Source organism: Lampris incognitus, chromosome 12 (genome assembly GCF_029633865.1).
Source record: "Lampris incognitus isolate fLamInc1 chromosome 12, fLamInc1.hap2, whole genome shotgun sequence".
NCBI classification, from domain to species: Eukaryota; Metazoa; Chordata; class Actinopteri; order Lampriformes; family Lampridae; genus Lampris; species Lampris incognitus.
In genome coordinates this window covers 30,751,640-30,823,728 of record NC_079222.1, presented here as the reverse complement: position 1 = coordinate 30,823,728, position 72,089 = coordinate 30,751,640, and the positions used below count along the sequence as shown (strand labels likewise).

At 43.4% G+C, this 72,089-nt stretch overlaps 3 protein-coding genes across 3 annotated transcripts; 1 reads left to right on the top strand and 2 right to left on the bottom strand.

Annotated features, from left to right (window-relative positions):
- Positions 1-14,383: 14,383 nt before the first annotated feature.
- ak3 (adenylate kinase 3) lies at positions 14,384-32,566 on the bottom strand. The gene is made up of 5 exons (XM_056291231.1): positions 32,198-32,566; positions 29,239-29,358; positions 25,530-25,702; positions 19,659-19,777; positions 14,384-18,187 (listed from the first exon to the last, which is right to left on the bottom strand). The coding sequence occupies exons 1-5, from the start codon at positions 32,343-32,345 to the stop codon at positions 18,073-18,075; spliced, it is 675 nt and encodes a 224-aa protein (XP_056147206.1). The 5' UTR covers positions 32,346-32,566; the 3' UTR covers positions 14,384-18,072.
- Positions 32,567-33,116: 550 nt separating this feature from the next.
- rcl1 (RNA terminal phosphate cyclase-like 1) lies at positions 33,117-58,923 on the top strand. Its single transcript, XM_056291229.1, has 9 exons — positions 33,117-33,319; positions 33,650-33,721; positions 34,324-34,499; positions 42,670-42,744; positions 42,962-43,086; positions 45,014-45,139; positions 45,364-45,520; positions 56,924-57,027; positions 58,767-58,923. The coding sequence occupies exons 1-9, from the start codon at positions 33,190-33,192 to the stop codon at positions 58,918-58,920; spliced, it is 1,119 nt and encodes a 372-aa protein (XP_056147204.1). The 5' UTR covers positions 33,117-33,189; the 3' UTR covers positions 58,921-58,923.
- Positions 58,924-59,420: 497 nt separating this feature from the next.
- Positions 59,421-70,636, bottom strand: anxa3b (annexin A3b). The gene is made up of 14 exons (XM_056291230.1): positions 70,515-70,636; positions 70,006-70,040; positions 69,816-69,863; positions 68,600-68,687; positions 65,419-65,513; positions 65,127-65,240; positions 64,304-64,394; positions 64,061-64,140; positions 63,034-63,090; positions 62,215-62,308; positions 62,006-62,101; positions 61,757-61,815; positions 59,718-59,840; positions 59,421-59,559 (listed from the first exon to the last, which is right to left on the bottom strand). Exons 2-14 carry the CDS (start codon positions 70,015-70,017, stop codon positions 59,500-59,502), a joined length of 1,017 nt encoding a protein of 338 aa, XP_056147205.1. The 5' UTR covers positions 70,018-70,040; positions 70,515-70,636; the 3' UTR covers positions 59,421-59,499.
- Positions 70,637-72,089: the final 1,453 nt, after the last annotated feature.

Below are 72,089 nucleotides of genomic sequence, written 5' to 3'. Positions count from 1 at the left end.
TGTGCACAACTGAACAGCAAAATGAACTCAAACAATAGTACTGTAATGTGCGCGGATAAATAGACTCGCTTGCCCTTGGCTAACGGGTCAGACCCTTTAGTCGACTGGTTAACGTCGCCGCCTGTGGTGCGGGAGATCTGGGTTCACGTCCATGGTGCGGCGGTTCCCGGGCTGCTCCCCGAATTCGCTACATTGGTGTCAGAAGTGGGATGGTGAGCCCGTGAGGCCATTGAAAGCACGTGCGCCCAGAAGCGTGAGGGAGCTGATATGCTGATGCGCTAGTGGGGTATTTTCCGTAAAGCTATAAATAAATGCATATTCAAATGTAAAAATCTTCAAATCAAAACAAAACTTTCCTCACACCAGATTAAATTAAACCCAGCAGGAATAATCGCCGCTGGCAACGATCAATTAATTGTGGAAGTTGATATAGAAATTGCAATTAATATACAATTAATTGTGCAGCCCAATGCCCGCATGTTATATGTATGTTACATATATGATGCATGTATGTTACATACACGATGCATTATGTTACATATATGTTGCATGCATGCTGCATATGTTATATTTGTGTTACATGTACGATGACCGCATGTTACACGTTACATATATGTTGCATGCATATTGCGCGCATGATGCTGTATGTTACATACATGCTACACATATATGCTCGTTACGTACGCCCGTTTATGATGCATGTATGATACATGTATGTTACATATATGTTATATGTATGTTACATATGTGTTTAACTTGTTACCATGGTCGCCCGTGGTGCAGGAGATCCGGGTTCGCGTCCTGGCTGTGGTAGTTCCTGGGCTGCCCCCCAAATTCGCTACAGTAATTTTCTCAAATAACCCAGGAAGATTCAAACAAAAGAAAAGTTTGAAAAAGTTTGAAGAAAATAAAAAATTAAAAGTAACAATCGCCCTATGTAATACTTCCTACGTGAAACACTGTGTGTATCTAGAATTCTAGATCATGGATGATTTCCACTAACATTTCTCACGTGAGATAATTAGACCAACGATTAAACTTACTCTGCAACTACACTGTTAACACTAACTGCCCAGATACCAGCCTTTTTTATGATCGTGACCAGTGGTGTGTTCTCTTGTCCAATGAACAGTGTGGGGCACAGGTTCAGGAAAACAGTCTCTTTTCTCTTGGTATCTTGTCAGTTGATAATGCTCAATGCTTTGTCCGTCGTCCAATGATTTTGAAGGAGTCTTGGATGCGATTGTGTCGATGTTTAAGAAATGTAAAGGGATTCGGTCACCTTCTCTCTGTAGAAACCGCATCTTGCAGGAAAACTTAACCAGTTATAACAGCTGATAAGCGAATGAACAGGACTAGGTTATCTTCCAATAAAACCGTAGCTAGTGGTAATGTGAAGACACGTGGTCCATTGTTCCTTGTCCGTCTGCAGAAAGGGTATCTCTGAGTGCTGTGCGTACATGGTTCACAGCGAGCGAGCATGGATTTCAAGTCTTTTTCTTTTTTTTTTTGTTTTGATTTGGCTTTTACACTCTGATGCAGTATGCAACTGGTGAGAGTTTACCCACGATTCCATAGGGGCCAGACCAGTTTGTCAAGAACTTTTTCAAGATTACCACGGGCATGGTGAAATTGAAGTACAGGACTCTGTCACCTATCTGTAACTCGCTATCAGATTTTTTGTCTTAATATATTTTGTGTTCTGTCCTTTGACTTTGGTTTCTGGATTCCTCTTGGCCCAGGCAAAAGTGGACTGAAGATGGTGTCGTAAGTCTTTCACATATTGGTGTGTGGTGTAGTCTGTTGGCTACACTCACGTCTTCTGGCATGTACAGAAGATGCAGTGGGAGAGTCATCTCTCAGCCTGTCATCATCTCAAAGGCTGTGACTCCTGTAGTGGAGTGGTCCTTCAACACTAGGGGAAGTTTTACGTCCAAATCTTTACCATTGCTGCTGACATATTTCCTAAGCATGCTTACAGTGGTCTGATTGGCGCATTCAACTTGAACAGAGGACTGGGGGCGGTATGCGATGTGGAACTTCGCTTTGACCCCCAACATCTCCCACAAAGTTCTCATCACACCGGCTCTGAAATGGGTACCTCTGTCCGAGTCAATGGACAAGGCAAGGCACCAATGGCTGAAGACATGGTTCACCAGCAGGAGAGACGTGGTTTCGGCAGTGTCATTAGGTGCTGGTAGGCACTCAATCCACTTGGTGAATGCACAGGTGAGCGGTGAGCAGGTGTCTGTTACCTCATGAAAACTTAGGTACAGGGCTGACCTAGTCCACCTGGACGTTAGACCAAGGGAAAGCGATCCCTCTAACCTGCAGTAGGGCTCAGGTAAGCGGCTGAGATGGACGGAACTGGCAGCAGACCAGACATATTTGGTTATGTCTCTGATCATGAAAGGCCAGTAAGCTACCTGGAGAGTCTTACATGTGGTCTTTGTGCTCCTATGGCCTTCACATGGTGTGTTTTGAGCATGCAACATCATGGCCCTCCTATGGTCAGTTGGGACAACCCAACAGGGGGGTCCCTGGCCGCGGGGAATGCACACGAGTAGTTCTTTCTCAATCCTCGGGCAATGCTGTAGGTTCTGAAGGTGGCTTAATTCCTTTGACTGTTGTAGCTCGGGTCCCAGATTGGGAAACCTCTGGGGGTCGGCTGCAAACTGTCGTATCTTTTGGATTACTGGGTCCCTTTCCTGGATAGTGACTAGGTCAGCAGTCTGCCTAGATGGATTGTTTGCAACTTAGAGTCAGGATTTTCATGACTCTCCCTGGCTTGTCGGCAAGTGATTGCATTTAATGCGCAACTCTGCCTGTCTGGGAGCCATTCTTCCTGAAACTCCCAAAGAGGGCCAGCAACCTCTCCTGTCTTTGCCACGTGGTCAGCCTCATCATTGCCTACATGGTGGGGACCCAGTGTCTGGGAGTCTCCCTTAAACTTTTTTGCATACACGGTCACACCGTGATCTGTTACAATCTTGTCACAGATCAGGAAATGCTCAGAAAGCTTTACATCTTTGCCCCTGGCATTTTTCATGCATGTCATTCTGTATCCACATGGGGAAGTTGGAAATGAAACTATGGCGAGCATAGTTGGAGTCAGAACATATGACTAGCTGCCCAATGTCTGTTTTACTGGCCTGTTGCAACACAATCGGCACTGCGGCTATCTCTGCATACTGACTTATGTTTACCCTGAGTCGGTATTGTTTTGGTGCGTCATCAACATAGATCAAATTTCCACAAGCTGTGACATCACTGAAGGAAGATGTTGAACTCAGATGGAGAGTTTGAGTATCCAAATGGGCATCGGTTCCATGTGAACTGCTGGTTGCCAAAGGAAAAGGCCAGCTTGTACTGGTCTGCAGGATCTACCTTAAGGGTCCAAAATCCAATGCACATGTCAGCAATGGCAAATAATTTGGTATCCCTGAACTTCTAGAGTTCCTGATCCAAGTGGATCATCGGCTAGAGAGACAGAGGAACTTGTTTATTTAGCTTATCTGTAGTCAATGGTGAGGCGCCATTTGCCATTTTGCTTCAACATTGGCCACAAGAGTGAATTGCATGTAGAGTTGCATTCTCAAATGATCTACTTCTCCAGCAGTGTGTCCAATGTTTCCTATATGGAATTGTAGGCAGCCAAGGAGATTTTTTACTGGCACACAAATGTTGGTGGCACATATGGATCTGTTGGGACCTGCACGGTGTGGAGGTCTGTGACACCACAATTGTTGGAATCTTGTGACCAGATATGTTGGAAGTCATAAAAGAGCTCATTGAGCTGCTGTCTTTAAACATCCATTGTTAAGGCATCCACCTTAGCAAGCTGCTGTTGGACCTCCAGTTCACAGGAGCCGTGACACCCTGTGGTGAAACTTTGCTGCCTGGATGTGCAGTGAGGGCATAGACAGCAATTTCCCTTCCTGTGTTTGGAAGGGAAATTGTTGCAGAATAAACAAGTCCGGCACCACAGACATGTTTATTCTGCAGCGTCTCGTGTGGGTCGATTGAGATCATTTTACTGGGGAAGGTGGTGAATGCCTGTCCAAAGCCTTCTGCCCCAAACAGAGAAGATGGAAAATCACCAACCACTGGTATAGTCAGTTCAAAGTCGTGAAAGGAGCTGTTGATCAACAGCCCCAAGGGCTGGCGTGAAGCCACAGAAAATGAGGCACTGGTCAGGTTTTGCCCCAGCAGATAAGCAGAACAGTGGTTCACTTCAAGACAGGGGGTACTGCACCAAGTTCTAGAAAGAGTGGTAAAGGTTGAAAGAATGCTTGGGCACTCTTGTCCTTTCAGCATCACAAGCTTAAGGGGGAACCTGGCTGTCCTGGCAGAAATCACTGCATCAAATTCACTTGCCACTTGAATTGTCTCTCCGTGCCTTCCTTGACCTTTTGAAAATGTCGCTCTCTGAGCTGCTTGATGATGAGTCTCTTAGAGGGGGGTGCCTCATTATACTCAATAGAGGAGGAGGGTAGAGAAGAGTGGTAAAGGTAGGTGGGGTTAGCTACAGTGCAACCTTTACTCCTCTTTTCCTTCTTAACAGCCTTAGACTTGAGAAGCCCTCCAGGCACTGGTGGGTGGGATTGGCTCCAACCAGGCTGCGAGAGGGGGCTACAGCACGAGGCTTTTTTTTCTAGTTAGGGGGGCTACTTGGTGTTGGGCCAAGTAATCTTCAGTGTCTGTCAGACCCTGTTCCTCCCTCAGCTTCTAGCTCTGCTTCTGCGGGGAGGTGTATTAAGCACTACTTGGGCCCTGGTGCGTGCTTCATGACTTTTCCTGGGCCTGGTGGTCAGCAGCATCTCTGCTAGACCATTCAGCTAGCTGGAGTCTACGGCCACACTCCTCTAGTGACTCATTCGTGAGCTTGAACTCACCACACAGGGTACGGTTCTTTACGTCTAGTCTGTCACGACTAGCACTTAGCTCCCTATTTTCCCTCTGGAGAGTTTCTACTGACTCACAGTGTGTATCTAGCTCACGGATGATTTCCACTAACAACACTTTTCTCACGTGAGATAGACCAACTATTAAACTAACTCTGCAACTGCACTGTTAAGACTAACTATGCCCAGATACCAGCCTTATTTGAGATTGCTTGTCCACGGCAACCAGCAGTGCATTCTGTTGTCCAATGAACAGCGCGGGGCACAGGTTCGGGAAAACAGTCTCTTTTCTCCTGCCAACTCGTCGGCTGAAAATTATCAATGCTTCGTCCATCATCCGAGGATTTTGAAGGAGTCTTAGATGTGATTGCGTTGACGTTTAAGAAATGTAAAGGGATTCGGTCGCCTTATCTTCTTGTAGAAACCGCGTGTCTCGCTGGAAAACTTAACTGGTTATAACAGCACTGATTAGCGAATGAACATTGACTCGATTATCGTCCAATAAAGTGGTTGCCAACGGTAACATTAAGAAACACGGTCCGTTGTCCCTTGTCCTTCTGCAGAAAGGGTATCTCTGAGTGCTGTGCATGCACGGTTCACAGTGAGAGAGCACAAATTTCAACTTTTTTGTTTTTTGTTTTACTGAAGACTTTATTTATTAATTCTATTTGTGCTGTTATAACTCAACACATAAACTGAATCCCAACCACTACCACCCCAAAAATATGGGATTTAGAGCAGTGCTTCTCCCCCTGTAACAAATATGAGGGGATATAGTTAAAAAAAATGTTAGAAGAAAAAGGCACAACCAGCATTCACTGCTTCCCCTGGGGACTTTCTGAAATGCTCCAGCCAGTCATAACAAGTAAGGGGACACCACATTGGACAACATTACGTCAACACTCAGTGTCACACTGCTATCAAGCACTCAACTTTAAGTAGCGCTTTCCACAGTGCAGTTCAAAGGCAGGCAACACTAGGACAAAGACAAAGGAATGCTACCATCTCTTGGTGGCTCTAAGCTTCTGGCAGTTTTAAAAGAACTGCAGAGTAATTAAACCTTCCCCATACCAAGAAAAAGAAACAATAGCTCTTTTCCCATGGTCTGTACAATTTGGGCCTATACATTATTTACTTACTTACTGCAAGAAAACTAATAGAAAAAATCCGCTTTCCTTTTTCTCGGGTAAAATCTCCTCAAAAACTGTGACTTAAATGTTGAGGACAAAGCATAGTCAGACTGCATCTCTGCACTTTCTTTTAAGTTAAAGTTCACATGCTTTTTTTCCAGTGACGGGGAGGTGGAGATGGAACAGAAAATAAAAATGTCTTGCTATCTAGCAAGGTGTGTCAGTTTAACACTGCCGGAATGGAACAAAAAAAAAGTCTTGCTATTTAGCATGGTGTGTCAGTTTCTCACTTCTGGAACTCCAGTTTGTCTACACTTATGACTTAGCAGGCAGGGAAGTGGCTGCTCTAGCACATCTGAGCCAAACCACTTTGCAAGGACAAGAGGGGGACCTCCCCCATGTTGCAGGGAGCTATTCATCCTGTAAGGGCTATGGCTGTGTGACTGAGGACCTGGGGCTGTTGGGTGTATTGGTCTCTGTTGCTGGAATTGTTGCAGCATTACTGGTAGCTGCATCTGAGTGCTGGCTGTGGGAGGTAGAAGAGGATGTCCTGTTGCATTTTGGGGATCTAGCGATTGTTCAAGCAGAACAGGTGGCAAGCCTTGGGGTTGAGCAAGGTCAGCGTGTGGTGGAAATATGCCTGATTGCTACAGAGCTGGTCCAAGCAGCTGGGGTTGGATTCCCTGTGCCAGCATTTGTTGCACCACGCTGGGTTGAAGTTGGGGAGTGCACCATGGGCACATGGAATAGCAGTAGTCCCAGGTAGATGGGACATGGGAAGGGCGAGGCTGACCCTGGAGACCCTAGGGTGGGCATATTGTGTCCAGCCGAGCAGGGCCTGAGGCACTCGTGATCCGTGCCAGAGGTAGGGTCTGTGAAGACAGAGCAGGCCTTTACTGCACCAGGCTGAGAGCCACTCCCATCCACCGTTTCCAGGTAAGAATTTGGAATGCTGCTGTCCTCTTGGGTGCATGATGCTCTCTGGGTGACCACCCAATTTGTCTCTGCTTTTCTCTTTAGTCTCATATATTTTATGGTCTGAGTGGTGCGGTCAACTTGACCAAAGGCCTTGGAGTGGTACGTGACGTATAACTCCACCTCGTGAGGGCAATTCGTATATGATGTTTGCTTACTTTTAGTCTTTAGCCACGTATGATCTATACCATGTTTAACTTAAGTCTATATTTCTTAGATGCTTAAAGTTAATATGTAACAGGACAAAGGTAGTGTTATAAAGTGTCTTCTCCAAGTTAACATAAAAGACCTATTGTTAACTGATAGCAGATGAATGTATGAGAAACACACTGAGTGTAGCAGTGTCTGTACACAGTAATTGGAGAAATGGTCTTGGTGGGATGTGAGGTGGAAGGCATGAGATAAGGAGGAGAAGAACAGACAACTGCCCTACAAGAGAGACTGTACTGTACTGGTCAGCGCACTTAAGATCTATGCTTTGTGCATCTGTTCATAAGCATATTAAAATGTGACAATATTGTAAGAGATTTTTGTCTCGCTCCTCGTTTAATGTCAGAGTGGAATTCAATAAACGCCATGACAATTTGGGGGCTCACCCAGGAAGCCTAACTCATATTCTTCTTTGGCCCACTCTGCATTGATTAAATATGGCCGGCCAGTCTGGTGAAGGGGTTGAAAAATCACCTAAGACCCAGGAAGTCTACCTCCCCTGAGGAGAGCTCATAACCAACTCTTGGGGTGAGAAGAGACTGTGAGATTGTGGGGAAATAAATTGCATGATAAAGCTTTTTATTTAAATGAGGATACAGTATTGAAGACCATGGGAAGACGTCTGAGAGTAATGACATTCACTTAGGGGTGATGACCCATTGGCAAAGGAAATAATGAGTAAGATCAATTGAATGGTCAGGACAGGAAATTTCTGGGTAAGAGACTGACTGCAGGATAGCAGAATGGGGAAGAAACAATGCAAACGTTTAACTGACAAGTCTTGTCTGACAGGATGTGTGAAAATTATGTGTGAAAAACATGGTGATGACTCATGTAAACAGCTTTCATTATGGGAAAAGAGATTTGGATTTCCTGAAACATAGTTTTAGTGTAAAGCAACTGCAAAAAAAACAAAAACAAACAAACAACAAAACTGCAGAATAAGATGGAAAAATATGAACAAGAAAAAGGGAAAGGTATAGTAGTTTGGAAAGTGTCGATGATTTGGAAAGAGGCAAAGAAAAGAAATAGTCAAAAGAATAGTGAGAACAAGGGGGAGGGGGACAATTACTCACTGTCCTCAGCTTCACAGAAAGACCTGGATCTCCTCCCCATCTCAGCCGCTCATCAGAGACCCACAGACAAGCAGCAACCTGCCGCAGACTGACAGGAGCCTGCCCGTCTATATCAAGAGACCCGAGAGGGCTGGCTGCAGCAGCAGAGCCTGTCATGCAGAGCCCAGCGACTGCCCCACCTCCATACCAGTTGGATACAGCCAAGGATGAAACTGACTCTTGTAACTGGGCAGACAATGCCAATTATTGGCGCCATGCAGAGGGAACTATGTGGCAGAATGAGAGAAAAATTCCCGGCCACCATGAGATGGGGGACTAAAGAACTGCAAATATCAGCCTGGAGAGACTGTGTCTGTCTTTTTAGTCAGATTGACTAAAGTTTTCAGAGAAAAATGAGGTCTAGCACCATCAAAATTATTACCCATATGAACAACAGCTTAAGAACTGTTTCCTGGATGGCATGGAAGAAGAAATTAGCTGCCAGGTGTGCAAACACTGTTGGCTGGGACAGAAGACGGCTGGCTGCAGTTCAAGAGCATGCCATCCATGTTGAAAAGAATATGAAACTCAGAGACAAAAGCCCAACAAGCCAAAGCTAGGTTGACTGACAAGCTTCAATTGGTGCAGCTGGCAGTTTCAGACTCAGCAGAGCATCAACAGAGGCAGAGGGCACGGTGGTCAAGCAGAGGTCGAGCTCCGAGTAGAGGACCCCGCAATGCAGGCCCTCGAGACAAGGAGTGTTAGAACTGTGGGGCCCCTGATCATTGGGCAAAAGACTGTACTGAACGAAGAAGAAGACAGGAACCCATTGGACGCATAAGCAGAGTGAACATCGAAGATGAAGCGTGACTGGCGATGGGGATGGAGGAGATTCCAGAGTCTGGTAAACGCACCCCTGACATTACACACACATATACACACACACATGACAGCCAAGATGCATTCAACACGACAAAAATTAGTAGATTTGATGTTTTACCCGAAATGATTTTAGAAGTGGTAAAAAAAAAGAAGAAGAAAGGAACATTGTTTTATTTGACTCCGGAGCTAAAGTTTCAGTAATAAAACAAGATGAATTTCAAATTCTCCCAAAATTGAGCTGTAGATATATCAACACTGTAGGAGCATCCGTTGTTGCAGTAAGATAATTATATACCACACCATTGCCAGTTGTCACAGAAGATGGTGACAGGGGGAAAAAACCCCCACTCTTTTGCTCTTTTGCAAATGTTGCCCTGTAAATCTGTTAGCCAGAGATGTGATGTGCGCATTGGGCTTGGTATCGCATTGTACAGAGGAAGGAATTAAAGTCACTAGAATATCAAACATCCCAGGTCAGTATGTACAATTAGGGCATGGCAAGCCACTCTACATATATTGATGAGATCTGCTGCCGTCAAGGCCAAGATAGGTAACCTCCGATTTGCTTAAAAATGGCACACACTCACATGTCACCATAGCACTTGTTCATGCAAGATTCTGGTTTGCATGTCACAGCCAGTGTAAGTGAAGTCGTTGGTAAGGAGTTTGAGAAAGTTTGGTTCAGGCAATGGAAAGACAGTGATCTTTTGATTGCATGTATTGGGATGATATGTGTGCATTGACGGTTGTGCCAAACTCCACAGGGAGTATAACTCAACACTGCATGTCAAAACAAGTGACATCCAGTGGGAGGATTTAGAGCTGTGGGTCGCTCAGTGTTCACAAGAACACATGTGGGAGACTAGGGGAGAAGGAGTGCAATACTCACTCCAAATGTAAGCATGTACTAGATGCCCATTTCAGAGCACCTTTATGGGAACGGACTATGCATTTAGCACAGAGCAGTAAATTCAACCTGGGGGGGGGGGTAATTTTTCCTCAGTTAACCACTGATTCACCAGAGTTGCAAGGAGTGCCACGAATTTTATGGACTATGGATAATTACAATGTGGGGCTAGTTAAAGGGGCTGAACCCCTTCATGTGACACCCAAGAACACATACCATCCATGTCAGGCATACTATCTGCTCAAACCCGAGGCAGTAATGGGTATAATACCAGTGTTTAACAGTTTGCTGGCTGCAGGAGTCATTATCCCATGTGCTCATTCACAGTGAGTGTGCCTATCTTTCCAGTTAAAAAGATAAGGCTGGAGAATCAGCCAGCAGAGTGGCGACTCATGCAAGATGTACAAGCAGTAAAAGCAGCATCGGTATTGTCTGGGTTACAGAAGTTACAGAAGGAACTTGGGATCAGATTAAGTAAAATTTCTTTGTATCTGATAGTAACATGCATTTTTGTTATTTGTATTTTGTTCTGAAAAGTGCTCCAAATGATTAATTTATTAATTATTAACCCATCATTAACCCATGATGAAATGAAGAAAGTTATCCTGTTGCCAAAACCAACAAACAGTAGCAGGTCAAAGATGGGTTTGACTACATTAATACCAAAATGTAAATGTAAGAGCACCGCCAATCAATGTACAACTTCATACGAAGACGTATACTCAAGTACTTTTACTGTGCACTAATGTGTACTGATTTAAAAAAAAAATTTTTTTTCCAAAAGAAACACTTCGGTGTTGCAAAAGAAGAACAATAGTTGGTAGATGGTTTATTTGCTCACTAATACAGCCTTGAAATATTGAGATTCCAAAGGAAATAAAAACACTGCATGCTGTTACTAGTTCCCTAATGTAGAGCGAGTATGCTTGTAAGAGGGAATTCATTATTTAGAATTTACCCTAAGGCAAAGTTACCCATTTGGCAAGATGGCACTTTGCATTTTATGAGATGTAAGATCAGCGTATTGTGAGTGGATAGGATACCATTTTGATTTGAGGCACCCTCACATGTGAATAATTCATATTTAGATAGTGTCCTGGGTATGATGTTAAACTGCAACCGTCTGGTCGTCAGTGACTAAACCGGCACCCCCAACTTCAACCCTTGGGTTGTTGTGAGGAAGGTGTGTGGACACCCAGCAGGACTAAAAACAAAACCTGTCAGAGGGCGGATGAGTTCCTCTGTGAACCAAAGGCCATCCATACCTGGAGAGGAGATAGGGACCACCAGGTACTCCCCCTACTGAAGCACAGTGATGACTCAACCTCTTGTTGAGGCATCAGCTGTGCTCCTACGACCTCCATAGGTTACGGAACTGATGATGATGATGATGATGAGATACTGTCTGGAGCAGCCGAAAGTACTACTAATAGTAGTGGTAGTGGTAGTAGTAGTAGTATACTGTCTGGATATAGGGCACATGGTGTAATGGGGTAAGGTGGCAGACTTCTGATTGATTTTAATTTTTTTATGTTTTCTATGGGTGGTAAGCCTGTGAGTTTTAAACTGCCTTGCTTTTATTTCACAGTGGTCTAAACACAGAAAAGTGTACGGCAGCCCTCATGTTTCAGGCTGCAAGTTGAATAACCACCTTTAGCACAGATGATAAGATATTTACATCAGAGCAGACGGTGACTTGCTCTTTTTAGATGGCTCTTTTGGCGTTCCTCTGCACAGAGCAGAAAGAAAAGTCAAACTCAAATCAAAAGCGGCCAATTTCCTTTTTACAAGTGTCAGAATGGCTGGATGCGATGTGCCGGTTAAAGGTCCTGATTCTGAAATCAGCGCTTGAGTAAGAGGTACAGAGCACCGGTTTGGAGGGGGAAAAGGCCGAGCTCTTCACAACGAGACTGTTATTTTTCTATGCAGACAAGAGCTGTGTGTTTGAATGTGTCATGCACTTTATATAATCTGTCTTTCAAGAAGTAGGGTTGATATTTTTGAAGCACTTGTTTTCAGTGTTGGTGATATCATATTGCTTCCTTTTGTGATTGTCGTTTTTGGGTTTTCTCACAGCCAATCAACAAGTAAATCACCTTCCACAAATCCTGCTCGTTTGTTTTTAAGTTGTTTGCATTTTTGTTTTACTGAGATTCTATCCTACGTTGTTTTGCTTGTCCTGTTATGGTGTTTCCTGACTGTTCATGAACAGTTTTCAAGGAGCTCAGTTTTATCGGGGGGTTTTAACGCTACTGTACCTTTGATCGTGTCCCCTTTGTTGAGCGCTACAGCTTGAATACTGAAGTCATTGTGAAAATCTGCTGCACAGGATGTCAGTAAGATTTATATTGCAGAGTGTGAAATATCTTCTCATGTTGCATTAAAATACACATGGTTTTGAATTATAGTTGCTGTGTGGTGCATTCTTAATGCTCGAGCCCATCCACATTATTCATCTGATTACTGTTTTCAAAATTTGACATTGCCCGCTTGTAGCCTGGGCATATCAGCAAGGCTAACTGTGGGACAGGATGATATATCTGTACATAGAAAAAACATTTGGCGTGGCGGTCTATTCCATCGCCTACCAACATGGGGATTGCCAGTTTGAATCCCCACGTTACCTCCAGCTTGATCGGGCGTCCCTACAGACACAACTGGCCGTATCTGTGTTTGGGAAGCCGGATGTGGGTATGTGTCCTGGTCGCTGCACTAGCGCCTCCTCTAGTCGGTCAGGGTGCCTGTTCGGAGGGGGGGGGGGACTAGGGGAATAGCGTGATCCTCCCACGTGCTACGTCCCCCTGGCTAAACTCTTCACTGTCAGGTGAAAAGAAGGGGCTGGTGACTCCACATGTATCAGAGGAGGCATGTGGTAGTCTGGCAGCCCTCCCCGGATCGGCAGAGGGGGAGGAGCAGCGACCGGGATGGCTCGGAAGAGTGGGGTAATTGGCCAGATATATTACGGGGGGGGAAGAGGGGGGGGGAAGAAGAAAAAACATTTTCATCAATGAATATACTAAGGCTAAATCAAGGTGGCATTGAACAACTGTTAACTTTGTACAAGTTCAACAATTTTGCTGTGATTACTCAACTATGCACAAGGCTCAGCGTTTTCGGTTTTTACCGATTTTCACCGAAAAATACCCAGATCTTTTTAAAAGGAGCAGATCGGTTTAAAAATTATTTTCACCCAGATTTTATGTTTCCACGGATCCAAAAGTTGTTCCTGTTTGTGTGAGGTTATGTAACAGTGCCCTCTTGTGGAGAAATTCGGCATTCTGGATGGCTTTGAAAAATCCAAACCGAAAACGCTGAGTCTTGTATGCAACACAGTAGTTGGGGTTTCTACAGTTGTACTTGACCCTTTTGGCTGTACATAGTTGTTTTTCTCACCCCTCCACCTGAATTAAAATATAATACTTCAGTATTTTCCAGTTTTCAACTGGCAGTATGAGTAGTACATATTTTTGTGTGAAGGATGAAAAAACAGTCCTTGGGCTTTAGCATTAAGCTTATACCTGAAAAGTCACACTGGGCAGATAGTTCAGTCAGTTCATCTAGACATAAACTGATTCAACTTTCTGGGATTTCCTCACCTGGGTTATTGAGTCTGCATCGAGACACTGGGCTACATTAATGTTCCACACTATAATAAAATCAAACATTAAACAAAAATGTTTACGTTGTGTCAAATCTTCCCAGTTCTTGGTGATTTACAATAAATATATTTGGCCAATGTTTGATATTTAGCTAACGTTATCTAACATGTTTGGCCTGTAACAACTACTGACAAATGGCATCAATGTATCCTTAATTGTATGTTTTAGAGGCAAGTATGTTTCTGAGGAAATCAGTGAAATTAAAAGAAATGAATGGTAAACTTTTTAGATGTGTCTTAATTTTGAAATGAATACCATCAGATAACCTGTAAAATGGTGTTGTTTTTTTTTTTGGGGGGGGTTCCCCGCTTTTTCTCTCCAATTATACTTGGCCAATTACCCCACTCTTCCTAGCCGTCCCGACGGACCAGAGGAGGCGCTAGTGCAGCGACCAGGACACATACCCACATCCGGCTTCCCACCCGCAGACACGGCCAATTGTGTCTGTAGGCACACCCGACCAAGCCGGAGGAAACACGGGGATTCGAACCGGCGATCCCCATGTTGGTAGGCAATGGAATCGACCGCCACGCCACCCTGATGCCGGTGAAATGGTGTTTTTAAAAGCATTATCTCGGTATCAGACAGGTTGCTCGAGACAGTTGTGACTCTTTGTGAAGAGAGGATGCCCACAAAAGACAGTATTCAACACATTTGAAAATGCAATGTACAATTTAATGGAACGATCAAACATTACACAAAGTTGTGTGATGAGCTAAAATGACTACAGAACAATATTAGACAGGACTTGTTTAACAGGGTGTAAATCCAACTGGACATGATGGGTATAAATATACATTTCCTCAAGGTCCGATATATCTCATACAGACTGATAAAGGCCCTTAGTTGCATCAGGTTGAATTTCTCATTCATTCAGCTGTCTCTTCTAAAACATGTCACCACAAAATATATTTAGACATTTTCTCAAGACAGGTAGCGCTTGACAAAATGGAAAGGCATGAAAAATATTCTAAATTGCTTGTTACTTTTTTCTCTCTCCCTTTTTCATCCTAATTTCACATGTCCAAATCCCTGTCCTCCTAAAGGTCCCACAATTGCACCAAGACTCCTCCCACACACATGGAGCTGCTGACTTGTCCTGTTCACCTGCCAGCTGTAGGTTTATCTAGGACATTTCTGGAGACTCACGCCATTTCCCCAAGATATACCTGCAGCTGCCCCACTACCTGGAAGAGGCACTGTTTACAATGCCGGGGCACATTAGCCCTGCTGGCTCCCCGCCCAGGGGCAGTGCCAGTTGTGCTCCTTTTTGCTGCCCGGCCAGGACAGAGGCAACACTGAGGTGTTTTGTTTTTGATTTTTGTTTCCCCCTTTTACCCCCCCCCCCATTGTATCCAGCCAATTACTCCACTCTTCCGAGCTGTCCTGGTCGCTGCTCCACCCCCTCTGCCGATCCGGGGAGAGGCTGCAGACTACCACATGCCTCCTCCGCTACATGTGGAGTCGCCAGCCGCTTCTTTTCACCTGACAGTGAGGAGTTTCGCCAGGGGGACGTAGCGCGTGGGAGGATCACGCTATTGCCCCCAGTTCCTCCTCCCCCCTGAACAGGTGCCCTGACCGACCAGAGGAGGCGCTAGTGCAGCGACCAGGACACATACCCACATCCGGCATCCCACCCAGACATGGCCGACTATGTCTGTAGGGATGCCCGACCAAGCTGGAGGTAACACGGAGATTCGAACCGGCGATCCCCGTGCTAGCAGGCAACGGAATAGACCGCCACGCCCCACGGACGCCCCCAATAACCTCAGTGTTGGGACGCTCGCGTATTAGCTGCGTAGCTTTCTTTACAATTTTGTTAGATTGAGTGTCGGTCAGATTTGTCACTTGAAAAATTCAAACCCAAAACTCACAAATGCCCAGTTTCATGTGACAGTAAAGGACTCTTAAATCATTCAGTTACAAATTCACTTACAATCAGCGTGGTCGGTTTAGAGATTCTTACAAAGGCAAAGTTTGTACAGTACATTTTGTGTCACTGGACTGCTGTCTTAATGTTAAACAACAGGCACTTGAATGCAAAACAGAGTTACGACAAATCTCTTCACTAAGGCACGGTTTCCTTTAGAATAAATGTGCACACTGCAAGATATTAACAGGAAATAGCCCTAGTAGGGCCACTGCACATAGACTGCACCCAACCTAAATAATGTCAATAACACACAAGATTTTTATTTTTCTTGCAAGTTTACTTAGAGAACGCAAGTGTGACACTGTGGACGGAAACTTCAACGCTTGGATCAAACCAAGTCTATCCTGGTGTGCTTATTGAAAGACAAATGAAGTCTAATGAGAGTTTTTCTTTTTATGATAGTACAGTAAAATGTCCCCTGACAAAATTTTTAACAATTTAGCTCCAGTTAATTCAGGTTAGCTTCATTTGAGGTGTTACAGATGAAGGAAAAACGCACAATCTTGCTTTATAACATCTGAGAAGCTGGCCTTGACGGTCTGTGGTGTGAGATCTGGTTTTGTTAAGTGTTATTCAGCGACACAGACTGGCTTTGAAAAGGCACGTCGGAATGAACAATGCCGGACTAATAAAACATACTGAGTAATATCACCAAACACCCTGCAAGCAGAAAGAAATGAAAATCACAACAAGCGGGCCTTTGATCATCGCTGTGCATGAAGTAAATCCACCACACTAGTGCCACGGGGCAAAGGTACCTCCTCTATAATTCATAGTCAAGATAATAACAGGCGTCTTCATAATTGACAGTGCTTATGCCCTAAATCTATGCTGACTAAGGGGGAGGTTGAGCTGAACAAAGAGACCATTGTAGCCACACATCAGCTAGTGTCTTGATGCACGCTCGACAGTCCAGGCGAGAAAAACCCAGAAAGTGGAAGCAGGTCATCAAAACGTTCAGTGGGAGAAACGTTTCATCACTCATCTAAGTGACTTCATCAGTCTCAGCTGACTGCGGGTATCCCCACTCTTATACACAGCACATGTGCGACCGAAACCAACGGTCGGTTTCATATACAAATTGCTGTGAGCATTAACTAGAGTTACGGTGGCCATGTGTACTGTTCACAGAGGGTTGGGGAATAGGTGCAATCATTGTGGATAAGGTGAGGGACAGCATTATGGAGGCGGATGGAACAATAGTCTCTTACGATGTTGTGTCTCTCTTCGTGTGTGTTCCTGTTGATGAAGCAGTGGAGGGTAGTCCCGATGATTACAGGTTGACCCGACCCTTAGCAAAAGTACCACCCTTAACACTGACCAAGTGTTTCTGCTCCTGAAGCTTTGTCTTCAGTCCATGTACTTCACATACAGGGGGCAGTACTATATATAGGCATGTCTGTGATTGTTGTCATTCATCCAGGTCATGGTTATCCAAAGGAGTTGAATCAAGTGCAACTGGACTTGGTATATATCCGTGAAGACGTTTCGCCTCTCATCCAAGAGGCTTCCTCAGTTCGTGCCTTTCTAGACCAAGTATACCAAGTCCAATTGCACTTGATTCAACTCCTTTGGATATATATAGGCAGAAGCATGGGTGTGCTATGGGTTCCCCAGTCTCACCTGCACTGGCCAACTTGTATATGGAGGAAGTGGAAAAGAGGGCTCTGATGTCCTGCCCAGGGACACCACCTTAGCCACTGGTTCAGATTTGTGGATGACACCTGGGTTACAATTAAATCTCAGGACGTACCACATTCCACCGACAACACATCGTCCACATCAAGTGGGGAGTCAAAGAGGCCATCTATGTGAAGAGGGAATGACCATCCCTGAACCGGGTGGGGGGAGTCTAAGAGTATATCAATGGCCATTTTAGAATGCTATTCCCCAATCCTTAGTGAATAGCACATGGCCATTGTAACTCTAGGTAATGGTAATGGTAATTTGCATATGAAACCGATCGTTGGTTTTGGTTGCTATGCAACTGTGCTGTTTATAAAGTTGGGGTATACCTTCTGGGATGTAAGCATGTTTACGAAGGTTGGACTGGCCTTGAGCTCGAGGAGAGAAGGTATTTTGCAACCAAGAATAAAAATGCTTCCTTTTCAGTACAGTGGGGCAACAGCAAACCAAACGAGAGATGAGAAGACGGGGGGGGGGGGTCCATCAGTCCATCATGTCTTCAGAGGATCATGGTCTAGCTCGAGTTGAACGTGTTCCATCATTTACCTTCAGGTTCCAGTGCTCATACATCTTGCAGAACATTTCTCCAACTTTGCACACAGTGTAGCACCTACATCTGTATTTGAATATTTCTACCTAAATATGTTTCCCTCACTTCCTTATTTTCAAATCTCTGGACCAAATACACTTGATTAATTGCACTAGGTAGGATAACTGCCCCAAAGGCTCTTTCACACAGCAACCTTCACATCCAGGGACGGGAGTTTTTTGCTGAGGTAAACCTGGATGTAAGGCCAGATTTTGTTGGTTTCTGTTCCGGAGAAAGTTTCTAGCACTCCTTTGCTCCTGTAAACACACAACAACACCAGAAAAAAAAATGTTATTATCAATAATCATGGAAGTTGCTTTTTCAAATCCAACACACTATTCTGAAATGTTTGAACATCATATTATGCATCACCAAAAGTATATACATCTGGTATTTACTGTTTGTGTAAGACGTCAAACCAACAGATAAAACAATGTTAGTTACAACAATAAAAACACAATGCATAAGTATGATGGACAAAGTATGATGACTCAAACACAATCTACTGCACCCATAACAAAACTATTCTGTTTTGTTTTATTCTATTGTTTCTCAAATTGGTGAAATAATTCCGGGATAAGAAGGATTTGTATTCTTCATGTTCTTGTTTTCTATTATGAAGATCCTTCCAAAAACTGAAGTGGGACGCGTGTTAAGTACATACCCAACTGTGTAGAGAACACTTAAGAGAAAGCTTTCCTACCTACTTTGTACAGAAATGGGACATAATTTATTTCTTTGTTTCCAAATATATAAATATTATGTATAGGGTAGCACTTTTCACTATGTTTTGGGTTTCTTTTCTTTTTTGGGGGGGAGTTTTCCCCCTTTTTTTTCTCCAATTGTACTTGGCCAATTACCCCACTCTTCCGAGCCGTCCCAGTCGCTGCTCCACCCCCTCTGCCGATCTGGGGAGGGCTGCAGATTACCACAAGCCCCCTCCCATACATGTGGAGTCACCAGCCGCTTCTTTTCACCTGACAGTGAGGAGTTTCACCAGGGGGACGTAGCGCATGGGAGGATCGCGCTATTCCCCCCAGTTCCCCCTCCCTCACGAACAAGCGCCTCGACCGACCAGAGGAGGCGCTAGTGCAGCGACCAGGACACATACCCACATCCAGCTTCCCACCCGCAGACACGACCAATTGTGTCTGTAGGGACACCCGACCAAGCTAGCGGTAACACAGGGATTCAAATCGGCGATCCTCATGTTGGTAGGCAACGGAATAGACCGCTACGTTACCTGGACACGTAAAATTATGATTTCAACAGGGCCAGCAGAGAAGGCCCTGATGACCCTGACAGCCCACCACTTTCTTTCACTTAGTTTGAACCAAGCAAGGATTCGCTTTGAAAGATCACTATCACTGAATGATAGTGATCACTTGTGCCGTTTCTTCAGTCAGTGGCTCACAAAGAGAGATAAAAAATGTTGCTAAAATAAGACTGTAAAGTTGCCACTGAGAAAGTTAAAAGCAAACCTCTCCCACTGTTCTGATAAGCAAGCTCTATAGCACTCTAAAATGCTATATATTATATGTAAATATTGGATGTGTTTGACTAGAACAGGCCTGTTGTAGGGTGATCTAGTGGCACTGGCTCTAAGTGGGTTTCAGTGGGCTTATCTAACCGTATATCCTCCCCGTACGATGTAAAGTTTGTATTAGCTAGGTGAGTACGTAAGCAGGGAGCGTTTTGCAAATGTCAGTTTCTGTTGTGCTGCTCTACCTGTAGTACTCCAACACAGGCTCTGTCTGGGTCTGATATGACTTGAGTCTCCTCGTGACAGTTTCTGGTGTGTCATCGTCCCTTTGAATCAGAGGCTCCCCTGTAACATCATCCAAACCCTGCGGAAAGAGGAACAAAGGTAAATGCCGACTCCGTAAAGTAAAGGAAAAGTAGACAAGGTAAATACAGCAAGAAAAATGTATGATGTAAATTATTGACTCATGTGAATGTTTGAAACTAAAGAGCTCACACAACTAAAATATCGCTCTTTGATAGTCAGTTTTAAGTAAGTTTTTTTTTTAATTTTCCTGCTATATTACTCCAATTCATACTCACTACATTCCAAGACACTTTCTCGCCTCTTATCTGCAAAAACTGACTTTGGCTTACACACTTTGCCCCTTTCTGATAACAACGAGAACATTCTTTATCAAGATCCTCTTCACTTTCAGCCGGTGTAAGACAACTAATCTCTTGACAGCCAAAGTCCTAAGCTGTTGGAAACATACAAGCAAGGACACAGGCAGAGTTTCTCATGGCGTCTCCATTAAACAGCGACACAAAAACGCTCATAACCTTCTCATAAATGGTCAAACATGCCTGAAACTTCTTCATAAACCACTAATAAATGAATGTGTTTATGTCACCTTTTATATCCCTTTAATATGAGACAGTCATAACAAAGCTGACTATGCATTACAACCACTTCCTGTCTATTCATTCCTTGCCTAATTGAAAATGTCACATGCATACATATAACAAGTGAAGAAGAACCTGCCTCTCTCCTGCTTAGGCAGTTTTACTTCTTAGCAGGCACCTGTAAAGAGAAGCGCCCTGGGGTGCTTGAGCCCCCTCCCTTATTCCCTCATTGACCAAATTGCCCCCTTTATCCATTCATCCATTACCCAAACCAATTATTCTGCTCTCAGGTCGCGGGGATGCTGGAGCCTATCCCAGCAGTCATTGGGCGGCAGGCAGAGAGACACCCTGGACAGGCCGCCAGGCCATCGCAGGGCCGACACACACACACATTCACACCTAGGGACAATTCAGTACAGCCGATTCACCTGACCTGCATGTCTTTGGACTGTGGGAGGAAACTGGAGCACCTGGAGGAAACCCACATAGACATGGGGAGAACATGCAAACTCCATATGGACGATGACCCGGGGTGACCCCCAAGGTTGGACTACCCCGGGGCTCAAACCCGGGACCTTCTTGCTGTGAGGTGACCGCGCTAACCACTCTGCCAACATGCTGCCCTTGCCCCCTTTATTATACTATAAAATGAATTACTTGTAAAAATGTTAGATCGCTCAATACATCACACTGCACATGGTGTGAGTGAAAAACAAAAAGAGGAAAGAATACTGATGCAACACCCCATGTCCCTCCTGTAAGAGTGTGTCATAGAGAACAAATTATCAGTTTGTTCAATACACAGGCAGCCAATAAATGATGTGTTTTTCTGTGTGTGTATGTGTGCGTGTGTGTGTGTGTGTGTGTGTGTGTGTGTGTACTGTTAAGAAACCTTTACACCACAACAACGTGTCTTTACGCATGCTCAATAATCCAGGTAAGAAAATCAAAGAAGGCTGATCATTGTAAACCATGATCAGCCTTCTTTGCTATGTTTCATCACTCGGTTGTGTTTCATCACTCAGTTGAATGATGAAACGTATCAAAGAAGTTGAGTGATATAACGTGACAACAACGTGTCAATAAACATTGTATCCAGATGACCTGATTCAATCTTCTTTGATGTGATTGCGAACATTCCCTACGTCCTCTGTGAATAGTACACATGGCCATTGTAACTCTAGTTAATGGTCACACCCATATTTGCATATGAAATCGGTCGTTGGTTTCAGTCGTTATGCCACCGTATTGTTTATAAGGGTGGGGACACCTGCAGTCAGCTGAGACTGAAGAGGTCACTTAGATGAGTGATGAAACGCATCTGTCAGTAAACGCTGTATCCGGATGAACTGATTCAACCTTCGCTGAACCACAACAAAGTCCTAGAAGGAATGTAAGCACCATTCCGCCATACAAAGGAAGTGCTCTTTTTTCCCTTCTTTATCTTAGACGTGCTGCCCAGAATGAGTGGCCAGGCTGACTGAAAAGGCTGGATTGAGTGAAAGAGGAAAGAAGCCACTGGGTTGAGAACAGATGGCAGAGTGTTTTTTAATTTTCATGTCACATAAAATGAACCGCTCTCTTTCTTTTAACACCTTTTAGATGTAAACGACGGCGCTCTCGGTGGGCCTCTCTAGGTGACTTATTGTCCAAGCAATGATCCCACGAACAACCTTCGAGGAAAATAGCTTCACAGAAATTGCGTACAAAAGTCGAAAAGCAAAAAAGTCCAGTGATTGATCAGTGATTCCCATGGACAGAGTTCAAATGTGGCAGATGTGGGGGTAAGCATGAATGATTACCAAAATAGCATATGTTATATCCAAAGGAGTTGAGTCAAGTGCAACTGGACTTGGTATATATATACCAAGTCCAGTTGCACTTGATTCAACTCCTATATACCACTGGACTTGGTATACTATATATACCAAGTCCAGTTGCACTTGATTCAACTCCTTTGGCTAACCATGACCTGGATGAATGAGAACATTCACAGACATATGTTATATCAAAAACTTAGAGCTGCAGCCTGTTTCTACCTTTAGCTTCATGATTTCTATTATTCTTGAGCGTCTGTCTCTCATTCTCAGATAGGGCCGTCAAGGATAAATGCAGGTCAATGATTAACCTGTTAACGCCCTTCTCCAGATTGTGCAAGAGGCCCAGTGGGGCGGCAGTGGGAGTTGCTGCCACGGAGAGAATGTGGAAACACCGCTTCCCCCTCACACATTAGCTAAGCTTCACCTCCTGCTCAAACACTCGCATGCTGATGAAGCTGTCCCAGAGACCACGTGCTGTCTGCAACCCTCTGCATAACCAAAATCAACAACTCAACGTTTACAAGCAACCAAGACCATAATGACTTCTCTCTGAGACATTTTTCCCTCCCCTTTCCTCCCCAATTGTACTTGGCCAATCACCCCACTCACCCCACTCTCTAAGCTGTCCTGGTTGCTGCTCCACCCACTCTGCCGATCTGAGGGGGAGGGGGGGGGTAAACTTTTGCAATGTGTCTTAATTTTGAAATCACCAGATAACCTGTAAAATTGCGTTGTTATTTTTTTTCTCCCCAATTGTACCTGGCTAATTACCCCACTCTTCCGAGCCATCTCGGTCGCTGCTCCACCCCCTCTGCTGATCCGGGGAGGGCTGCAGACTACCACATGCCTCCTCTGACAGTGAGGAGTTTCACCAGGGGGACGTGGTGCGTGGGAGGATCACGCTATCCCCCCCAGTTCCCCCTCCCCCTGGAACAGGCACCCCGACAGACCAGAGCAGGCACTAGTGCAGTGACCAGGACACATACCCACATCCGGCTTCCCACCCGCAGACACGGCCAATTGTGTCTGTAGGGACTCCCGACCAAGCCGGAGGTCACATGGGGATTTGAACCGGCAATCCTTGTGTTGGTAGGCAACATAATAGACCGCTAAACTCCCTGGATGCCCCCTAATGACTCTGTTTTTTAAGGGGTTACGTCATTAAATACGAACCTCCTTTTTCAAATGAACACCATGCAGTTCTAACATAATACCGTGGTCTTGAATGGGATTCGTTGGATCTTAGATTATAAAATGTGCCCAGCCAATAAATTAGTAAGTACTGCAGTACTAAAATGGAGTGTTCATTTTTTCATGCAAAAGCAACAAAGTACAAAAAGAGGTCTGGCAGGCAACGTGCTGTACCTAAAAGTAACCATCCATCCATCCATTATTCAAGCCGCTTATCCGAATTCAGGTCGCGGGATGCTGGAGTCTATCCCAGCAGTCGTTGGGTGGCAGGCAACACCCTGGACAGGCCGCCAGTCCATCACAGGACTGACACACAGTGACACACACACACACACACACACACAGAGTGACACCTAGGGACAATTTAGTATGGTCGATTCAGCTGACCTACATGTCTTTGGACTGTGGGAGGAAACCGGAGCACCCGGAGGAAACCCACACAGACACGGGGAGAACATGCAAACTCCACACAGCGGACGACCCCCAAGGTTGGACTACCCCAGGGTTTCGGACCCAGGACTTTCTTGCTGTGAGGTGACCGTGCTAACCACTGCGCCACCGTGCCGCCCCTATATAAGAGTATTAAACACATTAATCAGATAGGCCAGTGTTTGGGTGTGGGGATCAGATCGAGACACACCAGGGATGCTGCAGCAGATCATAAGCCTGTCGATCTGATTCTCCCTTTTTGGTACAATGAAATTAGAATGATATCAACTCTAAAATCAAACCCTTAAAAGCCTTGTGTGGCCATAAGGAAGGAGGTGTGTCAATAGTCTTCCTCAAACAGAACAATGTTCAACATTTCATAGGGTCCACTACACCAAAAGGAAGTGAAGAGTAAGAAAGATTTATTTCCGATGTGGTTTTTCTTTTTTTCCCATTTGCAGCTGATTTCTGATTGCCAAAGTGCTGAGCTGTAGGAAACATACGAGCGAGTCTGGGTTTCCTGCCCTTATTTCTTCTGGGGTCCTGTAGTCTTAAATCCTTTCTCTCTTCCAAAACACACAGATGATAACTCTGAGACATGGGGATGAGGATATCCTTTTTTGAAAATAAAACATTAACTGCAAATGTTTGCCAAAGACAACAGACCAGTGCCAACAGCTCTGTTTACTGGCGTGGAGCAGCATAGATGAGGGCAAAGGTCACCACTTGGATTTTTACAGCAAACAAATAATTTTCTGTCTTATCTCCAACCCGCTCTGTCTGTCTGTCTGTCTCTGTCTCCTCTCTCTCTCTCTCTCTCTCTCTCTCTCTCTCTCTCTCTCTCTCTCTCTCTCTCTCTCTCTCTCTCTCTCTCTCTCTCTCTCTCTCTCTCTCTCTCTCTCTCTCTCTCTCTCTCTCTCTCTCTCTCTCTCTCTCTCTCTCTCTCTCTCTCATGTTCCCTTTTAGTTTGGCTAGATTATCACTGTGGCACTTCCTTCTTCTTTATCTTGCTCCCTGTCAGCATATCATATCTTTTATTCTCCTCTCTATGTTGATGTTCTTGTTTGCATGCTATTTCTCTGTGCCAGTAACTCAACCCTCTTCTTTGTGACTCTGTTTCACATCTGTAACGCTTTCCTTTCCTTCCCCCTGGAACAACGGTATTAAACAACTGGGAAACAAAAATCAAAAGAGCAACTTCATTTTCGCAAGAGAGAAACAAAGTGTGTAGTAAAATGCCATAATAAACAAAATGTCATCATGAAAATATGCTGAGTTCAAAGAAAGTTGAATCAGTTCATCAAGACACAACTTTTATTGACAGAAACGTTTCATCACTCATCTAAGTGACCTCTTCAGTCTCAACTGACTGCAGGTATCCCCACCCTTATAAACAATACAGTAGTATAACGACCCAAACCAACGATCGGTTTCATCGGCAAATATGGGCGTGACCATTACAATGCTGTGACCGCAAACATTCCCAAATCCTCTGTGAATAGTACACATGACCACTGAAACTCTAGTTAATGCTCACACCCATATTTGCATATGAGACTGATCGTTGGTTTCGGTCGTTATGCAGCTGTATTGTTTATAAGGGTGGGGATACCTGCAGTCAGCTGAGACTGAATTGGTCACTTAGATGAGCGATGAAACCTCTCTCAGTGTAAACGTTGTGTCCAGATGAACTGATTCAACCTTCTTTGATTTTCTTAGCTGGGTTATTGAGCATGCATAAAGACTCTGTAAAGATCACTACAATTTCTAGTATGAATAAAGTTATATTTACGGGAACTTTGGGTGGGTTGAAATCTACGTTGTAGACCCTGCCACTGGGAAGATGGGTCCAGCGGGAAGTTAGTCTCTCTTTGATAGTCTGAAAAGGCACGTCCAGGTTGATTACTGTATCCACATGGTAGACGTGGCCCAGAGCCTCTGCCTGGCTGACTGTTCGAGGGAAACCTGATGAATGGAGAGAAAAAAAAACAAATGTGTGACCAGAGGTGGATGGAAAAGAAGATGGTGAGTTGGTTCATTAAGAGAACAAACTGATAAATCAGACTGTGAAAGTTTGTGTCAAACCTTTCCGGAGTGATTTGATGAATGAAAAAGCCCCGGGCTGACTACTCTCCCCTTCAAGTCAATATCATACATACTAAGCAGTCCAGAGCCATTCATACCAACACCGATTATCCAAAACATTAAAACCACTGACAGGTCAGTGAATAACAATGATTATCTCATTACTATGCTGCCTGTGAAGGGGTGGAATATATTAGACAGCAAGTGAACAGTCAATTCTTGAAATTGCCGTGTTGGAAGCAGTAAATATGGGCATGCATAAGGATCTGAGCTACTTTGACAAGGGCCATATTGTGATGGCTAGACAACTGGGTCAGAGCATCCCCGAAACGGCGGGTCTTGTGGGGTGTTCCCGGTATGCAGTGGTCAGTACCTACCAAAATTGCACCAAGGAAGGACAACCGGTGAACTGTTGACAGAGTCATGGGTGCCCAAGGCTCATTGATGTGCGTGGGAAACGGAGGCTAACCCGTCTGGTTCAATCTCACAGAAGAGCTACTGTAGCTGAAATTGCTGAAAAAGTTGATGCTGGCTGTGATAGGCAGGGGTCACGATACACAGTACATCACAGCTTGCTGGTTATGGGGATGCATAACCGCAGACTGGTCAGAGGGCCCGTGATGACGTGGTAGCAGTATTCCCTGAGGGCAGTGGCCTCTTTCAGCAGGATAATGCAGCCTGCCACACTGCAAAAGCTGTTCCGGATTGTTTGGAGGAGCATGATAAAGAATTCAAGGTGTTGCTTTGACCTCCCCAGATCTCAATCCGATCAGGAATCGGTGGGATGTGCTGGAAAAACAAGTACAGTCCATGGAGGCCCCACCTCACAAGTTACAGGACTTAAAGGATCTGCTGCTAATGTCTTGGTGCCAGATACCAGAGAACACCTTCAGAGGTCTTGTGGAGTCCATGCCTTGATTGTTTTGGAGGCATGAGGGAGACCTACACAATATTAGGCAGGTGGTTTTAATGTCTTGGCTGATCGGTGTATGTATGCTTATATGCCATCAAGATGGTGCCGGGTATGGCAGCCTCTGTACTGCGGTCTCTAGTCCTTTCTGTGTTTCTGTTTATTCTCTGTGTCCTTGTGACAAAGTGGGTGAGAACACACCATTTGCCCCACCATCATCATCTTAATCATTACCAGGTGTTGGCTTTCCCTGCCATAGTGGTGCAGCCTAAACCCAGGTGCTGCTGACCCACTCCAGCAGTATTTAAGCAGTAGCGCTGGAGATGTTTGGTAGGACGTCAGGGTGCACATGATGTTGATTTAAGCTCAATTATTGGGAGATGAGTTTTGTTCAGCTGAGTTAACTGTTAATTTGTTCATTCTTTTGTTTTATATGTAGCTGCACCCTGTAAATAAATAATTTTTATGACATGGAAACTGTTTTGAGTCTACTTCCTACATTTCAGCCACTCAGGCCAGGCTTCCCCACAGTCCGGCTATTCAAACCCTATTAATTTCACAAGAGATCTGCTTAGCATTAGGCAGTTCACTCCAGATAGTTTTTCACCAGTTTTCAGAAAAACCCGGAAAGTTTTTTGGAGATGTTAGTTGGCGGAAAAGCGGCTCTCCGTGAGACATGGAGGCGACGCAGATGGGGGAAGCGGGCCAGTGTGCTGGTGAGGCTCCGACAGTGGGGATTTCAATCTGCACTCACAGCGATTCCGGATGTACCACATTTCACCGACCACAGTAACTCTGTGGACAACCACATCAAGTTCCCCAGGGAGGAGGTGAAAAATGACAGGTTAGCCATCTTAGACTGTGAAATTGCAGTTGGTGATGGGGGACAGTTGATTGTTGATGTTTACTGTAAACCAGCACATACTGATCAGTACTTAAGGTTTGACTCTCATCATCCACTGGAGCACAAACTATGAGGACGCTGTACCACCGAGATGACAACACCCCCACCAGCACAGCAGCCAGGGAAGAGGAGAAATCCCACATTAACAGGCCCTGGTTAAGTGTGGTTATCCTAACTGGGCGTTTGTCAAAGCCAGGAAGACGCCCAAACAGCGCACCAGCCAATCGGAGAGAGGACAAGGACAACAGCTGCCTAAGCATACGTAAACCAGTGGTGACTCTGTATGTGGTGGGTGTTATGTATGGATGAGGCTATTCTACCAGTGACCACTAAGTGGCACCTGTATTCTATATTGCTGTTGTCTGGGTTGTAACCAACAGAAGAAGAGTTCCTAGCAAAGCATGGAAATGAACAGCCGCGTGTGCGTTGTGGTCCCTGCATCGTGTGTGAAATTGTTTAAACCATAGTGTTATTAGCCAGCTACATAATAGTGGGAGTGTTGGAAAAGTTGAGATGCGCATTTTCCAAACACCGCGTCTCAGTTGCTTTCAAACCCCAAAACGCGTTGCGCCAGAAGTCGGTCCACCCCAAGGATCAGGTGCCCCGGCACAAACAGAGCAATATAGTGTGTGCTGTTAAGTGCCAGGAGCATTGCCGTGACTTGTAGGTTGGGGAAACCAAACAGACGCTGGCCAAGAGGATGGCGCAACACAGGAGAGCTAACACATCAGGCCAGGACTCCACAGTCCACACCACCTACAGGCCAGGGCCACTCTTTCAAGAATGAGGATGTGCACACCCTTGATAGGGAGGAACACTGGTTTGAACAGAGAGTCAAAGAAGTCATCTATGTTAAGAGGGATCGACCATCCCTGAACCGGGGTGGGGGTGGGGTGGGGGGTAAGAGTACATCTGTCACCATCTCACAATGCTGTGATTGCAAATCCTCTGTGAATAGTACACATGGCAACTGAAATTCTAGTTAATGGTCACACCCATATTTGCATATGAAACCGGTCGTTGGTTTGGGTCGTTATGCCACTGTATTGTTTATAAGGGTGGGGATACCTGCAGTCAGTTTAGACTGAAGAGGTCACTTAGATGAGTGATGAAACGCATCTGTCAATAAGCGCTGTATCCAGATGAACTGATTCAACCTTCTATGCTTACATATCTATGATGTGCACTACCCCTTTAAACCAGATGTGCAATACAAATGCTTGTGCAATACTTTTTTTTCAAGTGCTAGAAGCTGCTGTGTAACCGAGTCAAATTCCTCGTGTGCGTGCACACTTGGCGAGAGAAAGAGAGAGAGACATAGAGAGAGAGAGACATAGAGAGAGAGAAGAGAAAGAGGATGAGATAGACAGGGACAGAAGAGACAGTGTGTGAGAGAGAGCGAGAAGAGACACAAAGAGAGAGCGAAGAGAGAGAGCGATAAGAGACAGGGAAAGAGAGAATGAGAGAGACAGAGAAGAGACTAAGAAAGAGTGAGAGAGAGAAAAGAAAGAGGGAGAGAAGAGAAAGAGGGCGAGTGAGAGAGAGAGAAAACAAAGAGGGAGAGAAGAGAAAGAGGGGGAGCGAGAGAGAGAGATTTTTTACCATCTAGCAGCCAGCTGGTCTGGTCCATGGCTCGCAGGTCATTCAGGATGAGACGTGACATGATATCATCGGGTGCCAGCTGGCCCTGGTCAATACAGGACTTCATCAATAGACCCAGCTCTGACGTGCACACAGGACAACAGATATGGTGAAACGAGGAGGGGGAGGATGCTTATTGTCAAATACTTTAAATAAACGCAGGCAAAATAAATTCTTCACCCACATTCTTCAGGTTTTCTCCAAACGCAATGACAAAAAACAAGATGTTCAGACCATTCTGGGCATTTGGATGATCAGTGTGTCATTATCCAAATTGGCCCACTTCCCTGATATCTAGAAAAAACATCTACACTTTTTGTGTCCTTTCTTTGGCAGCATAGACCATTCCTGTGGCCTCTGCCTTAACTGCCATGTGTCAGGAGAACGAGGAATTTCCTGACAGCCTTGGGGGGCGCAACGCCGGTGTGCTTAAATGCTTTTCTCTGATGTGAATAACCTCCACGATACAGAACAAGAGGGTAAAGTTTGATTCTGGTGGCAACAACAATTAAATAGTTAGCTCACCATAGCTCCACTTACTGAAAATGAAATGGCAAATTTAATCAAAAAGGGTGAAAAAATGTTTCTTTGCTGATCTCACTTCCACACACCACTGATGGGCCTGTTGTTTTGTTGGCTTTTAATAAACACAAGCTGGTGTAGAAAGTGCACTTACTAGCTCTGGGCCTAAACTGAACTGGAAAAAGGGCATCTGGATAATGGGAGTCCAGATGATTGCACGGCTAGATATGAGCAATTTGGCCTTGGCAGTGTGCCTGAAACTGAGACGTAAGGCACTGCAGGGAAGATAGCGATGTTGTGTAAAAGGTCCCCGGATTTTAAAGACGCTGTAGGATGAAGCGAAGTACCCTCGGTGAGCGCATCCTATTCAGACCTGTTGGCTCTGTAGGTGAACTACGCACAGGTCTGCATGGCCACAGGTGGCGGAGAGGCCTGTTTTCATTTGTACTTGTGATCCGATTTGATTTGATTTTGATATACTTTAATTTTAACATCGGGACACAAAGAGCCATGGACATCTATAGCTCTGACAACGACTCCAAGAGGATAAACGCTGAGTCTCATCACCAGCCAGTCAGACTAGCTTGGTCTAGTCAGAAAGGCACAAACTGAGGAAGCCTCTTGGATGAGAGGCGAAACGTCTTCACGGATATATACCAAGTCCAGTTGCACTTAATTCAACTCCTTTGGATAACCATGACCTGGATGAATGAGAACATGCACAGACACGATATACTTTAATGATCCCCGTAGGGAAATTACACCCTGCATTTAACGCATCCTAGCCGTGTAGCTAGGAGCAGTCAGTAGCCACCACGCAGCGCCTGGGGACCAACTCCATCTCGTCTTGCCATGCCTCGGTCAGGGGCACAGACAGGAGTATAAACCCTAACATGCACGTCTTTTTTGATGGTGGGGGAAACCAGGGCGTCCAGAGAAATCCCACCAACGATATGGAGAGAGTATGCAAACTCCACATAGAGGATGACCCGGGATGACCCCAAGGTTGGACGACCCCGGGGTTCGAACCCAGGACCTTCTTGTTGTGAGGCGACAGCGTTAACCACTGCGCCACCCCTTTTTTGGGGGCCTGGTATTATAAGGGAGCTGTTACTGCAGGTGACAAGAGCATGAGGAGAGTATAGGATTGACGAGGGTGTTGATCTGTTTACACCAAGCCAAGCTCTGAGGGACTGTTGAAGCCTTCAAAAGCACCGATGACTGCCCTTGTAAATCGTGACCATGGGTAACCTAAAGATTATATTTCACTCATTACTGCAACATCACCAGCTAAGATCACAAATCACAGATTGGTAAAATATGAGTTACCAAAAGACACAAGTGACGCTCTCCCCTACTTTGTCGAGTACTGTCAAGATGGCCCCCTGACAAGGCACTCCCACGAACACTGACAGACATGTGGTGTGATGCAACTATGATTACAAAGCAAGGCATTTCTAAAGACGTGGCTTGTATAACACTGGCAACTTATCGATTTGAATGCCGGTTTGTTGCAGCGCCTCTCGAAAGTGGCAACGGTTCTGAATTAGTACCCCAAGGTACTCCTTGAGGTTTCTTCCTATTGTTTCTCCCTGTTAAAGGTTTTGTTCTTTTCTTTTTAGGGAGCTGTTCCTTATCCGATGCGAGGGTCTAAGGACAGGGTGTAGTGTTGCTGTAAGCACCACTACATCCTGCACTACATCATGCAAATTTGTAATTTGTGATATTGGGCTATGCAAATAAAATTGACTTGACTAAGATTTCCCAAAGGTATTGCTCTTGGTGGTGAAGTAAAGTATTTATGAAGTACCCGCAGGAGGGCTATGTCCAAGGGCGCCCTTGACATATGAGGTTTTAGTGTGGTGTTTACAATACACACGTAGTACAACTGCCCTATGAGCCTTATAACCGACTTGACCTTGGCCAGGAAGGACACGTGTCGAGATAACAGGAGTCCCACCTTTTCATGTAAACCTGAGCGGCGGGGGGTGGGGTGGGGTGGGGGTGCAGCCTCTTCTGCTAGATAAGAGGAAATGGGCAGGTTTTGCCCTTATCACGCCTAAAGCATGTCTTTGTGGGGGGTGTTAAATTCCCTGTGCTGGTCCATAATTCAATGTACGCTGGTCTCCCTGCGTTTGAATTTAAGTTAAGTTTATGGTATATAAATCAAGTTTAACAGTAGTTCCGATGTCTCTGTCCCTCTGTCTCGAACTTTTTGAGCCTCTACCTCCTAAGCGTGCCACATTAGCATATTGTAACGTGCATGGACCAACGTGTCCACTTATCCATGCACGTTACAATGTATCAACATGTCGTCAAGTTATGCTAAAATTGAGCGTGCCCAAATAATGTGTTTCACCTAAGCACGCGGCCGTTTTGCTTTGACACGCTATCTTACCTGTCTTGGCGTTGATGTTGACTCTTAAAACATCCCCACTAGAAAGATGTTTAAATCCGAAAGTTTGGGCAATGCGGGCGGACACGGTCCCTTTCCCCGAGCCCGGTGGTCCCATGATGACGGCACGAAAAATCCTCTGGAGGACCATCTCCGTAAGAGCTGCGGTGAAACTCGACTTCCTACAAGTGAGCTGGACGATTTGTTCCCATGCAAATGCCGCCGAGGCGCCGAACCGGGAGGAGATTACGCATAGGTGCTCAGCGCAGACGCTTCCCCATCCGAAGTGCGCAACGGAAAAGAGGGGGCGCGTCTTCTTGCAGCCCTGCTTCTCTTATGCACGGCCCACATCGGGCCAGCGAAAACTGTTAAGCCCTTAAAACGGATGGAGGAGGAGGAGGAAGTTTTGCTAGAAATTCGCTATGGGTGCAACCCGACCGTCCCCGGCTGGTCGTTTACAACGGCGACGATACAGCTCCCGTATTCTCCTCCCGATAGAAACGGCATCCCGTCTGTTGCATAATGCGCTTATGTGATTCGTCTAATGTCTGTAAAGCTTGTTCGCAAGGTTGCCTTGATTAATCCTTTGAGAGCCTGCACATCAGCAGGGAAGAGTGACAGGCCTCGGGAACGCATCGTCACATGCAAAATTCATTGGTTTCGCAAACACGCGGAGTCATTTCTCCGCAGTGAAAGCCGGTCCAATTGGATCGAAAGGTTGCCAAAACTGAAGGACTCAAGGACAACCGTGCAAAGCTGTTAAAAAAAAGTCGTCGTTCCTGTCAAATGTGGAGAAGCGACACAGTACGGCCGCCCAACTACCCAAATTCCGTAAACGGTGATCTGGCGCCATCGCGTGTACAGTTGAGGAAGTGCACCGGGAAGTGAATCTATTTGACCCTCACGCCGTGCCGTCATTTCGGGTGTCCGCCTATCAGTCTCCCAGCCAAACACACGTGGATTTCCACGAACACAAATCAGAAACAAACAACACCATGGCTTATCAGGGACTCGAATACGACGGATGCAATTTCTTCAGACAGAGACTAGTGTTGTCTACCCTAAGTGGGAAAAGGGTTAAGATAAAAAATATTAGATCCAAAGACGACAACCCGGGGCTTCGCGGTAAGCACCAAAACATCGTCACATGTGGCGGCGCAGTCTCAGCTGGTTAGCATTAGAGCTAATGCTAGCTGTTACGCAGTTAGTCGCGCGTTTACGCCTAGTCCTTTAGATGCGGGATAACCATTCAAAACTATCCCCTTTGTTATGTATTGGCTGTAATGTGCTTTGAATCTGTGCCTCCGACGGTCAACGGCGTTAAATGGCTCTGCTACGCGAGGCTGGGCGCGCGCGCGTGTGCGCACCCCAAAAGTTGAGTTTTAAAACGACATCAGCCTACGTCACGGAGCAGCATGAATTAACGTTGCAAACTGTATTTTCTGTTTTCTGCAGATTTTGAAGCCAGCTTCATCAGGCTCTTGGACAAAGTGACGAATGGCACCAGAATAGAGATTAACCAAACAGGTGATTTTTTTTAATGCATCTTGGTTCGTTAACACATAAGTTTGTGTTATCGCAAGACTTGTTAAGTTTTTAGTCGTTTTGCTTTTCGGCAGTCAGATAAAGATCATTGCGGGTTAAGTTATTAGGCCACGCATGCTGGCTGGGTGAAATACAGTTTATAGACTGCCAGTCACTCCTTACAAGGAGCCCCCTTGGTTTTTATGAATGAAACCCATGTGGTCGTATGGTAGGATTTCACATAGCAATAATGTTGTTTTTATTTTCTGTTTTGTAGTTTTCAGAATATTATAAAATCATTGTAACTTAGGTCTTATTGGTGTTGCTGTATGAGGAGGGGTATGGTACAGACACATCTAAGACTAGAACTTAAGCCTCCCCAATGCATAATACTTGGGGAAAAGCTCATGCAGACCTGGACTAAATCCCACGAGTTTAAGACAAGAAGAAGCATTTTGATGGTTTTGGCATAGTTTGATTTATAACTACTATTTTGTTGAATTGGTTTATATTTTTATATTAGGTTTTATAACACGTTTATATAAACTCGAATGTACTACAGAGAATGCAATTCAATTACTATTTTTATTTTCTGTCTCCATAAGGCACTTCTTTATTTTACCAGCCTGGCTTGTTGTATGGAGGTGTTGTAGACCATGACTGTAACCCACAACGTTCCATTGGATATTATCTGGAGGCCTTGCTGTTGCTGGCACCATTTATGAAAAGTCCCTTGAAGGCGACACTGAAGGGAGTGACCAATGACCCTACGGATCCCTCGGTGAGAACATAAATTCTCCCTCATGCATGTCAACATGGTAAAGAAACTACTAGTGTAGACAACTTGAAGAAGTACAACTGCATTTCAAAATATGTTAATGTGTACTTTCATACTCTGAAATGACCAGTTATGGGAGGGGAGGTGGGGGCTTTGGCTTGTATAGACTTTTGTTAATGATATCATGAATGCTAGGTTGGAACAAGTGAGGTTTGGATACAGTGTTTCCCCAACTGTAGCCATAAGTGGGCAGCCCATCCACATGACATGAGTAATGGGCCATCAATATTACCCTCCCACCCACCCCCCCACTAATGATTTAACTACACATAGGCATACCTTGAAATTATATTGCACGTCCAGTGACTGTACTCTCAATCTGAAAATGTGTCCTGGCTTATGAAAGTACATCACACATTGGGTCCCATATCTTTGGCTGTGTTCTACACAGTAGCGGAGCGGATGAATGGGGGATGGGGGTTTTAGAGTATGCTGATTTCAAAAATAGCGGGAACCACGACGTCACTCCAACGGTTGGCGCCAAAAATTAAAAATTCTAGATGGCCACCATAAAACACGTTTTTGCCAATAAATCAGCCATAAATACTGCGATTGGGTAAGATAATGTGATTGCGATTGGGTAAGAGAACATGACTGCTGGGTAAGAGAGCTGGGTAAGAGAACATGACTGCTCTCTTACCCAGCTGGAAGATGAGCTGGAGTCCTTTAAGAAACGTGAATGACCTCCACCAGCGAATGACCTCTAAGGGGCTGGAGCTTGAAAGATGCCTGGATGAGATGGATAGCACCAAAGGTGATTTAGAGAGCTGTAAGGGTGAGTTGGTTAGTTGGAGATTGGACTTGGAGAAAGGGCAAATTGAGTTGGAAAGCTGCAAGAGTGAACTTATGACCTCCAGACAGAAGGAGCGAATGTCCTCTAATGAGATCATGCAACTCATGGACACAGTAGAAGACCTGCAGAAACGTTGTCACCAGGGTAGCATGTCTGAGATGGACACACTCCAAAGGATAGAGAGGGAATCTACCCAGAAGCTTGAGGTTCTTAGGGCAGAGTTAGATGAGATGTATGGTCAGCAAATTGTGCAGATGAAGCAGGAGCTTAATTTTCAACATGCAGCACAAGTAGAACGGTTGATGGAGCAACATCGTGCTGAACTTGAGGCTGAGCAGTCAGCAGACATGGCGGTTACTCACAGTCCAAAGCAGGTCATACCAGACAGACTTTATCCAAGGTCACAATGTCACACCACACGTTCTGGAAGGCAGATCAACCTACCTGCTAGGTACAAGGACTGAATATGCAAACAAGTTTAGAGGTTGAAAAAAAAGTATGTTTGAGAAAGCACTAGAGAAAACACACAAAATCTAAGTATAGGCATTTTATCACGGTAAGTTCTGTTTATACTGCTTATTGATAGTCGAAAAAGTATTTAATGGTGGCCATTTTGATTTTTTTTTAACATTTTTGGCAAGAAGATGTACCTTAACTGATTCAACATGTGTTTTATTGTATTTGTTAACCCCAAAAACCTAGGTATAGTCTTTTTAATCGTAGCAATCACAGTGTTTATGGCTGATTTATTGGCAAAAATGTGTTTTATGGTGGCCATTTTGAACCGGGCGTTGGCGTGATGTTGTGGTTCCTGCTATTTTTGAAATCAGCATGCTCTAAAACCCCCATTTACCCATTGTCATGCTTTTATCCAGATGTGCACACCTCAGTCACTTATCCGCCCTGCTACAGAGCTGTGTGCCACCCAGATCATTCAAAATGCATTTCTGTGACTTATCTGTAACATATGATTGAGTAAGTAAAGTTTATTTATATAGGACCTTTCACAGACAGTCACAAAGCCGTTTTAAACTACACAATTGTGTATCACAATACCACAAAATCTAAATGTCATCCCGACACAATACCATTGAAAGATGATAAATGATCATATTGAACTGTTTCCCAGCCCTAAGTCAAGTTTATTTGTATAGACCAAAATCACAAGGTAGTCCCAAAGGGCTTTACAATCAGTACAATACACGACATACGATATAGCTGCCCACTGTTGTGCTAGTAGGGTCCGCCGAACTGCTGTGGTCTTGTTTATCATTAATTTAAGCAAGATTTTACAACATAACACACACTGTTACTGTTGGTATGCTAGATAAACATGACTATGTGATACACTTAGATTCAGCCTTCTAAGTCATTTCTATAAATGTGATTTTGACTAGTTGAATATGATTGAAGATGACTTTGGGTCTTTACTGACCTGTCCATACTGCTCCCCCTTTCATCATCTGGTGGTGATATCCATTTTCATGGTTCATACAGTCATTAAAAACCTGGAAATGTCAGTAAATTTGAAAATACAATTTCCAGGCCATTGAAAAAGTTACAAAAAAAAATTGGAAAGGTTTTGGAAAAGTCATGGAAATCACAGAGAGGCATGAACTCTGGTAAAGATTTATCGACCAGTCTAAAGTGGCAATCTTGAAGATTTCCGTTGCCCATTAGATCATAGGTTCCCAAACTTTTCAGCCCCCAGCCCCCAAAATAACGGTGCCGAGACTCGCGACGCCCACTATCCTTGGAGGTGGTTGAAGCATACAAACGTTTGTGCACGCACGCACTAATAGGCCAAGTCTATTTAAACACAGGTATAATGACAACACAAAAGCACACAATAGCAGGGTGTCCGGGTAGCATAGCGTTCTATTCTGTTGCCTGTCAACACTGGGATCGCCAGTTCGAATCCCCATGTTACCTCCGGCTTGATCGGGTGTCCCCACACACAATTGGCCGTGTCTGCTGGTGGGAAGCTGGATGTGGGTATGTGTCCTGGTCACTGCACTAGCACCTCCTCTGGTCGGTCGGGGTGCCTGTTCGGGGAGAAGGGGGACCTGGGGGGGGGGGGTAGCGTGATCCTCCCATGCGGTACCTCTCCCTGGCGAAACTCCTCACTGTCAGGTGAAAAGAAGCAGCTGGCGAGTCCACATGTATCGGAGGAGGCATCTGGTAGTCTACAGCCCTCCCCGGATCGGCAGATGGGGTGGAGCAGTAACCGGGACAGCTCGGAAGAGTGGGGTAATTGGCCAAGTAAATTTGAAGAAAAAGGGGGGACCCCCCCAAAAAAGAACACAATAGCCTAACAACCATAATATTAATTTAATTAGTTAACGTTAAACTTACCTGATGAGATGGGTGGACACTATGCTTGGAGCAAAATAAGTCTAGTCTGGGTTTGATTTTGGAGACGGCCACTCTGAGATCATCCTCCATGTTCAGTCACAATCTGTACTTATTTTTAATGCATATCTGTGCTGAGAAAGTCCTTTCATATAAGTAGGTAGATCAGTACGTCCACTGCAGCATTGGATAGCTGTGGATATTCCCTCTCAACTGAAGTTCAGAACTCAGCCAGCGTCTTGGAATGAAACGTTATCTTTGAGGTTCGATCGCTTGTCAGTTTAACCAGTGTGGCCTCCAGGTCAGATGATGTTATGACGTTATGATGTCATACATTTAAGTGATTGGAGAAAAATATATCCCATATGCCATGAGTATAGCAGTCTACACTGATACACAGCATCCAATTAAAATTAAGACATGTAAAACAAATATCAAAGAAAGTTGAATCAGTTCATGTGGACACGTTTATTGAGAGAAACATTTAATCACTCATCAAAGTGACCTCTTTAGTCTAAACTGACTGCAGGTATCCCCACCCTTATAAACAATACAGTTGCATAACAACCGACATCAACGACCAGTTTCATATGCAAATATGGGTGTGACCTTTAACTAGAGTTTCAGTGGCCATGGGTACGATTCATAGAGGATTTGGGAATGTTTGCGGTCAAGGCATTGTAAGGTGGTGATAGATGTACATTGTTGTACATTGTGTCCAGATGAACTGATTCAACTTTCTTTGATGTTCTTACCTGGATTATTGAGCATGCATAAAAATACAATACAAATAATACAAGTGGTCTTAATCATAGGGAAGCAGTGTCAGATGATCAAAATAAGATAAGAGGTAGGGGTGCCCCGGTGGCTCACATGGTAGAGCGTGTACCACATAAGGCTTAGTCCTTACCGCAGCGGCCTGGGCCCCTTGCTGCATGTCATCCCCTCTCCTGCCTTTCCTAACTCTCTCTCTCTGCTATCACTAGCCAATAAAGGCGGCCAATCTTTGAAAAAAAATAAATAAGAGGGGCTGCCAGGTAGAGTAGCATTTCTGAGCTGACCTGGATAAGGCAAATTGAATTGTATCAAGTTTAAGGAACATCATCGTGTTCTCTATCAGGGATGATGATGAAGGGGGTGCCGGGGACTTCCTGTATCCTTCTGCGAGCAAGAAGAGAAATAAAAGCAATAACATTTAGCTGCATCGATGTGAAGTTTTCAACTAAGTCTGGCACTCCAAAAATACCTATCCCTAAACCAGGTAGGACCTCAATTCCACTTCAGAAATTATTTAAAAAAAGGATGACCCGAAACTTGTCAATTTAGGGTATAACCAGAACATGTGTCTTTGGTCAGCTAGGGATTGTGCACAGTAGTCACATTTGTCATCTACTTCAGGGTAAAATTTTGAAAGTTTAAATTTAGAGAGATAAATTCAATATATAACCTTAAAATGGATTAAACTCAGACGGGAACAGAAGGAAGAGGAGTTAACACGTGCAACAGCCCTCTCCAACCAGTCGTCATCAAGCTCTGTACCCAACTCTTTCTCCCAGGTGCACTTATTGCTAAGATTATGGTCTTTGAAATATATAACTTGGTTACAGCTCCATGAGATAAATCCTCTAGGCATGACAGGAGTTTCAAGGAGTGTGTCCATGCCAGATTTGGGTGGTTATATTGGAAATTGTGGGTTATGGGTTTTTAAGAATTGGCGTATTTGAAAATATAAAAAAAAAGGTTTTAGCCCAGCAGGTTAGATTTAGCAGATAGGGTCTCAAAACTAGCAAAGGTACCATCAATATGAAGGCCATTAAAATATTTTAGTCCACTTCTGGTCCACTGCCCAAAAATAGCATCCAGCTTTGCAAGGAGGAATAAATGATTATTACAAATGGACCCAAGAGGGAGAAATTCGAAATTTAAAATGCTGTCCAATTGTTTATTTTTTGTTTATTCAGAAGAGTGTCCAAATTTTAAGCGTGGATATGACAATGGGGCTAGAGGTATGTCGGGGGGGGGGGGGGGGTTGAAGGTAAGGAGGCGCAAACAAAAGCCTCAAACTGAGTAGAATCAGCCTCCATACAGCACCAGTCCATGTCTGGATGATATAGCCAAAAAAGGATGTTTTGGATGTTTGCTGCCCAGTAATAAAACAATGTTTGGATGCGATAAGCCCCCTTTTGACCTATTTCTCTGAAGCAGAGATTTGTTTATACGTGGAATGCAGCTCCTCCATATAAAGGTTGAGATCAAGCTGTCAACTGAGAGGAAAACAGATTTGGGCAAAAAAAGAGGCAAACACATAAAAAAGATAAAGAAGTCAGGGCAAAACATTCATTTTCACACATTGAACTCTTGCCAGTTAAAGATTAAGGAATAAACATCCTTCTCTGAAGGTCCGATCTCACTCTTTGCACCAGGGTTGTAAAATTCTCTTGATGTAGAGATTTAATGGAACGAGTGGTTTTTATACCCAGGTATGTAAAGCTAGTTTTAGAAAAATAAAAAGGAAGTTCGCCTTGGTTGATCATTAATGCCGAATTGTTAAGCGGAAAACAGTCGCTCTTTGTGAAATTTAATTTATATCCAGAGAAGCGCCAAAGTTTGTCAATACATCTAATATTTCTGGTACATAGGTAACACGGCCAGTGACATATAATAATATGTCATCTGCATATAAGGACAAACGATGGTCAATACCCCAACGACAAATGCCCTTAATCAATGAGAATACTTTTAGAAATATGGACAGGGGTTCAATGGCTGTAGTGAATAAAAGAGGTGATGGGGGCAGCCCTGACGAGGTAGCTATGTGCACATGTCACAATATTTCCTTTGGCACGACAAAGGACCTCAACTGATGCTGTCCCTAATCTATCGTAATCACCTCAGGGGTAGCATGGGGACAAAGAAAATCAGCAGGCTGATGATATTTTTTATTTGCATAGTATTATTTGAAATTTAAATACAATTTTTACCTTTCGTAGCAATTATGGTTAGCTATTATTAAATCGTTTTTAAATTGTATTTCATACATTCTGAAAAATGTCTCGCGACCCCCCCATTGGTGTCGGGACCCCAGGCATTAGATTACTATCTTTTGCTAGTTGGCTATCCTTGATGCGTATCTCTGGCTGGTCCGCCAGAGAGGGCGTTCTGCCTCATCCTCCCTTGTGGACCAGTCACTGCTCCTTATCTAAATAAATGTCCATCACTATCTTGTGTTTATATGTGATTTTGTTGGACTAAGTTGAACTTCTCTCTGCTTGGGCTATGATAGAGGAATTTCAACCTATCCTCTGTGGTCGAACAATCACTGCTGACTGAAGTAAAACGCCTTACTTCCTATGCACAGCTTTTTTAAAAATGCAAACACTTTCAGAAGCAAAAGCTTTCATGAATTAAAAATGAGCTAAATCATTATTGTGTTATTATAGTCAGTGATCGATGGTAATGAAACAGCATTCGTCTCTAAGAAAACGTTTGAGATTACCAGTTTATAAAACATAGTAGCAGTGGGATAAACCGTTATGGCGGGGCTTTAACATTTCCATTGTGTGTGCATGTAACAGTTTATCACAGTATGTTTACATTTACCTCCGCTGACTAGCTTTCTTATCAGTCAGCTTGCTATATTGTTATCGATGTACCTGGCGAGTGCAGTTTCAACAATCAGTAGCTTCAAATGGAGAAGTAGAAAATCTAGCTTTCAAAAGTTGTTGAGAGAAGGGTGTCGGGGTAGCATAGCGGTCTATTCCGTTGCCTACGAACACGGGGAACTCCAGTTCGAATCCCCGTGTTACCTCTGGCTTGGTCGGGTGTCACTACAGGCACAATTAGCTGTGTCTGCGCGTGGGTAGCTGGATGTGTCCTGGTCGCTGCACTAGTGCCTCCTCTGGTCGGTCGGGGCGCCTGTTCGAAGGGGAGGGAAATGGGGGAATAACGTGATCCTGCCACATGCTACGTCCCCCTGGTGAAACTCCTCACTGTCAGGTGAAAAAAAGAAGCGGTTGGCGATTCCACATGTATTGGAGGAGACATGTGGTAGTCTACAGCCCCCCCCCCCCCGGCTCAGCGGAGGGGGTGGAGCAGCGACCGGGATGGCTCGGAAGAATGGGGTAATTGGCTAAGTACAATTGAGGAGAAAGGGGGAGGGGGGGAAGTTGTTGGGAGTAGAATGGCTCATACAGTATTTGAAATAAAGTCTCTGTTTATCATTATAAAACAGACCTGTTCAGTGGCAGATCTATATATGATATGTAATGTTATGAAAATTAAGCTAAATCGGTACTGAGAAATAGCAAAAAAGTCATAGAAAAAGCCACTGGCGATAGTCTATGAATCATAATTTGTGTCATGCAAGGTCAAACTCCAACACCCACTATTAGAAAATTTCCAGGGGAAACTCTGGCATAGCTTATTCACCATCTTACACATGAGATTTATACTTCATTGTTTATATTTCATTGGGAGTGACGAAGAAGGACAGGATTAGGAACGAGTATATTAGAGAGGACAGCTCAGGCTGGACGGTTTGGAGACAAAGCAAGAGAGGCAAGACTGAGATGGTTTGGACATGTGTGCAGGAGAGGTGCTGGGTATATTGGGAGAAGGATGCTGAATATGGAGCTGCCAGGCAAGAGGAAAAGAGGAAGGCCAAAGAGGAGGTTTATGGATGTGGTGAGGGAGGACATGCAGGTGACTGGTGTGACAGAGGAAGATGCAGAGGACAGGAAGAGATGGAAATGGATGATCCGCTGTGGCGACCCCTAACAGGAGCAGCCGAAAGTAGTATTAATAGTAGTGGTAGTAGTAGTAGTAGTAGACACATGAGATTTATACATACATATTCAGTTGACCAAACCAGTCACTTTTTTTTTCATCTAACTTTTCCTCATTTTTCTAAATCCGTGTTACTCAACCAGGAGCAGCACTTGTTACATATCTTGATTTTTTTCTTTTCAGGTTGACTTGCTAAAGTCTGCAGCCCTCCCTGTGATGAAAAAATTTGGCATTGAAGGGGAGGGTATGGATCTTAAGGTGAGGAATGTTTTGCAAACAAGTAGCTTATTCAGAAGCAGAATGCAAACTTTTATAAAATGCTACAAATAAGGTTTTTAAACTTTTAATTTTCTTTTTAAAAAAAGCTTAATTTTGCTACTAACAGTGGCATGTTGTATTTCTACGACCGCCGTCTAAGTCACTCCCGAACTTATGTACTTTTTTCTCTCTTTCTATCCATTGCTGCTGCTCCCAGGTGGTGAAGAGAGGGATGGCCCCTGATGGAGGAGGAGAAGTAGTCTTTACCTGTCCTGTTCGTAGGACCATCCGGCCAGTCCAGCTTACTGATGCAGGCAAGATAAAGCGGATCAGAGGAGTAGCGTATCCTTGTCAAGCTTTTCATCAATTATAATATTCATCCTCCAATACTGTATACAGCACTGAAGTGAATAAGTTCAAATCCAACGCTGGGCTTCATTGTTAAATTTCTACTCTCTTTTATAATAATAATAAAAATAATAATAATGGATGACATTTATATTGCGCTTTATCTAGACACCCAAAGCGCTTCTCAACTCACCTCAACCACCACCAATATGTAGCACCCATCTGTGTGATCCACGGCAGCCATTTTGCACCAGACTTGAATTTGCGGTCCATTAGCTTTGTAAATAGTAAGTTATAGCACTAATGAATCATTTTTTGTGCCTTTTTAGACCTAAGTGAAATGACATTGTTAAATGGGAAAAATAGATTAGCTGTTGCTCCTTCAAGAAGTTAAGTATTGTATTATGCAACTAAATTTAGCTGTCTCTCTTACCTATGCTCAAACAGAAATCCCCTCTAATACGTTTGAATATTTACCCTTGACTTAATATGAGTTTGGGATTTTTACTGTGCTCAACTGGGAACTAATTTTTTAATGTTGGATGATGATAAGATACACCACAGAATGAGATGGCAGTTAAAATATATACACTACCGTTCAAAAGTTTGGGATCACCCAAACAATTTTGTGTTTTCCATGAAAAGTCACACTTATTCACCACCATATGTTGTGAAATGAATAGAAAATAGAGTCAAGACATTGACAAGGTTAGAAATAATGATTTGTATTTGAAATAAGATTTTTTTTACATCAAACTTTGCTTTCGTCAAAGAATCCTCCATTTGCAGCAATTACAGCATTGCAGACCTTTGGCATTCTAGCTGTTAATTTGTTGAGGTAATCTGGAGAAATTGCACCCCACACTTCCAGAAGCAGCTCCCACAAGTTGGATTGGTTGGATGGGCACTTCTTTGAGCAGATTGAGTTTCTGGAGCATCACATTTGTGGGGTCAATTAAACGCTCAAAATGGCCAGAAAAAGAGAACTTTCATCTGAAACTCGACAGTCTATTCTTGTTCTTAGAAATGAAGGCTATTCCATGCGAGAAATTGCTAAGAAATTGAAGATTTCCTACACCGGTGTGTACTACTCCCTTCAGAGGACAGCACAAACAGGCTCTAACCAGAGTAGAAAAAGAAGTGGGAGGCCGCGTTGCACAACTGAGCAAGAAGATAAGTACATTAGAGTCTCTAGTTTGAGAAACAGACGCCTCACAGGTCCCCAACTGGCATCTTCATTAAATAGTACCTGTTAGAGCCTGTTTGTGCTGTCCTCTGAAGGGAGTAGTACACACCGGTGTAGGAAATCTTCAATTTCTTAGCAATTTCTCGCATGGAATAGCCTTCATTTCTAAGAACAAGAATAGACTGTCGAGTTTCAGATGAAAGTTCTCTTTTTCTGGCCATTTTGAGCGTTTAATTGACCCCACAAATGTGATGCTCCAGAAACTCAATCTGCTCAAAGAAGTGCCCATCCAACCAATCCAACTTGTGGGAGCTGCTTCTGGAAGCGTGGGGTGCAATTTCTCCAGATTACCTCAACAAATTAACAGCTAGAATGCCAAAGGTCTGCAATGCTGTAATTGCTGCAAATGGAGGATTCTTTGACGAAAGCAAAGTTTGATGCAAAAAAAATCTTATTTCAAATACAAATCATTATTTCTAACCTTGTCAATGTCTTGACTCTATTTTCTATTCATTTCACAACATATGGTGGTGAATAAGTGTGACTTTTCATGGAAAACACGAAATTGTTTGGGTGATCCCAAACTTTTGAACGGTAGTGTATATGTATATAAAAGGTGGATATCTCTATCTAATATACAGACCAACCAGCAGACAGATTACTCTGCAGGTTTTCTTAATTTACATGCAACTATGCTTTTATGATCTGTCAAGCTTCTTGACCTTTAAAACCCAGATACTCGGTGCGAGTTTCCCCCCAGATGGCCAGCCGGATTGTGGAATCAGCCAGAAGCATCCTCAACAATTTCATTCCAGATATCTACATTTACACTGATCACATGAAAGGGACCAGCTCCGGAAAGTGAGCACTGTCATACTGTCATATATAATCAAAATTAACCACTTTCTTCAGTACTCAAAACTATTTGACCTTTCCTACAGTCAAAAATACTGTCAAATGCCTTTGACCTTTTTAAACGCTCAGGCTGCTCTCTGTCAGCATAACTATTAGATAATAGATAAAGTATTTAAGTGACGATTGAATCATTTACGTGCTACTAGAAAAATTCCCTGTCTTAACCCCAGGTCTCCAGGCTTCGGTCTGACATTAGTAGCAGAGACACTGCAGGGGTGCTTCCTCAGCGCTGAGATGTCGTCCACACCCAAGGGACAGGGGGACCCCGTGCTGCCGGAGGACTTAGGCAGAAACTGTGCCAAGCTGCTTTTGGAGGAGATATACAGGGTTGGTACCATAAAGATGCAAATAACAAGCATTATAAGCTATGACCGACCTGCAACGCTGAGAGCAATAATTGACATGTTGTTTGAAATGCTTCATTAGACACTCCTTTGGTGATTCACAGACCTCCAAAACAAGTAATTTGCGGTAGCAGAAACCCCAAAAAACTGCTGTGTTGTGGTCGCTGGGCCCACTGTTGATGCTCCAAAATTGGGTCAAGTGCAGAGTACAGGTTTCCAATGCATACTTGAAAATCTGGAAAATTATAAAATTGATCTCATATCCTGTAAATCTTATTAGGGTGATCTTATTAGGGTCAGAATTATATTTTTACCTGCGGTAATGGCATATTCTTAGAGGAATGTTTGGCCAAGATTGCATATTTTCAGCCATATTTTTAGCAGTTGAGGTTGTACTTTAGTGCTTGAAATTTGGGGGGTATGTTCAGTGACCAGCTAAAAGTTACACCATCCATTTAGAGACAGTTGAGGCTTCCAATCATAGTTAATAATGAATAATATGACCTTCTGTGAGCAACAATTGTCATGTATATACCAAAGCAAAGGTCCTGGAAAATATTCCTTAAAAAATGTGGGAACCCTGGGAGTAGGCGTATAAAGGAAGTTTGACAGATCAAATAACACATTTGGTGCGTGTTTGGCAATTTGAAACAATTGGTGCACCTCAAAACGTGTGCATCAGACACGTCCAATGGGTTTTTGCTTTGAGACCGGTCTTGTATTATGTTTTTTCTCTCAGTGTTTTCTGTCTGCGACCAAGAGAAGTAATACATTACTTGTTATTCGTCACTTACCTCAAAATAATGTGAGTTGCTTCTCCCTTATATAAGTAACTTATAACAATACTCAATATATAGATTGTCAATTACATGTCCAAAAATTGGTGACATTCTCTTTTATCTTCAGAAAGTACAGTACTAAGGCGTCTGTCCGGGTAGCATGGCGGTCTATTCCGTTGCCTACCAACACGGGGATCACCGGTTTGAATCCCCGTGTTACCTCCAGCTTGGTTGGGTGTCCCTATAGACACAGTTGGCCGTGTCTGTGGGTGGGAAGCCGGATGTGCATGTGTCCTGGTCGCTGCACTAGCGTCTCCTCTGGACGGTCGGGGCACCTGTTTGGGGGGGAGGGTGAACTGGGGGGGGGGGGGATAGCGTGATCCTCCCACGTGCTACGTCGCCCTGGCGAAACTCTTCACTGACCAAATGTATTGGAGGTGGCATGTGGTAGTCTGCAGCCCTCCCCAGATTGGCAGAGGGGGTGCCGCAGCAACCAGGACGGTTCGGAAGAGAGGGGTAATTGGCTGGATACAATTGGGGAGAAAAGGGGGGGGGCATTCTGACATGGTTAGATGTAGGAGGCAGAGAAATAGACCTGTTGTAGCTGCTTTTCTCAGACTACAAACAAGATGTAGCAGCTATTGTGGCTCGTGTACTACCAGCTCACCAGTAGATAGTCTGCACCCTCATAGAAAAGGTGATCCGGACCCAGAGCTAATGCAAGCAGTCTTAACTTCATCAGACTACATTATCACACTGGTCTGCAGTTACACTGATATCTATGTCTCTCAGACAGGAGCATGACTACATCGGCATCACATTTCAATATTTTTCTTGTGCCAGCAGGCATGACCTGACCGATAAATGTCAACAGCGGTATAAGGAGACTGTGGAATGTCTCCGACCATTGCAAATATCAGCTAGTATTATGTAACCTGACTCCATGTCTGGATGGATAAAGTCATGTTTTATTGATGGAGAAATGTTACAGGCTGCTGCTTTAAAACTCCTATGGACAAATGTCCGTTGTAATCCAACATATTACTCCATGTTTCACTACCCAGCTGTGGCTAAAAGGTTGGTGATTGTTTAGGGTGGTGGCTTCATGTGCAGGAAAATGTACCTTGTTTTCTGAAGTCACTATCAAGAGGTATGTCTCTGAAGGTCAGTTTCCAAAATGTAATACAGTAGCAGACTATTGCAGAGGCTTCCGTCATCCCCTTAAAAAAAAGAAGAAGAAGAAAATTTGAGGAAATCCTGTTACAAATGGACACACACACTCTAAGTCAGCTAAAGCCAGTTGGTGTTTGGCTGGATCATGGCATGTAAACAGCCACAGACCTGATGCCCTTGGTCATTGCCAGGGAATGCGGGTAAACAACAACTCCGGTCTGGAATCTGAGAGAAAACTGTCTCGGGGCAGGGCAGAGGAGTTACGAAGAATAGAAAGGGCCTTTCCAATCCGGCCAACCCTCTTTTGTGGTCTTTTAGAATCTCTCCTCTCAAAACGGCTTGTATGGGATGAGGGGCAACACACTCATGAAAAGCAGGGGTGGAATAATTGTATGTCTTGATGTTTACCATCCTTGAGAAAACGTTCGAGTTGTAGTTGTGACAACTGTTCCAGCTGTATTGAGTTTGATGTACTGTTGAGAAATAAGACTTTCTCCATGTTGGAGGACACAGCCCTTTGTCTTTCACATTTTGATTTATAGGCAGAAAAGCAGTGTTAGATGATAATATTGCTGACAAAAGCAGAGCCAGAGAATAATGCAATGGGCTTTCTCTGCCTTCTTTTGTCTGTCAAACAAAACACTTTCTTCCCCTTATTCTGTGTGTGTGTGTGTGTGTGTGTGTGTGTGTGTGTGTGTGTGTGTGTGTGTGTGTGTGTGTGTGTGTGTGTGTGTGTGTGTGTCGGGGGGGGGGGCACACACTGCTGCTGCAACCCTATTGTATCTGTTAGGATTATTCTTCTACTTCTTCTTCTGCCCTAAAAGTATCTGGGTCTCGGGAAACTGTGACAGCTACGCTTCCCAAACTTGGCAGATAGGCTGGAAATCTCACTCATAACTCAGACAATAAAAAAATATACAGATTGACCAGATAGTGGTTATAACATAGGGTTATAACAACAAACTTTGTGTTTTGGCCTACAGCTTTTGAAGCATAAATCAACAAACAAAATTATTTTTTTCCTGGATTCTGTTGGTCCAGATGAAGCTAGCCATATAAGCCGCACCCACTTGTGTCAAGAGATTTTCTTCCCTTTTTAATTTCTCTGAAACCTTTAAAATCTCTCTTCTTAGATGGTGCTGTTGATACGCTTGAAATTTGGTACACGGTATCTTCTGATCAAGATGTTTTAAGAGTTATGTAAAGAAAATTACTATGTTAAACGATGTGGCCGCAATAACCCAATAAAATGTGCGATGGGCGTGGCCTCTATTGATATAATGAGCTATAACTCCTGATTGCAATGTCCAATCATCACCAAGCTTTTCTATAAATTTATTTCTTATCCCTATTTTAGTTCAAACACCCACCCTCGTACAGCATGCGTTCGCCAACTGCATCTCTACGGCCGGCAGTCTCGAAGGAGACGCTTCCCCACTTTCGTGACAAGGCGAATCCAGGCCGAACCACTGCTTTTTCCGACACACACAGAGACGCATTCATGTGACGAACACAAGCCAACTCCGCCTCCCACCCGAAGACAGCGTTGCCAGTGATTGCTGCTTCATCGAGTCTGGCCATAGTCGGATCTGACAAGCCCGGGGCACGAACCCCGGTCCTCAGTGGGCAACTACCTCGACACAAAGCCGATGCTTAGACTGCTACACCACCACGGACCGCAATCATCACCAATCTTGAGAGCCCTCACGTACATGCCATTAGGCTCAAGCCTACCCAGTTTCATGTAAATCCATCCATAGGTGGCGCTATAGCAAGCAAATAGTCATAACTCCTAAACCAATTGCTGACTAACTTAAAATGTTGCATGCTCCATGATGGTCAATGGGCTCAGTCGGTGTGCGTAAAATTTAATTATAAGTGATTAAAGTGGGCCTGGTTTATTATGACAAATTTAAATTTCTAGACATTTCACATGCTAAACTTCAAAATATGAAAAAAAAAAAATCACCCGTACATCCTACAGAGTTGAAATGTTTTCAGCACATCCACTGACGTGTGACAAAAGTTTGCATCACTGCAACCTATGGTCAACTCAGAAGTCCGTCACTCTATATTTTCCAAAATATTTAAAATCATCCATCCATCCATTATCCAAGCCACTTATCCCAACCAGGGTCGCGGGATGCTGGAGCCTACCCCAGCAGTCATTGGGCAGCAGGCGGGGAGACACCCTGGACAGGCTGCCGGACAAGTCTTCATTCGAATGCTACCAAAATTGACACAGAGATTGTGCAGATGCTCGATATCACGTTTCAAATGGTGCTCAGATATGTCAAACGCTGAGTCTGCAGTGACATTCAGTGTCTTACTGTCTCTAGTACTGTATGTACAACATTTTCTATTTTGCCAAATGTTCAGTCAAACTTCACCAAAGTATTTGAAAATACACCTGAAACCAGCAGAATGGTGTGAGATTTTTATTTTTTGTTTCAGAATGAGTTGTGAATTTTTAAAAATTAAACAGACAAAATTACCCTTGTCTGGCAACTGTGAAGTCATTGCCCCGAGTTTAAAGAAGGTGTGGAAAGGCATGTATTTCCAGTGGCGCAGTCAGCAAGTCACCTTCTCTGGGCATCCATCCATCCATCTAAAGGTCGTATGTTCAAATTCCAATGCATCCAATTCACACTTGCCAACCTTGTGACAATTTATGCATGTAGCATGTTTTCAGAGTCTTCTGAAGGTCATATTAATTGGAGACACCTTTTGATAGATTTTCCGCCATTCTGAATTTTGTCCAAATCTGTTTTTTCGTTACTCCTCCTACAAAGCTCAGTTGTCACCATATTTGGTACAGACCATCTCTAGACCAAGCCAGAAAAAGTAATCTTTTCAGATTTTTGATATTCCATATGGTTTCGATTACACAAGCCAATCAATTAAATCAAAGCAGCTAATTTTCAAAAATGTTGCAATAACTCAGGAACGTGTTGAGATATCAACCTGAAATTTGAGACACATGTTCAGGAGTTGTCACTAAGCTTACCTATTAAAGTACATTGTGCTTAGTGCTTGGACCCCGCCCATTGCTGCTTGATGCTATATTTAAATTTGTTAGTGTTGGCTGAAATTACCATAGGGCTTCTTAACAAAAATTGGGAAAGGCCTTACTCCAGACTAATCAGGAAGCTTGTATTTAACTACATATTTCCCATATTGTCATTACAGTTTATTTTGTTTTGCCAGCAACACTTAACTTAAATTGTATATTTAATATTGAACAGTGTAATGGCCACGGGAGGCCCGCGTTCATGTCCCGGCTGTGGCGGCGGTTCCCGGCTGCCCCCTTCTTCAGGAAGCGCGTCCCCATATCAGTTCCCTCACGCCTCTGGGCACACGTGCTTCCGACGGCCTCACGGTCTAACTATCCCACTTCTGACACCAATGTAGCGAATTCAGGGGGCATCCGGGAAGCAAACCCGGGTCTCCCACACCACGGGCGACTATGTTAACCAGTCGACTAAAGGGTCTGACCTGTTAGCCAACCGGCTAGCGAGTCTACTCATTCATAGTCGTTACACTAGCATACCATCACAATTTTGTCTTGGTGACACTGTCAAACTTTGTTGAGAAGATTTTACAGTCAGACTTAAAACTGGCCTGTGACCTTTGCAATGCCCTTGAAGCTTCAGAAAAGTTCAATATGTTTTCAGAAGCTTGTATTTATTCCTCCTGCATAATAGGTAGGCGTGTATTTCTTATATATGCTTTGCGAGGATGTTCTGTGGATGTGAGCTCCAGGTCACTGCACTCATGAATCTGTTATGTTGATCTTTCCAACAAAACCTCGACATTTGTGGTGAGAGGCACTGAGAAATCAGCAGTGAAACAAGCGATGAAGAAGTACCGAGTGTCGATTCTACAAAAGTAAGACCAGGATTGGTGATACTGTGCCCATGCAGTGTGTCTCATAAGAGTAATAACACAATGATAAGATGCACATTCGACATCTATGTCGTCGAAAACATGCAGGAAGATAAAGACTAAACAAGGTTCTGCCTCTCACCCTTCTCTCATAAGTGCCATGTGAGTCCAGTTAGCCGGGCAAGGGGGTGCTGATTAGCTCTGAAAGAGGAATATTGTTGTATGTCCGCTCTAAGTCGAGGCAGCAGGGTGGGGACTAACGTTTCTGTTCAGCAGCCATGGAGTGTGGTAGAGTCGAAACTTGATCATTTTTTGATTTTTTTTTTATCTATCACTTTAATGTAAATTGTTCAAATGGCTGTTGGAGCAGGTACATTTACCAGCCTCATCCAATGATTTAACAGCATTTTACGGATGGTTACTGGTAATGTCCTACTTAGGCAGGACGGCCGGGTAACTTTTTTGTCACTGGTGTGAATTAGAGAAAGGACAACACCAGAGAGAGATGGACGCTCGACCCCGTTGGTAAGATTGTTAATGTTTGAATCCGAGAAAGGAGAGTCAGGAGGCCAGAGTCTGACTTGGGGACGCAGGCTCCCTTCTGTGTGTATGTGTTTGTTTGTTTTATGGTTAATCAGTACATTACTAGTAATCGTAGTAAAAAAACCCAAAGCTACACTGTGAGTATGTCATTTGGAAAGGACATTTGCCGTGGACAGGGACACTCTCTCTGATATTGCACTTGAATTTCCCAGGAATCAAGTTATATTTTCAGTGATCTGATCCTACTCTAATCAACCTTTAAGATCTGCATGTACTCAACCTTGTAATGAAGTAGTGTATGTAGTAGTATCGATGGAAGAGAATTGTGTTGGGTACAGTGAATCGGTCAGTGAGGGAATCGGTTAGATTATGGCGTGCACTTTTGTTGTGTGGATTTTTGGGGACTTTTCCAGAAATCTTAGTGGCAGGTTCGTTGCTGGCAGGATCCTCTTGGGACGTCGTAACCGGTTGAAATATCTCCTCTGTGGGCAGAGCTGAAATCAGTGGGGCAGGACAGCAGGAGTTGGATCGAAGCTGTTTGATGAGGTGAGGGGAAAATACTGCTATACTATATAATAATAATACTATATCTGCATTTAAAAGAACATCTCATTTATTCTACCAGGAACACTGTTGTAAGTTTGACCTGGAGCACACAGAAAAATGGGGTCTACGATTACGTTTCAGTTCTATAGTTGGCAGCATTAATTTTTTTCTCTGCAAAGCAACAAATGAAAAATCACACTAGCTCTCTAGAAAGAGACGATTAGTCGACATACCCAGTCTAATTCGCTGGCAGAATTTCTTTTCTTTTTTTTTTTTTTGATGGTCATATTCTTTATTGAAGGTTTCTGTCGCATTTCTTCTTCATTTTAGGCTTGGTTTTCATCATTATTCATAAGGAGAATTAACTGATTCGTCAAACCATTATAAACGAAATCTTTTGGTAATTTTGTGATTTAAAACTATTGTCAAATGTGAAATTGTTGCTGGGGCTCAACTGTTTAAATGTGCTGAGGTTGTTAAGTTCATTAAAATAGCTTTGTTTCTTTTATGTTTAATTTTTGAGTTGGCAAAAAATTACTAATGAAAGTTGCCAAGTTGGTTTCAAAAAACAAAACGGTTGAAGTCGTGAAAAATTGCTGCAGTTAGATGGTGCAATTGGGCAGCGGATGTCATTTATTTAAACTTGATGAGAAGGAATGCAGTTAAAATAATCCCTGCATTGTTAACGTCAGAAGACAATGTTGACATTGTTTCATTTATATAATTATCTAATTGAATCATATTCCTGCTGACCAGCTGTCCCAATGGCTTGCTGCTTTTTAAGGGACCAAAATGGGGCCACATTCGTAATTGACAACACTAGACGTACATACACTGTCAGAAGCTGACCTTGTTTAATCCATCAGACCGTCTCACATTACTCTTAGATTAAGATTGCATCATTGTAATGAACACTTTTGTTGTCTGAATTAATGATAATGATAATTCTTTACCTAAAACGTCTCCCAAAAGGAGATCTGAAATATGTGATGGATTATTATTTGAAAGCTAGATTTGGTTTGATGTTATACTTAACCAAACAGTTCAAAGTGATAAACCTCAGTTTGATTCTTAAATATGGTATCCGTGCCCATGTAAGCAGATATTGTGATACCTCTTTATACTGTGTGAACTTTTTGCGGTTATCTTGATATTTTCCATTATTGTCCGGCACTATTGTGGGGTATATTTCGAGCTTTAATCTTCCCGATAGCGGTAGGTGCATAGTTACTATAGTTGTACCTGTGGTGTCAGTATGTGGAGAGTCACTGAACCTCTGTCCTCTTTAATATCTCAGATGGATGAAAGGCTAAAAGGGAAGGCAGGGAAAGATGCTTGATGTTGTGACAGAAGGCTGGAGAGCATGATAATGGTTCGTAGGAAGGAAGGAACATGGAGGAGGGAGGTGGGCTAGTCAGAAAAACATTAGAAAGGAGATGGCAGAAATGACATCAGTGATTGGTGTGTTTCGAGTTGTGGGAGTAGTCAGTACATATTGAACATTAGAGGTCATTGATGACAGATGCAGTGGCCAAAGGTGAGGAAATGCCACTGGGGCATCTTGTTACCAAAACCTTAATAAGCATGCTATCTGTGTACTTTTGAGAGTTCGCTTCACAGGGCAGAAGAAAATTGTGACGTCAGTGTGCACAGTCTCTACATTTTTATATTGTCAGATTAATTATTTTGACAAAAGCTTTCAGTGTATTCATTGAATGGGGAGTATTAACTTGGATTTAAAAAGAAAAACAAGCAAAATTCAGGCGTCCGGGTGGCGGGGCGGTCTATTCTGTTGCCTACCAACATGGGGATCACTGGTTCAATTCCCTGTGTTATCTCCAGCTTGGTCGGGTGTCCCTACAGACACAATTGTTTGTGTCTGTGGGTGGGAAGCCGGATGTGGGTATGTGTCCTGGTCGCACTAGCGCCTCATCTGGTTAGTTGGGGTGCCTGTTTGGGGGGGAGGGGGAACTCGAGGGAATAGCGTGATCCTCCCATGTGCTCCGTCCTCCTGGTGAAACTCCTCACTGTCAGGTGAAAAGAAGCAACTGGCGACTCCACATGTGCCTCCACATGTGCCTCCTCCTCCACCAGAGGAGGCATGTGGTAGTCTGCAGCCCACCCTGGATCGACAGAAGGGGTGGAGCAGCGATCGGGGCGGCTCGGAAGAGGATAATTTCTAGTTGTACATGGGGAAAACAACAGGTCATTTTTAGGTCGTTCTTCAAGAATTCATGTCATCCCACACAACGCAGTCAAGCCAGCACAGTAAGAGCTTCATTCTTTTATTTACAGTGCTGAATATTATTTTGAATGTATTGCTCAGAGGATTTGTAATGGAGTCAGGCAACAAAGTAGCGGTTGATACATGATTGTGGCAAATCTGCACCACGACTGGGAGTCCCCGGCAAAGACAGACACCAACAGAGATGGTCAGTGCTAATAATAAAAGAAAGTTGAATCAGTTCATCTGGATGCAACATTTATTGACAGATCTGCCATCTGTCAGTAAATGTATCCAGATGAGCTGATTCAACTTTCGTTGATTTTCTTACCTGAATTATTGAGCATGCATAAAGACATTACATTACGTTACAGTCATTTAGCCGACACTTTTATCCAAAGCGACTTAAAATAAGTGCATTTAACATAGGAAATCAGGAGAACTACGAGTCATCAGAGGTCATAAGTACATCTAAACAAGCATCTAAGAGCAAAACCAGTGCTAAGTAAATAATAAACTTGATATATATCGTACCTTTCTAAACAACGTTACAAGGTGCCTTACACAACAGGATAAAATAATGCACATAGTCAAGATAAAACAACAAAATACAATAAAAATATAGGCTATAATTCCAGATCCGCTCCACAGAACAAGGTAAAACACAGTCAGGATAAAATCACAAGAGCATAATTAAAACATACAGAATTAAAGCCGATAAAACAAGTATTACGATAAAAACAATTAAAATAAGGTGATGAAAGAAAAATGAATTAAATTAATTTAAGAATTTAAAATGTAAAAGTATAAGATATAAACAAAAAATGTTAAAAAATGGGCAACAACAGCCTGTTAATTTAAATAGAAAGTTGATTAAAATGCAAATGTTAAAACCATTAAAAGACTGAAAATAAACCCCTACTAAAATTCTGGTCAGGGAGAGAGCTGAGGCTGTGCATCCCTACCGCATTCCTCAGCTCTCTCTGTGGCTCTGGTGTGAGTCTTCGCCAGTTAGGCTAACTCAGCACCACACCCACTCGCCCAATGATATACTTGGGGGGGGGGGGTACAACCACAAGCACCAGTTAAATGACTCCTTTCAAACACACAATGCAGAGCAAAAAGTTATCACACGTAGAACGTGAACGTGATTCTGTACATGTCGTAGGCAAAGCAGCATGTTTTACTGAGAACAATTACATCATTTTGGAGGTAAATTTATCTACTTTCTTATCTGAGGTTGGGCTGATTTATTTCACAAGTTCATTGTTTGTTTGTCGTGGAGCTACCCTGTTCCCCCTGAATGACACACATACATTTAAGCACCAGAAACAGCCATGACACACACATTTGTAAATAATTATTTGTAATAGCAAGTTAACATGCTGCTGTTATATAGAGATTTTTATTTACTCAATGTATCGTGATATCAGCTGGTGGCCAGAAAAACTACAACCTAGCAGGGTTTCTAATTCTCTGATATACTCTAAAGATGCTGTTCAGTAACACATCCTCATTCTTTTGATTAAACTGCGTGTCCGATGGTGTAGACGACATCCCACAACACTAGCGCAGAGGATTTTATGGATGATGATGTAGTAGAGGTTTTCATGCAATGCATTCTGGTACATGTAGGTGCTGTGGGGAAGACTCTGAGCAGGACAGCACCAGTTTCTCTGTTAATACAGTACACAGTGAGGACTTTGTTGCTTCAGTCTAAATTACTCATCAGTACTGATTGCACATACACAAAACCATCCCTTTAATTCAAAATGGAGCATTAACACTTGACTTAAAGTGGGATCAGACGGTTCATGTTTGTGAAGTTGTAATAAAATAATTGTAATTAAATGTAATTAATTTAATGTAATTAAAAGAAAAGGTGTTTCATAATTTTGCTAACGTTGGCTCAGGACTCAAAATAGTGGTTTGTCTGGTATCTTTCTTTCTTTACAAGTCCCTATTTATCGGTTGTAGCAGTATGGTTTAGGTTGGTGAGGAAAGGGACTTTGTAGCCCGATTTCAAGTTCAGACCTAAAAGGATATGATAACCTCCAGCCAAGACCCCTCTCGCAGAACGCTGGTGTGTTTTTCAGATCGTATGTGGTTATCTGTACGGAAGATATTGATCCCCTCTCATGGGGTAATTGAGTGCCTTTGATAAAGTGACATATTTTTGTGTTGTTTTTGTCACTGATGCACATGGTCTCTCTCTCTTCTCCCTTTGCTCTTTTAGGGTGGTTGTGTCGATTCGACCAATCAGAGCCTTGCACTGCTCCTCATGATCCTGGGCCCACAAGACGTGTCCAAGGTGCTGCTCGGACCCCTCTCTCCATACACGTAAGACCATCATGAATATATACACACTCGTCCGTGTTGGTCCAACACCCTGTTCCACTGCAAGAAACGGTCCCTTATTAACCATTCTCTATGGACGGGCTACTTTCACAAATAAAAATAAAAATACAGAGTTCCCCAGATGCTGTTTATTCTTGTACAGCTCCTCTACTGGCAGTGAACAGTGTTCCAAAGTTCTCTTTCCACTGCTGGGCAGGAAGCACTGGTCAAATAAACAGGGATGGAAAAACAAACAAAAATCCCAGTCTGTGTTATTCTTCATCAACTTTAGCCACAGTTTCTCATGTTTTCTTACAATCCCGGCCTGCTGTGCTTCAGTACACGAGCATGTGTTTTGTACATTATCGGAACTGACATTTTTATTGTGACACAGCTCGCCAGTGGAGAAATCAAGCGGGGCAGCTGGCTCCCATTCTTCCATCGAAATGTATTCCATGTTTAAACAATGTTGAACAATTGTGCTTTGTTAAGCTGTTTTTGGTATTAGTGTAAATAAAGTGGAGTTGGCCTATGGACTGTGAACTGTCCATTTTCAGTTATCATGGTACCGGTGCTGTGTCCCTCTCAAGTACAGTACTATGATAACTGAAGATTGGCAGTGCCATCGCAATACACCCCTCCTCATCTGGCAAAATCAGATGTCCTTGACTGCAGTCGGGTGCCTAATGGGTGTGCATGGATGAATGTAACATGGCTCTGCAGTAAATTCATGTTAAACCCTAAGAAGTCCAGGAAACTTTGATAATTTGTTTAAACTGTTGCATTTTTGCAGTCTTGTACCTGCCCTTATCATTATGTAAGTTGTCATTACATAATGGTTTGATTTGATAGCATTATGGCTGAAGGGATTCAGGTCGTATGCATGCCGGACAGGTTAGACACGGCCTTCAATAATATGACATGGAGGGGGCGTCCAGGTAGCATAGCGGTCTAGTCGGTTGTCTACCAACACGGGGAACGCTGGTTCAATTCCCCACGTTACCTCCAGCTTGGTTGGGCATCTCTACAGACACAATTGGCTGTGTCTGCGGGAAGCCGGGTGTGGGTATGTGTCCTGGTCGCAGCACTAGCGCCTCCTCTGGTCAGTCGGGGTGCCTGTTTGGGGAGGAGGAGGCGGAACTGGGGGGAATGGCGTGATCCTCCCACGTGTTATGTCCCCCTGGCGAAACTCCACACTGTCAGGTGAAAAAAAGCGGCTGGTGACTCCACATGTATCGGAGGAGACATGTGGTAGTCTGCAGCCCTCCCTGGATTGGCAGAGGGGATGGAGCAGTGACCGGGATGGCTCGGAGAGCGGGGTGATTGGCCAGGTACAGTTGGGGAGAAAAAAAAGGGGGGGGTGGCCTTCGATGATATGACATGGATTGACAGGGCCGAATCAAGTCAAGTCAGTTTATTATCCCTAAATATTAGAACCCAAAATACACAGGTCTCTGCTGTAGGCGACACCTTTTATATATCGTTTTGTACTTTATGGGTGTGTTTCCTGCCCCCAATAGTTGTAGATGGGTCATGTTTTGTTGTACTTTAATTTTTTTGTCAGTTAACTGACAAAAGGTTCTCATAGACCAGGTTCTTATACAACAAATGGTTTTGATCTACCATCCATTAACACTGTATGATTTTAAAAAAAAATCATTGCCTCTTTTTTTCTTTGTTAGTCACTATATTTTTCTCACTGTTTATTCTTTTTCTTTTCCCTGCACATCTTGTCTCTCCAGGATTGAGTTCCTCAGACATATCCAAGATTTCTTCCAGGTCATGTTCAAGATAGAGACACAGAAGCCTTCAGAAGATGAGAGGAAGGGTGGAGACAAAGTCTTGATGACTTGTGTAGGAGTAGGTTACAGCAACATTAATAAAGCCATCAAATAAAGATTATTTTTTTACATTACCAGCATAACATTGACTCTTTTTTTGTTTCACAATGCTTTTGAATTAAAATAACTTTATTTTGTAAACAACAGAAGATATCAACCAGCTTCACGTCTGGGTTATCATCATACAAAGTATTACAGTATGCGTGAGGGTAAAATACTAGTGATTAATGAAATGTGCATTAGTTGAATGATGATGGCTATCGTCATCGCGGAGTACAAACCCCACCATTCACCCAGGTTACTGAAACATTCAGCGGCACCCTCGTATTCAAAACACAAGGCCATTTCAATTATTGAATAGGTCCCAACATCCAAAGACTCATAGAGAGGAAACCGCCAAACTCTGAACACTGATGCCTTCTTAACTGTAGTGGAGTTTTATCATTTGGTTTTCTTTGGTGGTCACTGATTTTGTAGCTGGACCCAACTTGTCAAAGCCAAGTTAAAGCATTAGGAGGGAAGTACTTGAAATATGAACTACTGATCATTGGTAGAGGAAATATTTCCTGCTCAAGGTTTCTTCTGCTTTGTGTTGGGTGAAGCTTCAATGAACGACTTCATCCAAGACTGGAGGTTAGTCGTCTCCACCACAGAGAATCCTCAGGGTTTGACCATAGCTACCTGAGACTTCAGACTATGTGGACACAAAAGACAAGAAGAGAGAAGTACATCACTTAAGTTTCATTAACGCAAAGTAGACAATCTTTTGATTAGTAATGATACCAAATATTAATAAAATGAGAGGAAAAGCAAGTGAAACTGAATTTTTTGTGAGAATGTGGGTGTGCATACCTCTAGTTGGGAGTGGAGAGAGCAGCCAAATAGCTTTTTGTACTCGGCTCTGATATCTAGCAAGTCAACTTCTGAGCGGCTAACCAGTATTCTTGTCAGTGTGGACTCTGTGGTCCCCATACCCTGGAAAAAAAGAAAAAAGGCCAGATGGTGGAAAGCAAAAAAAGTGACAAAAGTTGCTGTTAAATCAACTCAAAAGAAAGATAAGGTGCACTAAGGCAACCACCCTGGTAACTACTCAGATCAGGTCTCAATTCATGTCTTTCCTACGTTCCAACTACAAAGATTTTAATAATAATAATTATATATATATATATATATATATATATGATCATTGGTAGAGGAAATATTTCCTGCTCAAGGTTTCTTCTGCTTTGTGTATATACACTACCGTTCAAAAGTTTGGGATCACCCAAACAATTTCGTGTTTTCCATGAAAAGTCACACTTATTCACCACCATATGTTGTGAAATGAATAGAAAATAGAGTCAAGACATTGACAAGGTTAGAAATAATGATTTGTATTTGAAATAAGATTTTTTTTACATCAAACTTTGCTTTCGTCAAAGAATCCTCCATTTGCAGCAATTACAGCATTGCAGACCTTTGGCATTCTAGCTGTTAATTTGTTGAGGTAATCTGGAGAAATTGCACCCCACGCTTCCAGAAGCAGCTCCCACAAGTTGGATTGGTTGGATGGGCACTTCTTTGAGCAGATTGAGTTTCTGGAGCATCACATTTGTGGGGTCAATTAAACGCTCAAAATGGCCAGAAAAAGAGAACTTTCATCTGAAACTCGACAGTCTATTCTTGTTCTTAGAAATGAAGGCTATTCCATGCGAGAAATTGCTAAGAAATTGAAGATTTCCTACACCGGTGTGTACTACTCCCTTCAGAGGACAGCACAAACAGGCTCTAACCAGAGTAGAAAAAGAAGTGGGAGGCCGCGTTGCACAACTGAGCAAGAAGATAAGTACATTAGAGTCTCTAGTTTGAGAAACAGACGCCTCACAGGTCCCCAACTGGCATCTTCATTAAATAGTACCTGTTAGAGCCTGTTTGTGCTGTCCTCTGAAGGGAGTAGTACACACCGGTGTAGGAAATCTTCAATTTCTTAGCAATTTCTCGCATGGAATAGCCTTCATTTCTAAGAACAAGAATAGACTGTCGAGTTTCAGATGAAAGTTCTCTTTTTCTGGCCATTTTGAGCGTTTAATTGACCCCACAAATGTGATGCTCCAGAAACTCAATCTGCTCAAAGAAGTGCCCATCCAACCAATCCAACTTGTGGGAGCTGCTTCTGGAAGCGTGGGGTGCAATTTCTCCAGATTACCTCAACAAATTAACAGCTAGAATGCCAAAGGTCTGCAATGCTGTAATTGCTGCAAATGGAGGATTCTTTGACGAAAGCAAAGTTTGATGTAAAAAAAATCTTATTTCAAATACAAATCATTATTTCTAACCTTGTCAATGTCTTGACTCTATTTTCTATTCATTTCACAACATATGGTGGTGAATAAGTGTGACTTTTCATGGAAAACACGAAATTGTTTGGGTGATCCCAAACTTTTGAACGGTAGTGTATATATAATATACTGGATTATTTTGCTCCTTATTTGTTGAGCACTTTCCCTACCATTAAGTGTTTCTTTTAACAAACAAAAAAAAAAAAATTTTAAGAATATATTGCAGCAGCACTGTAGCAAACAAACCAAAAAAGAAAAAAAAAGAAAAAGAGAAGACATTTACAATGGCAGTGTTTCTGTTGACGTAGTTTGACTTTATCTGTTGTTCTAGCACTGTTATGCAGAAGACCAGTGACACATTTCTCTCCATGTTGTGTACACCGTCAGAACAACAGCGGTAAGTATAGTGGCTTAACATTCCCTTCCACACTGCTAGAGACCAATAGGAAAGTCTGCTGTGGCTGAATGGGATGCAGGATGCAGCAAATATGAGGATTTTTCATTAGCGAACAACTGGTGGAATTGTGTACTGTGGGCTTCAACAAGCGTTCGACAAACAGGAACACAACTTACCTTCATGCTCTTGTAAAGTCTCTCTGCCAGGTACGCAGGGGTGCTCTTGACACACTTGACTGGTGAGAGGTGCAAGAATTAGAGAAAAAAAAAGCTTGACTGACGTGAAAGAGACTTTAATGTTGTTTTCCTGAGTTAATATTTGCAAGATCTCCTGCTGCATATACAGTGTAATGCAGAGGGGGGGAAAAACAAAAAACCCTTTTATGAGTTATAAACCAAACTCTATTGCAGCACATTTCATCTTACCGATGGCCACCAGTAGCTCCTCCAGGTTTCCAGACATCTCACTCTCAATGCTTTCCTGCAGAGTCTTCTTGCTTATACTCTTGTACTCCACAAGGGCTACGGAGGAATTTAAAACAATATTTTATCACAACTAGAGGGATTAACTGCGGAATTTTCTCTTGAATACGATGGGGTCTACAGAAAGGGACGGTGAGAAAAGGTCTGCTCACTCTGTCTCAGCTGGGGAACACTCCTGTGACACAGGATGTCAATAAACTTGCTCTCATCGGTCCCCCACTTCTTCTCCCCTGCTTCATACAGGGCCTGTGTCAGGAGAAAGTGGTGGGAAGGAGGGGTGCAAGCATATCCGCAGATTAATGCATGACACAAACTGAAAAATGAATTGAAGTAAATCAAAAATCACACTGTCACAGACGACTTAAAAAGAGGCGCATCATATTAATTTCTCATGATAAATGAGAACAGGCTCGTCTGACTCACTTCCCAAGAACTCAGAAAGTTTAGGGCGGTAACCGGGGAGGGTTTTGAAATACTGCACACGGACATCACAGACTTGTGCAAAACATGGCCCAACTAGTGACGCCTGTTATTTGTGGACGTGGGCGTGCTAAAGGCCCACAAATCAATGAGGCCAAGTCCACAAATTCAAAACAATCGAGTTTCCTTGACAATTACCCAACATCAGGTCATACACTCACAGAAGGGAGCAACTTAGATAAATCTAACATTAAAAAAAAAACAAAACTGACAAACAGATAAAGCCTTCAGACATGAATTGATTTGCCTTCTACACCTTCGTTTTCACGTCAGCCCATGAAATTGTTTCGGCAAGCCATGACTGTGCTATGTTGGCAACACCCAGGGTACACCGCGATCTTAGCACGAGGCTGTAAAATGTGTGATTAGAAAAACATTTAGGATGACAGATGGCCGTTCTCTATACTCATGGTGAGAGTGAGGTGGAGACAACACCTACACCTGCATGTAGCCCTGATTACAAAGTGTACAATCACAGGAGCTGATCATACCTTGGCGTCTGCCTTTGCTTTGGCGCTGTCCACGTTGGTGCTCTCATCCCTCTTGCCCTGCGAGGAGACGGCACAGCTGTGACACAGATACCAATAACAACATGGCTGCATTCTTTCTTCCACTTTCATTCAGCATTCAGTGGCAGTTGGTTGTCATTTAGAAATGTTACTGTCACAATTTGAAGAAGAAAAAAAAAACAAAAAACAAGCGACACCGCAAAATTGTGAAAAGGTTCAAGATTCAAGAAACGTTATTGCCACACAAACAGGTTGGAGGTATTTGTTAACGGTTGTAACAGTCCGGTAAATATATAGTAGTGCTGCAATACCAAATAGCGCCACAGGGTGGCTCCTCCTTTTGTTTTGTTTTGACGCGCTAGAGTAGAGCCGTTCTCAGTGCTGCTTCGACCGACGTCCACAAGGGGGAGCTCTCACCGTAACAAGTTGGTGCAGGTTATAATTTCTATGTTTTATTCTTCATGTATGATCGCTGAACATAGCGTCGTGGAGACCTGGCGTTGTATGGTCGATGTGTGTATGATAGAAATAAAGTAACAGTGGGGAAATCCGCATCTCGTTGTCTGTCGACTCTGAGCTAATCGGCTATCCCGGGGCTCTTGCTAACTAGCCACATGCTGCTAGCTCTCTCCACCTACACCAGCCCATGTTGCACACTGCTTCTGTAGAGAATATGTGTCTGTTTCTCAAATCTTGGCCTTTCAAAGACAAATTACTGTATTACCAATTCAACGATTTGGGGGAACATACTTCAGTGTTGTTCACTCCCGTTATTAGTTCGAGAAAAAATACAAAAAATTGCTCTCAGGAGAATTACAATCATTTTTTTGCCAAGCTGAGCAGCAATAAAGGTACTTGGAAAGTTTTTCTGATAGAAATGTTCACAGATGTATTAAGAAATATATGATTTTGGAAATGGTTAGCAATGTTTTGCAATCCCTCAAAATATCACAGTATATCAGTATATCCCAGTATATCAGCAGCCCCACCCAAATGTTTATTGTTGTACCTCAATCAAGATTAGCAGAGTTTTGCCATAGTCTCCAGATACCTCCGACTGCAGATCATGACTAAGTGACTTCCCGGTTTCTGGTATAAAATAAAAAAGAACATGATTGTAAAACAAATTTGTAAAAATCGTATTGCTGTCAGAGTTATGCACTGGCACAGGCACACACAACTACATGCACAACATCTTTTAACATAGTACTAATGTACACTGAGCAGTGAAGAAAGCAGTGGACATGCTGACCTGCCAGGTATGCCCCAGAGAGGGCATTTATCTGTCTGTTTGATCTGGAGGCAAATATTTCAGTCAGAGTACTTTCTGTAGTACCAGCACCCTGTGTAAGAAACAGACAACAAATCTGGTGAGGTTTTTTTTACCCTCGTTGCACAACAGATCCTTATCTACTGAAATCATCCACCCATTATCCAAACTGCTTATCCTGCTCTCAGGGTCACGGGGGATGCTGGAACCTATCCCAACAGTCATTGGGCGGCAGGCGGGGAGAGACCCTGGACAGGCCGCCAGTCCATTACAGGGCCCACACACACACACACACACACACACACACACACACACACACACACACACACACACACACACACACACATCCATACCTAGGGGCAATTCAGTATGGCCGATTCACCTGACCTACATGTCTTTGGACTGTGGGAGGAAACCGGAGCACCCGGAGGAAACCCACGCAGACATGGGGAGAACATGGGAACTCCACACAGAGGACGGCCTGGGACGACCCCAAGGTTGGACTACCCCAGGGCTCGAACCCAGGACCTTCTTGCTGTCAGGCGACTGCGCTAACCACTGCGCCACCCACAAATAATGTTACTTGCATATCATCCATCTTCTTACTCCATTAAACAAGTAAAGCTACTATGGGATACACACAGGCAAATACACTATGTCTTGCACACTTAGGATAAGTTAGCACTAATGTGCTGATGTTACACAAGTTTGCTGAAAAGGTGTACATGCAAGTATATTTGCATCCTACTCAGTCAAGGATAAAAATTTGAAACATTTATCTTAAACTTCATTCAACAAATTTCACCTTGATGGCTTTAATGACCTCTCGGCAGTCATAAACAGCAGGAGGTGTTACCAAGGCAACAAGCACATCCTCAAAGTCTCCGCGGGTATCACCCTCCAGGTCAGCTATTAATGTCTGGCAAACAGTGGAAGAAAAAGGTTGGAAAGCACCATTATTCTATGGAAACTTCTCCACATTTCTATTCTATAGAAACTTCTCCACATTCATTGGATGAAGACATGTTTGTCTTCATCCAATATCCAATACTAATTAAAGAATGAAAGTAAACTTGGATAAATGTTTGTCCATGTACCCTTCCTGTTGCCTTCTGGTAGGCATTAGCAATAAGCTGACGCTGAGCATTGCTTCTTTGTGCAAGCACTTCAATTAAGGTAGTTTCTGTGGTACCTGAAAAAGAATAAAACACAATAAACACATTTACCAACAACACACAATACAGACATGATCCCCTTACAGCTCATTGAAATGTTTCATTCCACCTGAAAAGTGATGAAATTAGAAGTTATTTTGTCATGTGTACTTGCATGGCTTTGGCATGTCATGGAATAAAACAAAGAAGCTGTGAAAAGAGATGAATTATTGCTTATTCTACACAGATATTCTACAATAGCCTGGACACATTTGTTGGTGCTCCTCCACAAAAAACGAAGAATGCACAATTTTCTCTGAAATAACTTGAAACTGACAAAAGTAGTTGACATCCACCAGTGTTTATTTCATATACTTTGCTTTTAATTTTCTATTCAATATGATATTGTAAATAATAAAACAAATGAAAATGGCATGGACCAAAAATGATGAGACCCTTAACCAAATATTGTGTAGCACAACCTTTAGAGGCAATCACTACGATCAAACATTTTCTGAAGCTCTCAATGATACTTCTACACCTGTTAACAGGTATTTTAGCCCACTCTTCCTGAGCAAACTGCTGAAGCTGTCTCAGGTTTGATGGGTGCCTTTTCCAGACTGCAAGTTTCAGCTCTTTCCAAAGATGTTCGATAGCATTCAGATCAGGACTCATAGAAGGCCACTTCAGAATAGCCCAATGGTTTGTTCTTATCCATTCTTGGGTGCTTTTAGCTCTGTGTTTTGGGTTGTTATCCTATTGGAGGACCCAACCCAGCCACTGGGGATGCACAAGCCAGTGCATTCTTAGTGCCGGTCCCAAGGCCAGATAAATGGGGAGAGTTGGGTCAGAGAGGGCATCCAGCGTAAAACGTTTGCCTAATCAGATATGTGGATCATAAATCAAGTTTCCATACCTGATCTGTTGAGGCCCGGGTTAACAACGGCCGCCACAGATACTGCTGGCCAGCAGGGTGCCGGTGGAAACTATGCTACTGTTGGGCAAAGGAGAAGGAGAGGGGGGAAGGCATGTCCAGGGGCAGCAGGAGAGGAGGAAGGGTAGGAGTGTGGAGGTGAGAGTTGGAACTTTGAATGTTGGCACTATGACTGGTAAAGGAAGAGAGATGGCTGATATGATGGAGAGAAGGAAGGTAGATATACTGTGTGTGCAAGAGACCAGGTGGAAGGGGAGTAAGGCCAGGAGCATCAGAGGTGGGTTCAAACTGTTCTACCATGGTGCAAAGTGGGGTAGGGGTAATTCTGAAGGAAGAGTATGTCAAGAGTATGTTGGAGGTGAAGAGAGCGTCAGATAGAGTGATGAGCATGAAGCTGGGAATCGAAGGTGTGATGATGAATGTTGTCAGCATATGCCCCGCAAGTTGGGTGTGAGATGGAAGACAGAGAAGAATTCTGGAGTGAGTTGGAAGAAGTGGTGGAGAGTGTACCCAAGGAGAAGAGAGTGGTGATTAGAGCAAACCTCAAGGTGCACACTGGTGAAGGGAATGGAAGTTATAAGGAGGTGATGGGTAGGTATTGTGTCAAGGAGAGGAATGTGGAAGGACAGATGGTGGTGGATTTTGTGAAGAAGATAGAAATGGCTGTGGTGAATACATATTTCAAGAAGAGGGAAGAACACAGGGTGATGTATAAGAGTGGAGGAAAGTGCACACAGGTGGACTATATCTTATGCAGGAGGTGCAATCTAAAAGAGATTGGCGACTGCAAGGTGGTGACAGGGGAGAACGTAGCTAGGCAGCATCGGATGGTGGTGTGTAGGATGACTCTGGAGACCAAGAAGGGGAAGAGAGTGAAGGCAGAGCCAAGGATGAAATGGTGGAACTTGAAGAAGGAAGACTGTTGTGTGGAGTTCAGTGAGGAGTTAAGACAGGCACTGGGTGGTAGTGAAGAGTTGGCCGATGGCTGGGCAACCACTGCAGAAATAGTGAGGGAGATAGCTAGGAAGGTACTTGGTGTGTCATCAGGACAGAGGAAGGAAGACAAGGAGACTTGATGGTGGAATGAGGAAGTGCAGCAAAGTTTCCAGAGGAAGAGGTTGGCAAAGATGAAGTGGGTTAGTCAGAGAGATGAAGAAAGTAGACAGGAGTACAAGGAGATGCAGCTTAAGATCAAGAAAGAGGTGGCGAAGGCAAAAGAAAAGGTGTATGGTGAGTTGTATGAGGAAGGAGAAAAAGAGTAGTACTGATTGGCTAGACAGAGGGACCGAGCTGGGAAGGATGTGCAGCAGGTTAGGGCAATGAAAGATAGAGATAGAAATGTACTGACAAGTGAGGAGACTATGTTGAGAAGGTGGGAGGAGTACTTGGAGGGGCTGATGAATAAAGAACATGAGAGAGAGAGAAGGTTGGATGATGTGGGGATAGTGAATCAGGAAGTGCGGTGGATTAGCAAGGATGAAGTGAGGGCAGCTATGAAGAGGATGAAGAGTGGAAAGGCGGTTGGTTCAGAGGACATACCTGTGGAGGCATGGTGGTGTTTAGGACCTTTACCATGCTTGTCTATTATGTTCTTTCTGAGCTCCTCAGACAACTGTCTCCTTTGCTTTCTCTGGTCCATGTCCAGTGTGGTGCACACAATGATACCAGACAGCATAGTGACTACTTTTCTCCATTTAAATAGGCTGAATGAGCAATTACAAGATTGGAGACGTGTGATGCTAATAAAAAAAAAAGAATTACTTTGAAATATCTCTATAATCCAATTATTTAATATCTTTTCCAAGGGGTGCTAACAAAGGTGTCCAGGATAATGTAGAATATCTTTGTATAATAAGCAATAATTGACCTCCTTTCACAGCTTATTTGCTTTATTCTATGTCATACCAAAGGCATGCAGGAATATATGACAAAATAGATTTTAATTTCACCCCTTTTCAGGAGGAATGAAGCTTTATTTGAATGATTTGTAAGGGTACCAACAAATCTGAGCATGTCTGTACATATAGGTTCCCAATACTATACAGCCGTAGGTCCACGCAACTCCCTCCACTCACACTACACCACAATTCACCCACTGAAATGCATTTACTTGCTTTGAATGATTATATTTTTTCCATATGTTTATGAAAATGAGTTAGATTGGTGAAGGGAAGTTTTCACTGAACTTACCAATGCCCTCTATGGCCTCCCTTAATGCTGCAACGTCATCTGCCACCTTAAAATTTGCCTTATCCTTTACAGTTCCTCTTGCACTGGACTGTGGAAGCCAGAAACAGGCACTCATCATGATAAAGACATAGATAATCATAAAAGTTGATCTAGATTTCAAGTCATATAATACCTATGAATTTGTTGATGTCTTTTTTTCTGTTCATGATATCTATTTGGTGTTGTATAGGGAAATTTTATATCTGTTATTAAATTTCTTTACAAGCAAAAATACTAATTTAGTTAATTTAATTTGCTGTTCGAAATTCATCCTGACTACGGAACTTTTTTGAAATTCTGCTGTTGCTGTTGAGACTTTCAGTTGTGCTGGAATATCATGAGTTGTTTTTTGTTTTTGTTTTTGTTCTTGTTTTTTTCCCCTCCTTTTTCTCCCCAGCTGTACCCGGCCAATTACCCTGCTCTTCCGAGCCTTTCCGGTCGCTGCTCCACCCCCTCTGCCGATCCGGAGAGGGCTGCAGACTACCACATGCTTCCTCCGATACATGTGGAGTCGCCAGCTGCTTCTTTTCACCTGACAGTGAGGAGTTTCACCAGGGGCATGTCGTGCATGGGAGGGTCAGGCTATTCTCCCAATTTCCACTCCCCCCTGAACAGGTGCCCCGACCGACCAGAGGAGGTGCAAGTGCAGCAACTAGAACACATACCCAAATCCGGCTCCCTACCCGCAGACACGGGCAATTACGTCTGAAGGGACATCTGACCAAGCCGGAGGTAACACAGGGATTCGAACCGGCGATCCCCGTGTTGGTAGGCAGCGGAATAAACCGCTATGCTACCTGAACGCCCTTATCATAAATCTACAACTAACAATCTCTGCAAGATCTTGAAGAGGTAGTAATAGTTAGTCACTAGCAAAATAATTTCACTTTGTTGGAATTTGATTTATTAGAAATGAGCCCAGTTTAAATCAGAATATAGGGACTAGGTCAGTCATAGGTTTCACTGTAATCTACACAATGTCAGTGTCCATGGGGCTAAAAATCCTCCTGTTCAGAAGATTGATTTTATCAAATAGGGTCATGCAACACAATCAGTGTCTGTGTGTGTGTGTGTGTGTGTGTGTGTGTGTGTGTGTGTGTGTGTGTGTGTGTGTGTGTGTGTGTGACACGAACACATTTGAAAACCCCACTGTAACCCATAAGTATGTGCAACTTACTGTTACAGCCAGTGAATTGGGAGTGTCTAAAAGCAAATCCAAGTCATCCTACATCATAAGAAGACACGACATGATGTACATTATCTTATCTATACATGAAAAATGATATATTGAACATCAGATGGGCTATAAAACTAAACTGCATTCATACTGTCACCATGTGATAACTACTGAATACATAATCACTCACCCAAACAGACATTTTTCCGGGGGTTCAATCCCAAACTGAGGAACAGAAGCATAATGAAATTGAATTATAATCAGGTGACGCCTGAACAAATCGTCAAGTACTAACACTGGATTCTTATGTCGTCCCTACTTAGCATCCCTATCACTCGCGTGTCTCCGCGGGATGCTCTCGCAGATTTGACCCACCGCCTCTACCTCACGGGCCGACTGCCCGTGGGATCAGGTCCCCTAGACGGACCACTTCACATCCTATACAAAACCAGTAGACGGACCACTTCACATCCTGTATAAAACCACTAGACAAATATCCTGTCACACTCGTGGTGGCCTTACTGGATAATTCGACACAGGGCGTCTCTGTTAAACCTAAACTGAAACCAGCGACGTGTGCAGTTGTTATTTCTTACACCAAACGATCAAAAACCGAATATTAAAAAAGAAAGGCCACAGATGCCAGCAAGCACGCAGAAGAGGGCAAATTAACCACAGCAAAGCGTCTTTTCGGCTTACCGGGTGAAATAACGGAGGTGACTTCGGAGGTGACTATTTCAGAAGTCGTCTTTGTAAACTCGCCACACCTTGTCTTTACGGGTCGTAACGCCCCCCCCCCCACACACAGTAGGAAGTGAAATTTCAGAGGCGTTTCCGTAAACTCCTCCTCACCTCCGCTGGACTGATGTGGATCGTAACGTACAGCAGTCCTACCAGTGGGGCAGCTGAGCTCCAATATTCATAAGGATTGTGCCTTTTGTGATAAAAGCGCCAAACTTGGTACATATGTAGCTTAGTATATTTAGAAGAAATGTGGATGTGAAGCCACTGAAAATTAACCCCGTAGTGGCCATGGCAGGCATGGGCGTTATTAGATCGCTTTTAGCAGGGCTGTGCCCTCCCTAAATTTCATATCAGCCATTATGACAAGACAGGAGGATGTTGCCTTTCCAGAGATACCAGTATTATGGTTCTGGTCCAACTAGAACCAGAGATATGCCATTTTACATATCGGATGTCACCAATGCATGTTGAAAAAGCTAAGTGGATAAGAAGTTGCTTTTGTAAATAAAAATAAAAAATAAAAAAACAAACAATGAACACTGTTGAAGTAATGAATTGTGTATTGTTTCTTGCAATCGCTGGTTCTAAACAATGCCCAACAGAAGAGGAGTGTTTAGGTATAGATGTCTATACAGAGTGTATAGATGAATAGAGGAGTGTTTAGGTATAGATGTCTATACAGAGTGTATAGATGAACAGAGGGGTGTTTAGGTATAGATGTCTATACAGAGTGTATAGATGAATAGAGGAGTGTTTAGGTATAGATGTCCATACATAGTGTATAGATGAATAGAGGAGTGTTTAGGTATATATGTCTATACATAGTGTATAGATGAATAGAGGAGTGTTTAGGTATAGATGTCTATACATAGTGTATATATTAATACAGGAGTGTTTAGGAATAAATGTCTATACATAGTGTATAGATGAATAGAGGAGTGTTTAGGTATAGATGTCCATACATAGTGTATAGATGAATAGAGGAGTGTTTAGGTATAGATGTCCATACATAGTGTATAGATGAATAGAGGAGTGTTTAGGTATAAATGTCTATACATAGTGTATAGATGAATAGAGGAGTGTTTAGGTATAGATGTCTATACATAGTGTATCAATGAATAGAGGAGTGTTTAGGTATAGATGTCCATACATAGTGTATAGATGAATAGAGGAGTGTTTAGGTATAGATGTCTATACAGAGTGTATAGATGAATAGAGGAGTGTTTAGGTATAGATGTCTATACAGAGTGTATAGATGAATAGAGGAGTGTTTAGGTATAGATGTCTATACATAGTGTACAGATGAATAATGTCTCAAAAGGGACTGGGAACTTAGTTTTTTCAACATTGGTATCTCTGGAACAGTAACATCCTCCTGTCTTGTCATAATGGCTGATATGAAATTTAGGGAGGCCACAGCCCCGCTAAAAGCGATCTAATAACGTCCATGCCTGCCATGGCCACTACGGGGTTAATTTTCAATGGCTCCATATCCAAATTTCTTCTAAATACGTATATTAAGCTACATAT

Bases quoted from the DNA above. Each gene is read 5' to 3' on its own strand.
- ak3 (XM_056291231.1), bottom strand. From the start codon at position 32,345: ATGGTCCTCCAGAGGATTTTTCGTGCCGTCATCATGGGACCACCGGGC. The intron at 29,359-32,197 runs GTAAGATAGCGT...TGTGCACGTCAG, and splicing joins CAACATCAACGCCAAGACAG to AGCTGGGTCTATTGATGAAG. The intron at 18,188-19,658 runs GTAGAGCAGCAC...GTGTGTTTACAG, and splicing joins CCTGTGTTGGAGTACTACAG to GAGCAAAGGAGTGCTAGAAA.
- rcl1 (XM_056291229.1), top strand. From the start codon at position 33,190: ATGGCTTATCAGGGACTCGAATACGACGGATGCAATTTCTTCAGACAG. The intron at 33,722-34,323 runs GTGATTTTTTTT...TGTCTCCATAAG, and splicing joins AATAGAGATTAACCAAACAG to GCACTTCTTTATTTTACCAG. The intron at 45,140-45,363 runs GTGAGCACTGTC...TCTTAACCCCAG, and splicing joins AAAGGGACCAGCTCCGGAAA to GTCTCCAGGCTTCGGTCTGA.
- anxa3b (XM_056291230.1), bottom strand. The intron at 64,141-64,303 runs GTCAGCATGTCC...ATTTTATACCAG, and splicing joins CTCTGGGGCATACCTGGCAG to AAACCGGGAAGTCACTTAGT. The intron at 63,091-64,060 runs GTACAACAATAA...GTCTCCTCGCAG, and splicing joins CTCTGCTAATCTTGATTGAG to GGCAAGAGGGATGAGAGCAC.